Genomic DNA, 53,974 nt, shown 5'->3' with positions numbered 1-53,974 from the left:
GAAAGATGAGGAATAAAAAGTAACAATAACAATACATTTGTAGCCTTACAGAGCATTTGTTTTTAGATGGGGTCAGTGACCCCCATTTGAAATCTGGAAAGAGTCAGAAGGCGGCAAATTAGTAAAAAAAAAAAAAACTATTAATAATGAAGATCAATTGAAAAGTTGCTTAGAATTGTCCATTCTAACTTTAAGATGAACCACCCCTTTAAAGTGATACTTCAAAGGAAGAGGGTTACATGTACTCCCTGTGTGTAATCAAACAGTATATTGATATAAAACTTCCTAGAAATAATTCTACCCATGAGATACGGGTGTCATACCCTGGGGCATAATTAAAGGACTGAACTGTACAAATGAACGACTCGGATGTTACATTTGAATTTAAAGCCTTAGCCTATATGGTCTACATGTCTATAACTAACGATAGAGGCTTTCAAAGTTGTCCCAGGTGCTCTCCATCTTGGATTTTGTTAGTGTGAGTCAGTGGCACTGCACATGCTCAGTGGGCTCTGGGGAGGAGCTAAGCTCAGGGGAAATCATCAGACAGGAAGTGAGGTCACATCTGTCATAGAAACGTATGCTACAGGGCTGGTTATCAATCAAATATGATGCAGACTGCACCGATTTCTGTCTTATTGTATCTACACTGTATATTGTGCTTGTTATATACTGTATATACTGTTCTTTAGCTGAACTGGGGTCCCACCCAGTCCCCATTTTTTTTTTTTTGATTTACATGCGGCGATCTGAAAGTGCGTGCGGTATTTGTCACCTACAGTGCAACACATCTCATCCCCTTACAGTCATTGTAGCTGCTGCTCAAATGCCTCCTTGATATGGGACCTTTTATCCAGAAAGCTCTGAATTACAGGAAGCTGATCTCCCATACAGTCCATACTGAGCAAAGAATTGTGTTACATCTGCCCTATATTACATGGGAAGATTGGGAATTTCACCAGGGATTGGGATAATCGTGTTATAGTGATTTGCTGATCCTTTTGGGGAACAACAGGGAACATGTTATTTGTTGCTGAGCAAAGGGAAACCATTCTAATCCTGTTTCTTTATTGACAGATTATAATGTGCCAAGTCATGTTGGGTAGTGCTGCGTGCAGGGCCGCCATTAGGAATCACGGGGCCCCGAACAACAACATTTGTGGGGCCCCGCCCACCAGTTAAAACACCACACAGACATCAGCACAAAAAAGGTAACACACACACACACAAGTTTTAAAAAGCTCCCATAAAAGTTTTTTTTTTTTAAAAAAAAATTGGTGGTCAGGGCCCCCTTACAAGTTAAAACAAATAATTGGTAACCAGGGCCCCCTTATAAGTGAAAAAAAAACAATTAGGCGCCACGCCCCCCCCCTAAGTTTTTTTTAAAAAAACATTGAGCCCCCCTTACAAGTAAAAAAAATTTGAGAATATTTTTCAAAAAAAAAACTTTGGTGGCAGGGGCCTATAGAGTATTAAAATAATACATTTGTGGCCAGGGGATTTAAAAAAAACAACAACAAAAAAACACACATTGGTGTTCAGGAGAATTGAACTCGTGGCTTCAGGACTTCAACTTCGCCTCCTTTCATGACTTTGGGTCTTTTCTCCTCTGTTTTTGCTGTTTCGGGACTTCAAGTTTGGCTGTTTTCGACACTTCAGGTCTTTTCACCGCTTTCGGGACTTCAATTTCGTCTGTTTTCGCCACTTTGGGTCTTTTTGCCGGTTTCGGGACTTTAATTTCGGCTGTTTTTGCCGCTTTCGGGACTTCAATTTCGTCTGTGTTTGCCGCTTTGGGTCTTTTTGCCGCTTTCGGGACTTCAATTTCGTCTGTTTTTGCCGCTTTGGGTCTTTTTGCCGCTTTTGGGACTTCAATTTCGGCTGTTTTTGCCACTTCAGGTCTTTTTGCCGCTTTTGGGACTTAGCTGTTCGGGACGGAAGAGGCTTTGTCGCTGTCAAGGGGGGCCCCCCTTCAGGCCCGATCCAGGAGTACCCCCCCTGATGGCGGCCCTGGCTGCACAGGTGAGTCCAACTACAAACAACATAGATCTTAGTGCCCCACACATTATACTGTGTTACTGTTTATTTCGATTAAAAAGAGGAGCTGCTATTTGTGGGTGCCACTTATTTATCCATTTATTTAAGCAGCCCTGACAGTAGGGTAAATATCCCTTTGTAGGTTCTATTTTTTTTTGTACCTGGGATAGAGCGCCCCCCTGTGTCCATCTGATACATTACAGGTTGATGGTATTTAGAAAACCCCTATGATTTCATTTGCTCTCAGACCTCTAGATAAAACAATCGATTGTAACTGTTGGTTTAGGTACAGATTGTTGAGTCTTTTTATTTGTTAGCAAATCTTTGGAATCGTGTATGCAGTGTCCCAATCATGTGTTGCATTTCGGCATTAAACGTACAAGGTGTTCCTCGCTGGCAGCACTTGTATTTGCCTTTGGGCTTTTTCTATACATTGGATTTGAGCTTGTGGAACCTTCACCATTGTGCACCGGTCATGTTTGAGTCTAAGAGGCCCAAGGCAACCACAGCCCTTTAGCAGTAAAGATCTGTGTCTCCAAAGATGCCCCAGTAGCTCCCCATCTTCTTTTCTGCTGATTCACTGCACATGCTCTGTGCTGCTGTCACTTACTGAGCTTAGGGAGCCACTCACAATATACAGTACACATAGAATAGAAATGTCACAATATAAGGCTGATTAGTAATTAATACACATAATTACTACATGGCAGCACAGAAACCAGTGCAGACTACTGGATGGCAGAAGATGCAACTTCTTTTTTTTTTTTTTTGTTTGAGTGGGACTTTGCTAATTTGCTCACTTGTACCAGATGATAATATTGGAGTTGGACAGGTTTAATGTACATCTGGTACAATATTGGGGTGCACTGGTGACTAATATGAAAGTCTGTGGGATAAAGAGGATTCTGTAGATGCTGAAATATTTATTAATAGGAATTTTGTTAAAAAAAAAAATAGATTTGCAATGTACACAGGGTTGGATGAAAATCCCCAGGGAATTTAACAAAAAATGTTCTAACAGATAGAAACCCCTATATCGATACTGGGGCAATATTAATTCCTTGGGTGGTTCAGCAATATATATATATATATATATATATATACACACACATACATACATATACACATACACACACATATATATATATATATACATAATAACAAAAAAATTTTTTTTGCAGATGATGTTACATTGTATTTGCTGTATCTGGAAATGTAGTGAGCTATATTCGAACTTTTAAAGTGTTTTTATATGGATTGGACACACGGATTTTTAACTACCTGATATCGAGGTGACACCTAGTGGTGGTTTTTCATATATATATAAAAAATTTTTTTTAAATGTTTATACATTTACATTTTTATGTATTTATATATTTATGTATTTATGCACATATGTCTTAATGAAAGATGTTTTTCACTCGATTTTAAAACTTTTCACATCTATGATATAACGATGTAATTGAATAATTTGATTGGTTATGTCGTCACTTCAGGGCGTCACTTGTGGAGGGTTTGTGGGTATTTAAGGATTTGTAACACACAGCACTTTATCCTTGATAAAGACCCCAAAGAGGGTCGAAACGTTGGAGACACTGTAAGTTTTGAATAAACCGTTGAATTCTTTTGGAACACGGAGTGCTGGTCCTTTCTGCCATTTTTCATATATATATATATATATATATATATATATATATATATATATTCTCTCTCTCTCGTCTCCCATAGATTCAATTTTATCCAAATAATCAGAATTTTTAAAAATTCCCTTTTCTATGTAATAATAAAACAATAACTTGTACTTGATCCCAACTAAGATATAATTAATCCTTATTGGAGGCAAAACCAGCCTATTGGGTTTATTTAATATTTATATGATTTTCTAGTAGACTTAAGGTATGAAGATCCAAATTATGGAAAGATCTGTTATCCAGAAAACCCCAGGTCCAAAGCATTCTGGATAACAGGTCCCATACCTGTAGATTGAGAATACTCACCTTCTCAATTGGGGACAAACAAAAACCGATTGTGTCTGTTACCCAACAAACAAACACTAAGGGGCAGATTTATCAATTGAAAATTTGAATTTTTAAATTAGAATTTCGAGTTTATTTTAGTGTAATTCAACTAGGGAATAGTCCAAATTCTATTCGAATTTAAAAAATTCTATTCGAATTTAAAAAATTCTATTCGAATTTAAAAAATTCTATTCGAATTTAAAAAATTCTATTCGAATTTAAAAAATTCTATTCGAATTTAAAAAATTCTATTCGAATTTAAAAATTAAATTCGAATTTAAAAAATTAAATTCGAATTTAAAAAATTAAATTCGAATTTAAAAAATTAAATTCGAATTTAAAAAATTAAATTCGAATTTAAAAAATTAAATTCGAATTTAAAAAATTAAATTCGAATTTTGAAATTTATCATGTACACTTCCCTTTAAGAATTCAAATTCGACTATTCGCCATCTAAAACCTGCCGAATTGGTGTTTTAGCCTATCAGGGACAATTTGGAATAATTTGTTGGACTTTTGAAAAATGTATTTTTGGGGGGGGGAAAACCTCGAATTAAATTTGATTTGAAGTTGATTTGAATTTGCAGATCCATCCTATTCCCGTTTAATAGTATAAATTTCGATTGGTCGTTTTTTCCCTGAATTTTGAGGGAGTTGATGGGAGTTTTTAGAAACTCCCATAAACTCGAAATTCGACCCTTAAAAAATCTGCCCCTAAGAGGCACATCAAAGGTTGAATTTCAAGTTCATGTGAGCTTTTTAAAACTCTCATAAATTCGAAATTCAACCAATGGAAATTTATTATCAAAATCCAAATTTTTAAAACTCGGATGAATTGAAACGACCAGAAAATTCGAATCAAATTCGATCAAGCTCGATTCGAGTTTTTTAATTTTTATCCAAAAAAACTCAAACGTCAGGAAGGCTGCAAAAAGCTCCAAATTGATCCCTGGACGTCTCCTATTGACTCAAACAGCAATTCGGCAGGTTTCAGGGTAAGGCCAGACGTGGCGTTTTTACGTTGCGTTTTTAAAAAAGAACAGCCAGGCGTAAATACGCTACTGAAACTACACGCGACCGTCAACATGCGTTTTTCAGCACGTACGACTATTTTCCCAACATGCACTTCTCATTGTTCTCATTGAATTTGGACGCCATATTTAAAATACACTACGTATTTACATACAGTGTGGTTTCAAACGTGCAGATCCCATAGAGTTTATTGATTTGGTAGTTTCTTGACGTATTGGCGTTTCTGCTAAAAAAAACGCCAATACTGGCGTCCTGTAGCGAATTTCAGCTTGCAAGCACCCTGTGTGAGTTGCCATAGTGCGTTTTCCATTCGTTTCAGTGGTAGTGCAGTTTATGCGTATTTACGCCTGGCTGTTCATTTTTAAAAACAACACGTAAAAACGCTACGTCTGGCCTTGTCCTCAGGCGGCGAATAGTCTAATTCGAATTCTTAAAGGGCCAGAGTATGATAAATGTAGAAAATCAAATGTAAATTTTTTTAAAAACTCGAATTGCATTTGAATAATGCCCCTGACTGTCCAACAGATTCTAAAAGATTATTGGCTTCAGGTCAGAGCCATTATGTGTCCCCTTGGCATGTGGCTTTCACCTAAAAACATTAATGGTTTTCTACACAATAATAAAGTACCATTGCAGTTGGTCTGCTTTTGAACTTTAACATTATTAAAAAAAACTTTGAAAGCACTTGCTAATTTGTACATTTTTCTCCCGAATATAAGATATAAAAACAGACAGGGACTCAAAGTAGGGACCAAATGAAGTAGAATTCGTTTCTATCACTCGTGGCCTTAGTTACACAAACAGCGGAGAGGTTGCTCTGGACTTGTAGCGTCTGCAGGAAACAAATGCAGATTTCTGCTGGATATGTACAGAGTCAGAACCACCAGTGCAGGAAAAAAAAAAATAGGTTTCCTATGGAAAGAGGCTGAACAGGGCCCTGTGTTCATGAAGGGCCAAACTTAATGGTCTCTGATACTTTCTCCAATTAATAGAAATGTAACAAATGGGCTTTTTAATTTGCATTTCCAGAAATTAAAATAAACACATTGGGGGTTCTGTAATAAAGGGCAGTAACCCATAGCAACCAATCAGCAGGTAGCGTTTACTGGTCACCTGATGAAAAGCAAAAATCTTATTGGTTGCTACTGCTTACTGCTCCTGAGTGCCTTTTATTACATATGGGGGGTTGAGCCATGCAAGACAAAGCTTAAAACCAAATCTGAATGAATTAACTATGAACTATCGAGAAAATGAATATTTAATATAAGCTTCATCATACTGAAATAAAAATCAATTTAATATTCTGTACAATTGATGAAATAAGTTTATATTTACTATCCCTCTCCCTCCCAGCTCTAATACATCTGCTAGGAAAGAAGCCCCCCTATAAGATATATTGGATGTAACTGTCAGTGAATATCTGACACCCAACTGCTGCATGAAGAGACAATGAAGAGAAACAGATGCTGAGAGAGGAATAGTGAAGATAAACTTGATTATTTCAGAAACAATGCAGAATATTTAATTGATTGTATTTAGAAAGTTTCTTATAATGATGAAGCTTATATTAAATTTTAATTTTCGCGATAGTTCCCCTTTAGAGGACAAATATAGGCATAATCACTTTGGGTGCCAATTTATTAGGCAACCTCCCCGATGAGACCCCAGGCTCATGCTCCTGTTTGCTATAACCTGCACCGGGCCCAGGGTAATACTGCAGGTGCTTCACATAGCCATCGTCTTCCTCTTTAAAGGATAAGTAAACCTTTAAAATAAGTGAATGTAAAATTGATGAGGGGGGGGGGCTATTCTAAGCACTTTTGCAATGTACATTCATTATTTATTTATATTTAATTCCAAGATATTAAGGGATACATGTACTGTTAATATGAATGAATTTTGTTCCAACAGCGCCACCTGCTGGTCAGTTTCCCACCAGTCTGACCAGCAAGTAGTCAAGGAAGTTGTCAGGAGAAAGAAAGAGGCTGATGTTCTTCTGCTTAGGAAAGATGTGAGAAAGGTTTCTAATTTTATTCCTAAGCAGAAGAACATCAGCCTCTTTCTTTCTCCTGACAACTTCCTTGACTACTTGCTGGTCAGACTGGTGGGAAACTGACCAGCAGGTGGCGCTGTTGTAACACAATTCATTCATATTAACAGCACATGTATCTCTTAATATCTTGCAATTAAAAGAGAGATCTTTCATTCCAAAGGGCAGAAATAAGGCTCAAGACTATGTTGCTACTATCAATCAATAATGATGCACCTGCTGGACCCCTGGGTTTAATGTGCCAGACCCCCAGATACAAGCTTTGATGAGGTGAGGGGCTGGGAGGTAAATAAACATACCAAATGCTAGAGTTCTGCAGCGGGTCGGGTAAATGCAAAAACCTGCTGTACCCTGCGGGTTGCAGGTAGAAGTTTCGGGAGTGGGTATAGACGCGGGTCGGCGGTTCTCCTTTTTTCTGAACACGCCAACTTCCAATGAGGTCACTTCCGGTTTACAATGACAGCACTTCCTGTTCTTGATGGTCAGCGGATCGGGTTGCAGATAAGGTACTTGCGGGTCGGGTTGAACAAATTGGTTCTGCACTGGACTCTACCAAGTGCTGAGAAATATCTGCAGTAACAAATACTGCACAGAAGCCATTGAGCTAATGGGAATAGAACAGTGCAATTGTTCTTCTCAAGTTCCAAAAACACAATCTAGAGCCTTGAATAGATTTTGCCTTTTCACTGCAATAAATAAAATTCTAAAAACAAAAACAGAGTCCCAATTGCGCCTCTTTCCCTACCGTGTGCCAGAGGTTCAACAGCCGCACCATTACTCACCTCATCTGCCATTAAACAAGAAAAAAACCCTTTTATCAAAAACATCCTATTAAAAAGAATTCAGTCCCCAAACGATGACACAAAACCTTGACCCGGTGGATTTGCCAGGAGAAATCAGCTCAGTCCAACCAGTTTGAATGCTGTGCAGGCAGAACAGCTCCGGGGCTTCAGGGTTGACGAGGGGCCTCGGTTCATGACGATCACTTGCCGTTATCCGCACTCTTTATATAAAGCTGTGAATAGACTTCGTGAAGTGAATTCAGAAAGGCGGAATCAGTCTAGGAGAGAAAATAAAGACAACGGAGGTCACAGGAGGAGAAGTCAGGAACATTCTAAGCCCAGAGGTGGAATATTCAGAGCATGGAATCTTTTAGGGTATAAAACTGGTGTATTTATAGTGCACACATTATTATTATTATTATTATACAGGTATACAAAGGTGTATAAATACAACTAGGGCCTCAGAGTCTCATCTGACAGGGAACAGGTTAAATGACAAATAAATCCTGTATAAAACACAGACCACTCTCCCCAACAACTACATCAGCCTCCTCTAAATACACCTTCACCCCAAACTGCAAAGTAGGGTTACCACCGACCCACCCCGTTACTTTGTTATTGCTCAGCTGGAGCATAACCACTAAATATCAAGGACCATATTAGCCCTTATAATACATCACTGATATCCCTTATAATATCCCTTTATATGGTCACAGAACAACCCCTCAGTGACTTCTAATATCCTTATCATTTACAGTAGGGGGTACATTATGCCTTATAATACATGAGTGATACTCAGAGTTCCCTGTGTAACTCAGCCTGCAGCCTTGTGCCTTTATATGGTCACAGAACAACCCCTCAGTGACTTCTAATATCCTTATCATTTACAGTAGGGGGTACATTATCCCTTATAATACATGAGTGATACTCAGAGTTCCCTGTGTAACTCAGCCTGCAGCCTTGTGCCTTTATATGGTCACAGAACAACCCCTCAGTGACTTCTAATATCCTTATCATTTACAGTAGGGGTTACATTATCCCTTATAATACATGAGTGATACTCAGAGTTCCCTGTATAACTCAGCCTGCAGCCTTGTGTCTTTATATGGTCACAGAACAACCCCTCAGTGACTTCTAATATCCTTATCATTTACAGTAGGGGGTACATTATCCCTTATAATATATGAGTGATACTCAGAGTTCCCTGTATAACTCAGCCTGCAGCCTTGTGCCTTTATATGGTCACAGAACAACCCCTCAGTGACTTCTAATATCCTTATCATTTACAGTAGGGGGTACATTATCCCTTATAATACATGAGTGATACTCAGAGTTCCCTGTATAACTCAGCCTGCAGCCTTCTGCCTTTATATGGTCACAGAACAACCCCTCAGTGACTTCTAATATCCTTATCATTTACAGTAGGGGGTACATTATCCCTTATAATACATGAGTGATACTCAGAGTTCCCTGTATAACTCAGCCTGCAGCCTTGTGCCTTTATATGGTCACAGAACAACCCCTCAGTGACTTCTAATATCCTTATCATTTACAGTAGGGGGTACAAATCTCGTTATGGGTGTGTGCTGGTGCAGTTTTGGCAGAGAGGTTACCTTTATGAGATGAATTAGAGTTTCTTGGAGTTGGGATCTACAGAGGACAACCTTTGAAGAATCAGACAGCGCTGAGTCAATGGGAGACATTCTGGCAGTTTCTTCTCGGACTGACGGATGAAAGATACTGGGCGACATGAGGACTGAGGGGCCAACTGTACTCATGGGAGTTACATATGGAGTTGCCTTTGGAAAGAAAGACTGATATGAGCTACATGTGAGGATATGTGCCCCCTTTCAGTACCCCAGGGACTTCAGCTTGGAGAAGCAGTGATTCATGGGAAATGTTAGTTTGCACAGTATTATAATGCAGCTCTTATAATTCACTCTGCAAATAGTGAGGGTATAAATTGCCCCAGACTGCTCCCATGTTATGAGATAATTACAGGCAATGGAAGTGGCTTGTGATTAGGAGAGTTATGATCAGAATATCCCAAGGACAAGCTGCCAAATGCCAATGAAATATGGATTTTCCTACTCATAGAACATGCCATAGGTACAGCCGGATGCACTTACCTGTAGCACTTTGGTTAAGCACTTGGACTGGGGAAGAACATCACAATCTTTCTTGTCAAGTATATTCTGTGGGGAGAAAGAAGAAAACCAGATTTATTGGCCAAAAATCAGCTCGTGTCACATGTACTAACTCTGCTGTTCTATAGGGGCACCTGGAAATATCAAATATGAATGATACATTATATAGACTGGGCTCTGTTTCTAGAGACCCCCTTATTCCACATGTGTGCAATGAATAGGCTTTTGTTATAATTAAATCCTATTATTACACCCCTTAGCACTCTGGACTATTGCTAATCTGTAAAACAAAAAAGGCACAACAAAGAGGTGAAGGGTGGGAGTCTGTCTATAGTTACACAACTCATGATCTCTAGAGGAACTAATTCAGTTAAAGGATCAGCAACATCCATTCTTTTTTAAAAAAAATTGTTCGTATAGAAAGAAAAAAAAAAAACACAAATTAAACTTTTAAATCGCCAAGTCTTTAAGAAAAAACTCACCAAAAAATTGATGCTACTGGTCCTTTAAAGGGGTTGTTCACCTTCCAAACACTTTTTTTTTTTCAATTCAATTGTTTTCAGATTGTTCTCCATAAACAAAGACTTTTTTAAATTGCTTTCCATAACCATTTCCCCAAAATTGAATCTTAAAGTTTGTGTCTCTAGAGTTTCAGTCTGGCAGCTCAGTGATCCAGGATCTGAACTGTTACAATTTCTTATATTTAGTTGATACAATTAGTTGTAACATTTAGTTGATACAATTAGTTGATCCATTTCTCAGTAGTATCTGTGGAATATCAACAACTATTGTATCAATTCTAACAGCTGTCAGGGATTCTACTCAACAGGGACAAAAATAACAAATGTATCAATTAAATGTATCACTTTAGAACAGTTTACAGGGTCGGCGACCCCCCCTTCCCAGTGCAGCTTTAGAAGGTGAAAAATTAAACTTTACACTTCAATATTAGTCACAAATAGAAAGTAATTGGAAAAAGTCTTTATTTCTGGTGAACTATCTGAAAGAAACTGAACTGAAATAAGGGTTTAACGGTGAACAACCCCTTTAATTACAGGGGAGTCTATTAACGAGAAAGCAAAAACAACAAAATGTTGTTTCCTATAGGTGTATACCGCCCCTTCACTATTTGGGTGTTAATGCCCCCAGACATTTCCTTGGCTCCCAGCAAGGTAATGAAGAGTGAAGAGTTGGAGAAAGACATCTGTAATTCCATGGGTTACCTGTTGAGGCGCCATAACTAGGCTGGTGCTTGGAACAGGCTTCATTATACCTCCTTTAAAGCTCTCGGGAGTAGCAAGATGGCTCAATGCAGAGGAGAACTTGGGTGCAATAGAGGCCTTGCCCAAGGGTTGTGTTTGGACCTGGTCTGTGTGTGGAATCAGCTTCAGCTTGTGAAGAAGATCAGCACCGGAATGGGAAGAGTTTCCAACACTGCAGGAGCTGACTGGTGCCAGTGGGGGGAGAAGATGCTGGTTGGGCACAGGTTGGCTCAGGAGGGGTGAGACTTGCCCAGGAGCAGATGGAAGGGAACTGGTCAGACTGGTGGGGTTACTGGAACAGAGCAGAAGAGAGGAGCTCAGGGCTTCTGGGGCAGATGCTAGACCTACACTGGGGCTTAAACGTATTAGGTTTGTCACTGTCTGTGATGCTGGTTGTGGGACTGGGCCCTGGGGAAACCCTGCGGGTGCCACACAAGCAGGCTGGTTAAAGTCACTGGCAACTGCATTGAAAGTAGCACAACCCGCCTTCACCACCACTGGATTTGGCTGCTGGCAGGAGGCCGGCGCATGTAACGGATGTCTTCTGTCCCTCAAATCCACACCGGGGCAAGTGGCCGGCTGCTCTTTCACTAACGACGTTCCAAACAGTTCTTCCACCGTGAGATGTTTATGCACAGCCTGAAAACACAGGTTATTAGAAGTATTTGTGGTGAGCGCCACTAGGGGGCAGTGTTACATTACAGCATTAAAGGGGAACTATCATGAATATTTAATATACGCTTCATCATACTGAAATAAGAAACTTTCTAAATACAATTAAATATTCTGTATCATTTCTGAAATAATCAGGTTTATCTTCACTATCCCTCTCTCAGCATCTGTCTTCATTCAGGAGTTGGGTGAATGATCCAATATATCTTATAGGGGGGCTCCTTTTGCCTAGATTAGAAGATGTATTAGAGTTCACTCTATTAAACTCACCAGACATCATGTCTCTCTACATGCAGAATTTGTGCAAAAGGCAGTTATTTTGTTACATTTTGTTTGTACTGGAATCCGTTATTTGAGCGAGCTCTAATCTCTAGGAAAGGAAGCCCCCTTATAAGATATAGTGGATTTAACGGTCAATGAATATCTGACACCCAACTGCTGCATGAAGAGAGAATTAAGAGAAACCGATGCTGAGGGAGCGATAGTGAAGATAAACTTGATTATTTGAGAAATGATGCAGAATATTTAATTAATTGTATTTAGAGAGTTTCTTATTTCAGTGTGATGAAGTTCATATTAAATTATCATGTTGCGATAGTTCCCCTTTAAAAGGGAGAGAAAGGTCATTGGGATCCACACCAGACTGCAGTGCAGCCCAGAGCTGGGTACAAGACTTCTAACCTGAGAATGACAGACTTTAGTGTTAATCTGTGCGGCCATTAAGCTAACTGCCCTTTTGTGGCCATGCACGTGGCTCGGGATGGACCTTCTACTGATCTAATGGCAGCAATAGACACTGGAAAACACAGACAATCAGATAACGAGTTCAGCCAGGGATGCTAAACACTCCCTGCACCCTCTAAATAAACAGAGCTGCCTCTGCAATGAAGGATGGTTCCTAATTTGCGGATCACAAATGTAAGGGAACACATCCGACAGTCACTTCGAAACTGCCACTAAAGGGAGCCCACATGGCTGGTATATGAAACTGCCCATTCAGGCTGCTCTGCTGGGAGTCCTGTAATTTGGAGATTGAAGAGATTCAGACACCCCCGTGTAAGGGCCTGAAAGGTTTATCCTTCAAGCTGTTCTATTACATTTTCCCTTTTTATTGGTCTAATATAAATACTGCTGGCTCAGCACAACGTTTCAGCCTTGCTCAGTCTCCATTGTTCCCTATTACTATACCAGTGTGGCTATTACTTGTACCATGCAGAATCCAGCAGAAACGGTCTGTTCACTCTATTATAGACTTAAACATAAAATACAATGGTTATATTTTTTATTTTACTAATATATGAGAGGGTGCTGCTTCTGATGATATATGGGTGGCATGAAAAAAAAATGGCAGCTGCACACAGGGTGCTTAAAGTAAGATTTCTGCAGCCCACTTTTTCTTGTCCTTTAAATTGAACTCGCTGCCTGTCAGATGCGATTCACTGTGTAATACAGAGGCATTAGAAACGCTGTCGCGACTGGGGAGTTAATTCGCTGGTGGAAATGCTGCAGAAACAAAGGGCACTTACCTTTTCCTGTGAAGGGTTTTCTGATGTCTCTAAACTATCAGCCTTTTTATAGTTCGGCTTATCGCAATAAGATCCATTTCCACTGTCATTCTTCCCCTGAACAGGAGAAACATGAAGAATAAGTGAAACATTTACTTCATCCTCTTGAACTTAAACCCTGTGCCCTGGCACTAACCCATATTATGCCACCAGTAGTTAGATTGTAAGCTCTATGGGACAGGAACCACCATCCTCTTGTCTATTTACCCCCCCCCCATTTATACTATAAATTAATTATTATTATTCTGCTGTACAGTACTGCATACATAAATAGCTCTATACAAATAATAACATAAATACAGTACAGGGCTCTGATATACAATTCTAGCTATCTGTATAACAGGATCTGTGCAGCCAACTGGGACAGAATGATCTATCTGATCCCCATTGTAAGCAGCAGTCCTGTCCTGTTTTATGGCAGCTGAGATTCTAGCTATCTGTATAACAGAACATTCTGTCCCAGTGGCTGCACAGATCCTATCTGATCCCCATTGTAAGCAACAGTCCTGTCCTGCTTTATGGCAGCTGAGATTCTAGCTATCTGTATAACAGAACATTCTGTCCCAGTGGCTGCACAGATCCTATCTGATCCCCATTGTAAGCAGCAGTCCTGTCCTGCTTTATGGCAGCTGAGATTCTAGCTATCTGTATAACAGAACATTCTGTCCCAGTGGCTGCACAGATCCTATCTGATCCCCATTGTAAGCAGCAGTCCTGTCCTGCTTTATGGCAGCTGAGATTCTAGCTATCTGTATAACAGATCATTCTGTCCCAGTGGCTGCACAGATCCTATCTGATCCCCATTGTAAGCAGCAGTCCTGTCCTGCTTTATGGCAGCTGAGATTCTAGCTATCTGTATAACAGAACATTCTGTCCCAGTGGCTGCACAGATCCTATCTGATCCCCATTGTAAGCAGCAGTCCTGTCCTGCTTTATGGCAGCTGAGATTCTAGCTATCTGTATAACAGAACATTCTGTCCCAGTGGCTGCACAGATCCTATCTGATCCCCATTGTAAGCAGCAGTCCTGCCCTGCTTTATGGCAGCTGAGATTCTAGCTATCTGTATAACAGAACATTCTGTCCCAGTGGCTGCACAGATCCTATCTGATCCCCATTGTAAGCAGCAGTCCTGTCCTGCTTTATGGCAGCTGAGATTCTAGCTATCTGTATAACAGAACATTCTGTCCCAGTGGCTGCACAGATCCTATCTGATCCCCATTGTAAGCAGCAGTCCTGTCCTGCTTTATGGCAGCTGAGATTCTAGCTATCTGTATAACAGAACATTCTGTCCCAGTGGCTGCACAGATCCTATCTGATCCCCATTGTAAGCAACAGTCCTGTCCTGCTTTATGGCAGCTGAGATTCTAGCTATCTGTATAACAGAACATTCTGTCCCAGTGGCTGCACAGATCCTATCTGATCCCCATTGGAAGCAGCAGTCCTGTCCTGCTTTATGGCAGCTGAGATTCTAGCTATCTGTATAACAGAACATTCTGTCCCAGTGGCTGCACAGATCCTATCTGATCCCCATTGGAAGCAGCAGTCCTGTCCTGCTTTATGGCAGCTGAGATTCTAGCTATCTGTATAACAGATTATTCTGTCCCAGTGGCTGCACAGATCCTATCTGATCCCCATTGTAAGCAGCAGTCCTGTCCTGCTTTATGGCAGCTGAGATTCTAGCTATCTGTATAACAGAACATTCTGTCCCAGTGACTGCACAGATCCTATCTGATCCCCATTGTAAGCAACAGTCCTGTCCTGCTTTATGGCAGCTGAGATTCTAGCTATCTGTATAACAGAACATTCTGTCCCAGGGGCTGCACAGATCCTATCTGATCCCTATTGTAAGCAGCAGTCCTGTCCTGCTTTATGGCAGCTGAGATTCTATCTGTATAACAGAACATTCTGTCCCAGGGGCTGCACAGATCCTATCTGATCCCTATTGTAAGCAGCAGTCCTGTCCTGCTTTATGGCAGCTGAGATTCTAGCTATCTGTATAACAGAGTATTCTGTCCCAGTGGCTGCACAGATCCTATCTGATCCCCATTGTAAGCAGCAGTCCTGTCCTGCTTTATGGCAGCTGAGATTCTAGCTATCTGTATAACAGAACATTCTGTCCCAGTGGCTGCACAGATCCTATCTGATCCCCATTGTAAGCAACAGTCCTGTCCTGCTTTATGGCAGCTGAGATTCTAGCTATCTGTATAACAGAACATTCTGTCCCAGTGGCTGCACAGATCCTATCTGATCCCCATTGTAAGCAGCAGTCCTGTCCTGCTTTATGGCAGCTGAGATTCTAGCTATCTGTATAACAGAACATTCTGTCCCAGATCCTGATACCAATTGCACTAATGAAACATTAAAAAAAGAGTTTGCAATGGAGTAAAATAAAAGGCTGAAAGAAAGATGAGAGAAAAGCCTGGATACAGAGATGAGAGCATCGCATAACAACTGACAGTTTGGAGAACAGAGAAAGAGCCATAAGGAAGGATTTGTCAGTACAAGAGATCTAATAGGATAATGCAGCCAATGATATAAATCAGATAGTACGGGGTAATTTGGGGATGAGGACACTATAATAAATGAATGTATTCCCTGCAGGTAGACAGGCAGTGAGGCTAAACCCTCCCCAGGGATTAAACTGCATTTGGAAGTCTGTAGATTATGTCACTCGGTTCCTAATAAATCTCCCAGTGCCTAAGTGGGTACAACACAGTGACAAGAAGCCAAACCTTGTGTGGGCAGCTCAACCGGATTATTTAATTATCCATCTGGAACGTGGTACCTAAATAAGCCTCTCCCCTTTCTCCGGCCCTGCTTTTCCTTATTACGTGTGAGTGCACTTTCACTGGCCCCATAATGAGACTCCCTGCTCCTGGAGGCATCACAGCATGAGCTGGACGGATTAAAGGGGAAATTAACCCCGTAACAATTAGTAGGCTTTGTCTAATGCAAAAACATAGGTTGCCTTTCTCTTCCTCTTTATTCTTGTTTTAAAGTGGATGTTAGATCTGTAGCTGTTTACAGTATCATGAGTTGTGTTTAAAACAAGAGGGAGAGTTTAACAGAAGTCTAATGTAGGTGGATTGTTACATTATTTTAGGAGGGCGTCTAAAGAGAAGTTCATAGGATGAGAGGTAAATGCGGGTTCTGTGGTGGGGACGTGGATAAATTGGATCTATATGAATATGTTCTGCTCTTGGTTCACCATTTTTTTTTTGTCTGAACAATAAAAATGTCCCTCTGGAACTGCTCCTTATACCGACCCAGGGGTAATCTCAAATATATGAGAAAATATGTAGAGGACTAAGGGTTACTGGCTGTCAAGGAGTTTCTGGGATGGGATGTACAAAGCCCACCTGTGTTGCTTACAGTGGAATTCCTGGGAATATATATATAAAATACACAAAAGCCATGAATATCTTGCAAATTATATCATTATAAACAGTGAGTAGTGATGTCATTTTTGTCGTGACTCAATAAAACTTGTGTATTATAACAAAAAAAAATAAAAACTTGTTGGAAAATATGAGGCTATTAGAAGTAAACTCAAGAGTTCCATGACCTGAATAAAAACACTCGGCCTTCAGTTTTTATATGGTCATGGAACTCCTCTGTGACTTATTCTGATATTTCCAATAGGGGTTACTTTATTCACTATTTAGTTCCTGGGGACCTGGTTATACAAGAAGTTGTGAAAGCTCAAACGAAGCTCAAAGCTTAGCCTTGGCCCAGATCAAAGTGGACTTTAGTGCTTTCAGTGGAGCTGATGGTTGTTTGCAGGATGGGTATAGGTGAGTAGAGATGAGTTAAAAAGATATTCATATAAGTGCAACATTGTAAGGAGATTTATTCTACTCCCCTCCTGCCTAATTGGCTCTGAATGGATATCATGGAGGGAGTTGCTCTGTATCCCTCAGTCAATAGGCTTATAAATAAGTCCATGCCTATTTGTGTAAGTTTTAATGTCCATTTTTCTACAACGAGAACATTTTCAGGACTTCGAGAATAATTTGGCCTGCTAAGCCCTACCTCCTAATTGGATTGGGTTCAGCTCATAAGCAGGAAGTATTACAGAGCAATAAATCGAAATTCCCAGTTTAAAACCACCAAGATAAACACAAACGAGGCCCATTAAGATGAATGGCTTGCGGCCTTCTCTAGGGCACCAAGTACCTGTATCAGGAGGCAGCCAAAGATTGACCCCATCCACCAAGACTCTACCTGTTCATATTCATTCTTGGCCTTGCTAAGCATCTCCAGAATGTCTATGGGTCGGTTCGTGCAACCATTGACAGCACTGGGATTCTGCCGGGTCTTCACTTTTCCCAGTTCCTGCTGGACCACTCTAGGAGGCAAACACAGAGGAGATGTTGAGTGACAGGTGTACCAATACTATTGACCATATAGTGTATTTGCCGGTTTATGACCTTATAGCTGGACCATCTGCGGGTGTATGTGCAGCCCCAGGAGGGGTGAGGATCAGTTTTAGTTGATGTGGATGACCAAAAGGGTATGGTTATCCATGTAGTTTACCAACCTGACCAGTATTCTGCCTTTTCCTATTCACTTTCTACTGTTATTCAAACTGCTACCAGATTGCTATAGGTCAGTGGCCCTAGCAACCGTGTAACCATGTAAATGCCAAACTGGGGAGCCCATAAAAGACCACGTTACAGTCAGAGTTAAAATGATACTTTTTAAAAAAAGCCTAACCTGGAGTGTGTCCCCTACAGGCTTCCGTCTCTGCAGTCACCATGATGAGATCAGTCCATTCTGGAAATAGCCCATTGGTCCACATGGAAGGAGACACTCCCCCCAGGACAAATAACGCCCCCAGAAATTTTATAAATGTGCAGTTCTATGGAAATCTCAAGCGTTTGTCATTACGGGAACATTTCTCAAGATCAAAGGCGCTCGTCATTACTTTCAGTCACCGCTCGGAGCTCATTATCCCCAAATGACCCTTGTAAATCTTTCCAGTACTAAAATATCTGGAAATTGTGGTGCCGAGAGAAGCTCATATGCAGATTTCCCTATAATCCGCTTTATAAAAAATGCCTGAGTAATCAAAACAGAAGCTTTTCTGGGCGCAGAGGAGCCAATCGCATCTCAGAGCTGAGGGCAATGCCAGGAGGTGCCAAACAAACCATTTCTCTCAGTGCCAATCACTCAAGAGACTCACAGATCATTGGTTTTGGGACAACAGCAAAGTACTTTTCAGGCAATTTGTTGGCTTAAAGAGATATCACACACACACATAGATAAAATATCCACACAGATTAGAGTTTAGGTACAAAAACAATGGCAAACAATTCCCTACAGTTTAAGTGCTGGCGAGGGGATTTCAAAGCCAGTAAAATAATGTAAATAAAGTAACGCACCGCTGATGGGAAAGCAATAAATAATGCGGCAGCACTCTATAGGCCGCACTCTATAGGCCGCACTCTATAGGCCGCACTCTATAGGCCGCACTCTATAGGCCGCACTCCTCCCAAATCATCTGCATTGTTTACTAACCCTGTGAGGAGGGATATTGCTTCAGCCAATGGAATAGGAGGGCTCGGGTAAAGGTGCTGATGCAGTAACAGCCAAGTGCTGGGGACAAGCAGCGGGCAATTAAAATATGAGCCACAGGATTTCAACAGCAATGTGCATCTTCTCTTGTATAACAAATGTACTTGCAAAGGCGCCAGATAAATTCACTGGCTCAAGCACCAAAATATCTCTACCCCAGCGCATCTGAAACAACTGCAGGGCAGTGCCAGTCCCACTATAATCTCTTATGTAATCAGCTTAACAGGGTACAGGAACATCAACATAATAGCTGCAAAATGTTTTAGGTCTTGCAAATATCTGTATGGGACATAGTACAGGGGAAAATACAATACTTACTATGCTATTCATTTCTACAGACTATGAGCAAACTTAGGGGGCTGTTCCTGCTGAATTGTGCTTAGTACAGGGAATACCTATGTACCATAGTTTTATGGGATCTCTCTGTACAGACTATGAGCAAACTTAGGGGACTGTTCCTGCTGAATTGTGCTTAGTACAGGGAATACCTATTCTGCCATAGTTTTATGGGATCTCTCTGTACAGACTATGAGCAAACTTAGGGACTGTTCCTGCTGAATTGTGCTTAGTACAGGGAATACCTATGCTGCCATAGTTTTATGGGATCTCTTTGTACAGACTAAGAGCAAATTTAGGGGACTGTTCCAACTGAATTGTGCTTAGTACAGGGGAATACGTATGTTGGCATAGATACACATCAGTCCAGAGCTCACATGTACATACCTATGAGTGTCTCGAGTGTCTCATTAGGAGAATGTTGGTATGTGCAGCCCTGTTATTATGGGTATAACAGGCAATTGTAGCAGCTCCAGTATTAAATATACCCGTTTGTGCAGCAGTGAGTGGGGTGTGTTAGGCCACAGGCCTGATGTCCGACTATAACCCAGTGTAAGGGACTGTCCCGTGTAACAACACAGTATTGCAATAATTAATATTAGTCACTGGGCAGAGTCCTGAATTTGATTTCTATTGGTAATTCCTTTTTTCTTTGCACCAAATTTAGAATGTAAGCTCTCTGGGACAAGAGGTAAGGGAACAGCTTATGAAAGATACGGTGCAGGGAGTTAATACAATAAGTGCTAATGGATCGTTCCATTTTGGTGCCCTGTTGAGCCACTATGTTGCTGGTGAGAACATATGCTCCTGTACCCCAACCCCCAGGTCCTAAATTGAATGCTCCACTGAAACTCAACCCCTCAGGTCCTAAACTGAACCCCCCAGGTCCTAAATTGAACGCTCCTGAACCCCAACCCCCCAGGTCCTAAGCTGAATGCTCCTGAACCCCAACACCCCCAGGTCCTAAACTGAACGCTCCTGAACCCCAACCCCCCAGATCCTAAGCCGAACGCTCCTGAACCCCAACACCCCCAGATCCTAAGCTGAACGCTCCTGAATCCCAACACCCTCAGGTCCTAAGCTGATCGCTCCTGAACCCAAACCCCCCATATCCTAAACTGAATGTTCCTGAACCCAACCCCCCCAGATCCTAAACTGAATGCTCCTGAACCCCAACACCCCAGATCCTAAGCTGAATGCTCCTGAACCCCAACCCCCCAGATCTTAAGCTGAACGCTCCTGAACCCCAACCCCCCAGATCCTAAGCTGAACGCTCCTGAACCCCAACACCCCAGATCCTAAGCTGAACGCTCCTGAATCCCAACACCCTCAGGTCCTAAGCTGATCGCTCCTGAACCCAAACCCCCCATATCCTAAACTGAATGTTCCTGAACCCAACCCCCCCAGATCCTAAACTGATTGCTCCTGAACCCCAACACCCCAGATCCTAAGCTGAATGCTCCTGAACCCCAACCCCCCAGATCTTAAGCTGAATGCTCCTGAACCCCAACCCCCCAGATCCTAAGCTGAATGCTCCTGAACCCCAACACCCCCAAGTGCTAAGCTGAATGCTCCTGAACCCCAACCCCCCAGATCCTAAGCTGAATGCTCCTGAACACCAACACCCCCAGGTCCTAAGGTGCCCTGTTGAGCCACTATGTTGCTGGTGAGAACATATGCTCCTGTACCCCAACCCCCAGGTCCTAAATTGAATGCTCCACTGAAACTCAACCCCTCAGGTCCTAAACTGAACCCCCCAGGTCCTAAATTGAACGCTCCTGAACCCCAACCCCCCAGATCCTAAGATGAACACTCCTGAACCCAAACATCCCAGGTCCTAAACTGAACGCTTCTGAACCCCAACTCCCCAGATCCTAAGCTGAACGCTTCTGAGCCCCAACCCCCCAGATCCTAAGCTGAATGCTCCTGAACCCCAACCCCCCAGGTCCTAAGCTGAACGCTCCTGAACCCCAACACCCCCAGGTCCTAAACTGAACGCTCCTGAACCCCAACCCCCCAGATCCTAAGCCGAACGCTCCTGAACCCCAACACCCCCAGATCCTAAGCTGAACGCTCCTGAATCCCAACACCCTCAGGTCCTAAGCTGATCGCTCCTGAACCCAAACCCCCCATATCCTAAACTGAATGTTCCTGAACCCAACCCCCCCAGATCCTAAACTGAATGCTCCTGAACCCCAACACCCCAGATCCTAAGCTGAATGCTCCTGAACCCCAACCCCCCAGATCTTAAGCTGAACGCTCCTGAACCCCAACCCCCCAGATCCTAAGCTGAACGCTCCTGAACCCCAACACCCCCAGATCCTAAGCTGAACGCTCCTGAATCCCAACACCCTCAGGTCCTAAGCTGATCGCTCCTGAACCCAAACCCCCCATATCCTAAACTGAATGTTCCTGAACCCAACCCCCCCAGATCCTAAACTGATTGCTCCTGAACCCCAACACCCCAGATCCTAAGCTGAATGCTCCTGAACCCCAACCCCCCAGATCTTAAGCTGAATGCTCCTGAACCCCAACCCCCCAGATCCTAAGCTGAATGCTCCTGAACCCCAACACCCCCAAGTGCTAAACTGAATGCTCCTGAACCCCAACCCCCCAGATCCTAAGCTGAATGCTCCTGAACACCAACACCCCCAGGTCCTAAGGTGCCCTGTTGAGCCACTATGTTGCTGGTGAGAACATATGCTCCTGTACCCCAACCCCCAGGTCCTAAATTGAATGCTCCACTGAAACTCAACCCCTCAGGTCCTAAGATGAACACTCCTGAACCCAAACATCCCAGGTCCTAAACTGAATGCTTCTGAACCCCAACTCCCCAGATCCTAAGATGAACGCTTCTGAGCCCCAACCCCCCAGATCCTAAGCTGAATGCTCCTGAACCCCAACCCCCCAGGTCCTAAGCTGAACGCTCCTGAACCCCAACCCCCCAGGTCCTAAGCTGAATGCTTCTGAACCCCAACACCCCAGATCCTAAGCTGAATGCTCCTGAACCCCAACAGCCCCAAGTGCTAAGCTGAATGCTCATGAACCCCAACACCCCCAGGTCCTAAGATGAACGCTCCTGAACCCCAACACCCTCAAGTGCTAAGATGAACGCTCCTGAACCCGAACAGCCCCAGGTAGAGTCCTGCAGCGGGTCGGGTACCCGCGGGTTACCCGCAAAAACCTGCGGTACCCTGTGGGTTGCAGATAGAAGTTCCGGGTGCGGGTATAGACGCGGGTCGGCGGTTCTGCGGGTCGGGCCACGGGTCTTCTCAATAGTGATATTTACTCATTTTTTCTGGCCACGTCTACTTTTGATGACGTCACTTCCGTTTTACAATGACAGCACTTCCTGTTTTACTCCCTTTTTTCGGATCATACCTACTTCTGATGATGTCACTTCCTGTTTACAATGACAGCACTTCCTGAATCTTGATGGTCAGCGGGTCCGGGTTGCGGATAAGATTGCGGGTAAAAATGCAGGTTGCGGGTCCGGGTCCCAAAAAACGGACCTGCGCAGGACTCTACCCCCAGGTACTAAGATAAACACTCCACTGACATTACATGTCATATACACACAGTACACAATTGGCCCTTTCTGGTGTCTGGCCATTGCCCCAGTGCCAGGAACTAAACTCCCAGCATTCCCCAGCAGCTTAGCAACAGAGGGATTGTGGGAGATAAGAGGTCCCCCTTGTTGTCTGGTACTTACAGGAGGAATGAGCTCTGCTCACATAAGAGGATTTATTATGATACTCACTGCGTCATCAGTTTTGCTATTCGCTGGCAGTCGCTCTTGTTATAAAACCAGATGCTGTAAATGGCCACTGAAACGGAGAAAGCAAATAAAGGGCAAGATAAATAGGCTGCAAGTTCTGTAACAATGTGTATCCCCCCCCCTCAGACCAGATAATTAGCAGCCGTGCAGCGTTAATGAGCTCCTCTTCCCATGCACAGCAATAAGAGTCGCTGTTTCATGTTTATTTACCCTTCGTTCAGCTCAGGCGCTGATATGGGCAACGCAGAGTTAACAGAAAAGAGTCGGGCAACAAACTCCAGCCTGAATTTCCCCATATACATCACTCTGATTTTAAAGTTCCCCTTTAATGAAACTTACTTTTCTAAAATAAAACATGAATTCGTTACATTCTCTTATTTTTAAGCTGTGAATCCATCATGCCTGTATTAGTTCTGTTATTAGTCCAAAAGGAAAAAAAAAAAAACAGCTCGGAAAATGCCTTTTAAACATAAAGGGAAACTGTTATCAGAATACAGCGAGGCACATTTATCAAGGGTCGGATTTCTAATTCATTTGAGTTTTTTAAAACTCCCATCAACTTGAAAATCGACCAATTAAAATGTATTGATGAAATCTAATTTTCTCAGGCTCAGACGAATGAATTCGACCCAAAAACTTGAACAGAATTTGAAAAACTCAAATTGAATTAAAAAAACCTCAAATGTCAGGAAGGCTGCAAACATCACCTAATTGATCCCTGGACTTCTTCCTTTGATTTGTACAGTAATTCGGCAGGTTTTAGGTGGCGAATAGTCAAATTTGAGTTCTTAAAGGGCCAGTGTATGATATATCTTGAAATTCGAATTAAAACTCAAATTCAGTTTGGATACGTCCCAATTTGAATTTGAGAGTAGATTTCAATGCGTTTTCGGTGGATACAACTTGCTGCGCCAAAATGCAGGCGTCAAGTCGGATGCGACAGAAAATAAGGTTAGAAATACAAATGTCGGAAGGTGTCGCGGCATTAATCCAACACAACTGCCGGATGAACGCTGCGACATTTGTATTTCTAACCTTATTTTCTGTCGCATCTGACTTGACGCCTGCATTTTGGTGCAGCACGTGAAATCGGCTGTGTAGTTCTACCCTGAGAGTTTTGACCAAAAAAAAAAAATTTGAAAATTCAAATTCTTGCTTCGACGCTTAAAGGGGACCCATCACCCAAAAAAAAAAATCCATATTAGTCAAGCAAAATGAACTTTAATTACACTGTATAAATTATTTGAATCTTGTTTCCTTCAGTCTGGGAACTCATAATTATAACAAGCAGGCAGGAGCCATTTAGTACTGTTATTAAGACAAGTCTTGTATCATCTCAGAATCTTGTTTGTGCACCAGAATGGGGGACCTGATGTCCATCCCCATGTCCTGGTTACACAATTAAATGGTGAAGAGAACGGGGGAATGTAGGGAGAGCAGTGACATCTAATACGTGCGGAGTTTTAAATGTGTTTACAACAGCTACGAATACTTTAATAAAAAAAATGTAATGTTTAATTTGAAAAGGGCTTTTATTATACAGTTTTTTCTGTCTGGGTGACAGGTCTACTTTTAAGGGATCCTGTCATCAGAAAACATGTTTTCAAAACACATCAGTTAATAGTGCTACTCCAGCAGAATTCTGCACTGAAATCCATTTCTCAAAAGAGCAAACAGATTTTTTTATATTCAATTTTGAAATCTGACATGGGGCTAGACATATTGTCAGTTTCCCAGCTGCCCCCAGTCATGTGACTTGTGCCTGCACTTTAGGAGAGAAATGCTTTCTGGCAGGCTGCTGTTTTTCCTTCTCAATGTAACTGAATGTGTCTCAGTGGGACATGGGTTTTTACTATTGAGTGTTGTTCTAAGATCTACCAGGCAGCTGTTATCTTGTATTAGGGAGCTGCTATCTGGTTACCTTCCCATTGGTCTTTTGTTTGGCTGCTGGGGGGGGGGAAAGAGGGGGGTGATATCAGTCCAACTTGCAGTACAGCAGTAAAGAGTGATTGAAGTTTATCAGAGCACAAGTCACATGACTTGGGGCAGCTGGGAAATTGACAAAATGTCTAGCCCCATGTCAGATTTCAAAATTGAATATAAAAAAAATCTGTTTGCTCTTTTGAGAAATGGATTTCAGTGCAGAATTCTGCTGGAGCAGCACTATTAACTGATTCATTTTGAAAAAAACTTTTTTTCCCATGACAGTATCCCTTTAATAAATCTGCCCTTAAGTGTGTGGACCATTGTTTATTTAGTCTTGTTGCTTTAAAAATAAACTTGTGCTTGCGCGGGGGACTTTATTTCCTGCTACTCACTGTCCATTTCTACTTCCTTTCTGACACACACGGGCTTGGTTATTAGTGGGGATATTAGATTTATCCACAGGGTCTGTGCCCCACAGTGTGCTGGTCGTCTAGTTACATTCGTGTGCCCATTGGGCAAATATTGGGCCTCCTCCAACAACATGTAAAATGCTGTGAGATTGCTCAGAGCAGACAGAGCAGGATTAAATCGGCGTCAGCTGAATGACCGATATACAGTTACCAGGCTGCCGTTAGAATGACTATTAATGACTCCAGTGAAAGAGATAAAGAGGCTAAGAAGAGGGAATTAAATGACAGTTAGCTGTGTATGGGGCTCCCCCAATGGTCCTGAAGAAAAACCTTGTTGGATGAGGAGCACACAGGCAGCTCCTGCGGTACCTGACCAACATCTGGATCAGCCCGATTGAGCCCAGCATGCAGGTGGTTAAATTGGATGGAATATAATTAGAACTGTATGGTGTCAGTATCACTTTCAGGTAAGGCTGTAATTATCACTTGGATACAGGGATTAAAGTGAAGGGATTTCCAGACAGCAGATAAAGAGATAAGTAGAGCGAATCCTTCTATAGACAGGATACCAAGGAGCAACATATTCTATTTTTGTCTTTATATTCAGCTAAATAACCTGGCGACTGATCCAACTGGGACTCAATCACGCGATTAACCGGAAGTAAATAAACACAAGGCAAATGTGTGCGGCCACAATAATGACACTGGGCTAATGAAAGGGGAGCTTTACCCAAAATATGTTTGGCCTAATGAAAGGAAATGTAATTGCAAGCAACTTTCTAGTACAGGTACGGGATCTGTTATCCAGCACCTGGGACTTTCCAGATAACGAATCTTTCCATAATTTGGATCTTCGTACCTTAAAGGGGACCCGTCACCCGAAAAAAAAAATATTCCTAATTCTATTTTATCATGTTAGTCAAGCAAAATAAATTTTAATTACAATATATAAATTATCCTTCAGTCTGGGATGTCGTAATTATAGCAAGTAGGTAGGAGCCATTTTTTGTTATTAAGACAAGACTCAGAATCTTGTTTGTGCACCAGAATGGGGGAGCTGATGTCCATCCCCATGTCCTGGTTACACAATTAAATGGTGAAGAGAACGGGGGGATGTGGGGAGAGCAGTGACATGTAGGAAGTGCTGAATGGAAAGTGAAAGTAATTGCCTAAGGCATAGAGGAGGGGCAGACAATATTTGATTGACAGCTGAGATTTTTAAATTAATTTAAAACAGCTATGAATGCTTTAATTAAAAAAAAAAAGAATTTGATTTTCATGTTTAACTTGAAAAGGACTTTTATTATACAAATTTTTATGTCTGGGTGACAGGTCCCCTTTAAGTCTACTAGAAAATCATATAAACATGAAATAAACCCAATAGGCTGGTTTTGCTTCCAATAAGGATTAATTATATCTTAGTTGGGATCAAGTACAAGCGACTGTTTTATTATTACACAGAAAAGGAATAATTTCCATAACCTAATACAGGTACATGACCTGTTATCCAGAATGCTCGGGACCTGGGGGTGTCTGGATAACAGATCTTTCCATAATTTGGATCTTTATACCTTAAGTCTACTAGAAAATCATATAAACATGAAATAAAGCCAATAGGCTGGTTTTGCTTCCAATAAGGATTAATTATATCTTAGTTGGGATCAAGTACAAGCGACTGTTTTATTATTACACAGAAAAAGGAAATCAGTTTTAAAAATTTGGATTATTTGATTATAATGGAGTCTATGGGAGACGGCCTTTCCGTAATTCTGAGCTTCATGGATAACGGGTTTCCGGATAATAGATCCCATAGCTGTATACTCCTGTTTCAATAGTCAGAACTAGCCTTTCCCCACAACTCACAAGATGTTGGTGCTTGAGAAATAAAGGACAATGCTATTTTTGCCGTTTTTGGAAAGACACAGACACTCTCCCCAAACAGAGAGAACGTGCCGAGGCCCAACACCCCCCCCCCCCAAACACAGACAAACACAACGTGTCAGAGGAGAAATGAAGATAAAGAGCTGAGAGTGACGGCTTAATGGGCAGCCATAAAAGTGCCAGCGGCAGACAAGCCCAGCCCCCGAATGAAAGGCCAAAATCAATGTCTGTGTGCGGCAGATCAAGATTTTTCCGAAACTCTGGAACGTAGTTGGCTCCCACTTCCACTGTCACTCAGCCTCTACCAAGTAAGAGCAAAAAGACAGATACTCACACATTCATTGGCAGTATGGGGTTAATGGTGTAACTGCCGAGGGCATCAACCTGCACAACACTGCTTAATATCTGTAACCAGAATCAAATCATCTATTGTAATGTCTAAATGTAAGGGAGCCATTATATTCTCCTGTAAAATTTTGTCTCCAACTGGCCACTCAGAGAATCCTCCAAATGGCTGTGGAAACTCAGAAAGAGACCCCTTACTACAATGAGAAAAGATAGAGAAAGGACCCCTTACTACAATGAGGAAAGATAGAAAAAGGACCCCTTACTACAATGAGGAAAGACAGAAAGAGACCCTTTATTACAATGAGGAAAGACAGAAAGAGACCCCTTACTACAATGAGGAAAGATAGAAAAAGGACCCCTTACTACAATGAGGAAAGACAGAAAGAGACCCTTTATTACAATGAGGAAAGACAGAAAGAGACCCCTTACTACAATGAGGAAAGACAGAAAGAGACCCCTTACTACAATGAGGAAAAACAGAAAGAGACCCCTTACTACAATGAGGTAAGACAGAAAAAAGGACCCCTTACTACAAGGAGGAAAGACAAAAAGAGACCCCTTTCTACAATGAGGAAAGACAGAAAGAGACCTCTTACTACAATGAGCAAAGATAGAAAAAGGACCCCTTACTACAATGAAGACAGAAAAAGGACCCCTTACTACAATGAGGAAAGACAGAAAGAGACCCCTTACTACAATGAGCAAAGATAGAAAAAGGACCCCTTACTACAATGAGAAAAGACAGAAAGAGACCCCTTACTACAATGAGCAAAGATAGAAAAAGGACCCCTTACTACAATGAGGAAAGACAGAAAGAGACCCCTTACTACAATGAGGAAAGACAGAAAGAGACTCCTTTCTACAATAAGCAAAGATAGAAAGAGACCACTTACTACAAGGAAAGAAAGTAAGAGACCCCTTACTACTATGAGGAAAGACAGAAAGCGACCCCTTACTACAATGAGGAAAGACAGAACGTGACCCCTTACTACAATGAGGAAAGACAGAAAGAGACTCCTTACTACAATGAGGAAAGACAGAAAGAGACCCCTTACTACAATGAGGAAAGACAGAAAGAGACCCCTTACTACAATGAGGAAAGACAGAAAAAGGACCCCTCATTTTGGGACTGCACTGAACCCTAGAGAATTATGGGTAATGGGTGGGATTCTATCTACCCATATGCCTTAAATGTTTGTATCCTGACGAAGGAAGAGGTACCCCCCCCCCCGAAACGTTGATGCACAGGTGGTCACAATAAAGTAAAAGTAAAGTAAAGGATCAGAATGTAGAGAAATATACAATAAGTTCACTGGTGACTAATTCAGTAGCAGATCAGCAGAGAGGTCAGTATGTGGGGGAAGTCACAGTCCCTAGAAATCCTCCATTTCTGCACATTCCATGGCCAGTAAAAGGGAATTTGCAGCCACACGGTGGGATATATCTGCTTACAGGGTGCTCTGTGCCCATTCCCAGGGAGTCTGCAGAACAGTCTCAGATAAACACAAGGCCTGGATTTGCCCATCCGAAGATAATAAGGGCCAGTCTGATAAGGTGCATTAGTGTGTTTAATGGGCAGGAAGATGTGGCAGTCTCTATTAAGCACAAATACACAGAAGATGTATATGGAGATCCTGCAGAACTTGGGTAAATGAGAATGTTCCTACGTGAGGCTGTAGGCTGGCTGCTGTTGCTATAGAGCTCTACTCCTGATTGTAGTCACACACATTGGGGAGATATCGGGAACACAGGGGATCTGGCTCACACGATGATTAAAAGGAATTCCGGAAATACCCAACAGCCTGTGCTTTGTGCATAAGGAATGGAGCAAGGGATGTGTAGGTTATTCCTGCCACAAGGAATTTGCACAATTGCTCTGTGGTGTCTGCAGTTTTCCTGGAGTCGGATATAGAGGAGCTGGATTTGCCCAAGATCTAAAGGGAAGAACAAGCACTGAATCCCAATTGCCTCTAAAGGAGAGACATCATGAACTTCCCCAGCCTCACTGCCGACTTACTCTTACTGAAGAAACCTCCGTGCCAGGACATTGATGGCAAGTACAAAGGGAAGATGGTCAATGAAACTCATCCGGAAACCTATCTGCTCCAAGCTTTCCAAGGTAAGAAACTTATAAGTGCCTGTACTACTGGCCCCTAAAATACCAAACTGTGCAAGGCCCATCATTTATAACCCAACTCATGAGGTTATATTTCTATACCTGCATTCTGCATAATAAATAACTATAACATGTAATAAACTAATGTACAGGGAAGCTGTATATGTTGAAATACAAATATACAGAGAAGGAATGTTCTGGGCACACAATAAGCTATACCCTCATACTGTACTGTCTAAGGGAATCAATATGGCACCTCCTCCCATATGTATAAATACAAATATACAGAGAAGGAATGTTCTGGGCACACAATAAGCTATACCCTCATACTGTACTGTCTAAGGGAATCAATATGGCACCTCCTCCCATATGTATAAATACAAATATACAGAGAAGGAATGTTCTGGGCACACAATAAGCTATACCCTCATACTGTACTGTCTTAGGGAATCAATATGGCACCTCCTCCTCCCATATGTATAAATACAAATATACAGAGAAGGAATGTTCTGGGCACACAATAAGCTATACCCTCATACTGTACTGTCTTAGGGAATCAATATGGCACCTCCTCCCATATGTATAAATACAAATATACAGAGAAGGAATGTTCTGGGCACACAATAAGCTATATCCTCATACTGTACTGTCTAAGGGAATCAATATGGCACCTCCTCCTCCCATATGTATAAATACAAATATACAGAGAAGGAATGTTCTGGGCACACAATAAGCTATACCCTCATACTGTACTGTCTTAGGGAATCAATATGGCACCTCCTCCTCCCATATGTATAAATACAAATATACAGAAAAGGAATGTTCTGGGCACACAATAAGCTATACCCTCATACTGTACTGTCTTAGGGAATCAATATGGCACCTCCTCCCATATGTATAAATACAAATATACAGAGAAGGAATGTTCTGGGCACACAATAAGCTATACCCTCATACTGTACTGTCTAAGGGAATCAATATGGCACCTCCTCCTCCCATATGTGTAAATACAAATATACAGAGAAGGAATGTTCTGGGCACACAATAAGCTATACCCTCATACTGTACTGTCTAAGGGAATCAATATGGCACCTCCTCCTCCCATATGTATAAATACAAATATACAGAGAAGGAATGTTCTGGGCACACAATAAGCTATACCCTCATACTGTACTGTCTTAGGGAATCAATATGGCACCTCCTCCTCCCATATGTATAAATACAAATATACAGAAAAGGAATGTTCTGGGCACACAATAAGCTATACTCTCATACTGTACTGTCTAAGGTGAGGTTAGGGAGTTGGCAGTTTGGTACAGGGTGGTGCCAGTGTGTAACAGGTTATTGTATTGATTGGTTTATAGATCTAATTAAATAGAAGGTGTTGGTGCAATCCATGCAACCAGCCCTGAGGGAAGGACCTGTGCTAAAGGGTTAAACACACAGTTAAACCCAAAAACACAAGAGCAACTTTGGAATTTTATTCTATCACCTAAAAAGTCAGCATCCATGCAGCATTTCCATAGTAACCGAGAGCTTTGACTGTAATACAGCAGAGATGGTATTTGCCCAGAAGTGTAGGCTGATGACAGGATAATGTTTAATGGACTGAATGAAGCTTCTTTGTCATTCGAATATAAAATCCCTGGTGAATCAGAAATCCTTGGGCTGTTCTCTCTTTTCCTTCTGCAGAATAACTATCTGCCAGCAGCTGAGGGATAGGCCAGTACCACCAGAAGTGTCATTTATAAGGACAAGTGCATTTTTAAAGGGCAATTTCACAGTTGCATTTTTTTTTTTTAAAGCCAAAATGCAGCACTATTGCCCATAATAACAAAAGCACAGTCTAGATGTTATCATTTCAGTGCATGGTATCAAAACAATGTTATATGTACTGACTTACTGGCCTCGGCGGGACCCTGGGGCTACTGACAAATTTGAGGTGGTTGTCACACTGTGATTGATTCTTCCAAAAAGATGAATGTGGCTAAAAATGTCCTATTTTCTATAGTGAACTTATTGCACGAGGCTAAAGTTTGAGCTTGTCAATAGCAGCAATGATCCAGGACTTCAAACTTGTCACAGGGGGTCACCATCTTGGAAAGTGTCTGTGACACTCACATGCTCAGTGGGCTCTGATTGGCTGTTGAGAAGCTAAGCTTAGGGCTCGTCACTAATTATCCAGCAGAAAATGACCTTCCCTGGCTGTAATATAAGCTGATGCTACAGGTTTGCTGATTATTCAATTCTGATGCTAATTGCACTGGTTTCTGTGCTGCCATGTAGTAATTATGTGTATTAATTACTAATCAGCCTTATATTGTGACATTTCTATTCTATGTGTACTGTATATTGTAAGTGGCTCCCTAAGCTCAGTAAGTGACAGCAGCACAGAGCATGTGAATCAGTGAATCAGCAGAAAAGAAGATGGGGAGCTACTGGGGCATCTTTGGGGACACAGATCTTTACTGCTAAAGGGCTGTGGTTGCCTTGGGCTGGTACAGAAGCACAAAATATCATGTACAACATTTCTACCTACTTCTTTAGTTAGGCTTTAGTTCTCCTTTAATGAATTATTCCAATTCACACAACTGTGACCAGTTTAATTGTAGTGAAACCGACCCCTCGTCTCTTCTCGACTACATTATCTATCACTACTCAACAACCCTCAACACAGCTGCAGGTAGGGTTGCCACCCGGCCGGTATTTTACCGGCCTAGCCGGTAAAATACCAGCCAGGGCCGGGGTCGGTTTTACAAATTAACCGGCAATGTAGCTGCCAGTAATTTGTAATACCTATAACAAAAGCCCTTGGCCCTCCGACAGAAACTTACCCTTCCTTCGTCTTCTGCCCCTCTTGCGATGGGGCCCGCCCCCTTTTGAGGCATGTTGCACATGGCTCCGCCCCTTTTTACTTCACACTCCGCCCATTTACCCATGACCCGCCCCTTTTTTAGTCACGCGTTACCACCCCCCATCACTGGCCGGTAATTTTTTTTTAAAATAGGTGGCAACCCTAGCTGCAGGCCCTTGTTTACTATTAAACAGTCAATTACCCATTGCATTGGGAACAAGACTGTATTATTGTTTAGTTTTTAGTTTAATCGGAGTACTAAACTAATCCACAACTATGCCTGAATTTAGCAGCAGTGGGGGAAGTGCAGGTCTCATGGCCCCACCCCCGGATCAACCCAATTACTATGGCAAATCAGTGGCACTCACAGCTGGAATTGCGGTACAGCAGGAAGGGCTCGTGCAGCTGCAATTCAAGATCCTTGTTCATGGGTTCCACCAGGTTGTGCATATTTAGTCGATTCATGATGGTGAACCCATGGTGCGGGGAGGCAGATCTGCGCAGAGACACAGAGAGGAGTTTTAGGAGGAAATACATTTGATCGGCTCGGACATTAATTATAAACGAATCCATTATATGAGATCTACACAACAGTCTATCATTCTAATTACAGGACCTGAGTGTGTAAAGCTGTTGTGCAATGGTGCAACTTACCTTGTGTACACAAATAAGGTCCCCTCCACATCTGTCTTCTCCTACAGAGAGAGAGAGGGAGAGAAAACAACTCATAAGGAAACTGTGGGACCCCTGTTTTGGGGCAACTTTGTATCCCAAACACCACCTCTGATGTAGTCCTGTATTAAAGGGGCAGTATTACCCCATTTTCATCCTGAGACCAATGCCTATGGCTTCTGCCGAAAATAAAATACTATCACCTTATCACTTTCTGTTCTGCCGAGCAGAGAAGTCTACAAATAAGCCCTCTGTATAATGAGTGCTCCTTATCTCAAAGGCAGAGTATCTTATCTCTCTTTGAACAGGGGGGGGGGGGTGGAGATCAAACCAGTCTCCAAGGAGTGCTATATAATGGCAAAACACATACTTACAAGAAAGTCATGTGACTTGTGCCTGCACTTTAGGATGGAATTATTTTCTGGCAGGCTGTTATTTCTCCTACTCAATGTAACTGAATGTGTCTCAGTGGGACCTGGATTTTACTATTGAGTGTTGTTCTTAGATCTACCAGGCAGCTGTTATCTTGTGTTGCTATCTGGTTACCTTCCCATTGTTCTGTTGTTTGGCTGCTGGGGGGGGGGGTGATATCACTCCAACTTGCAATACAGCAGTAAAGAGTGACTGAAGTTTATCAGAGCACAAGTCACATGACTGGGGCAGCTGGGAAACTGACAATATGTCTAGCCCCATGTCAGATTTCAAAATTGAATATAAAAAAATCTGTTTGCTCTTTTGAGAAATGGATTTCAGTGCAGAATTATGCTGGAGCAGCACTATTAACTGATGTGTTTTGGAAAAACATATTTTTCAAGTGAACGAATACACATAAAAATGAGCACAGGAAAGAGAACTTATGTTAAAAATGGATTCTGCCTATTCTTGTAAGTATGTGTTTTGCCATTATATAGACTGGTTTGATTTTCACTGACATCTCCACCCCCCCCCCCCCCTTGTTCAAAGAGAGATAAGGAGCAACTCATTATACAGAGCGATTATTTGTAGACTTCTCTGCTCGGCAGAACAGGAACTCAGATTTCAAAATTGAATATAAAAAAAATCTGTTTGCTCTTTTGAGAAATGGATTCCAGTGCAGAATTCTGCTGGAGCAGCACTATTAACTGATGTGATTTGGAAAAAACACATTTTCCCACGACAGTATCCCTTTAAATTGGTCCTCCACTTGAACACTATGTTATACCTGATAGGTGAAAATATTATTCTAACCGACTTCCCAATATCCATTCATTCCTCATTCTCACTGGGTTTATAGTTCTGTGTAACTGTCATTGTGTCTGTCCCTTTCTCTGCACTGCTGCTTCTGACTCCTGATACAACTTCCCAATATCCATTCATTCCTCATTCTCACTGGGTTTATAGTTCTGTGTAACTGTCATTGTGTCTGTCCCTTTCTCTTCTCTGCACTGCTGCTTCTGACTCCTGATACAACTTCCCAATATCCATTCATTCCTCATTCTCACTAGGTTTATAGTTCTGTGTAACTGTCATTGTGTCTGTCCCTTTCTCTGTACTGCTGCTTCTGACTCCTGATACAACTTCCCAATATCCATTCATTCCTCATTCTCACTGGGTTTATAGTTCTGTGTAAGAGTCATTGTGTCTGTCCCTTTCTCTGCACTGCTGCTTCTGACTCCTGATACAACTTCCCAATATCCATTCATTCCTCATTCTCACTGGGTTTATAGTTCTGTGTAACTGTCATTGTGTCTGTCCCTTTCTCTTCTCTGCACTGCTGCTTCTGACTCCTGATACAACTTCCCAATATCCATTCATTCCTCATTCTCACTGGGTTTATAGTTCTGTGTAATTGTCATTGTGTCTGTCCCTTTCTCTGCACTGCTGCTTCTGACTCCTGATACAACTTCCCAATATCCATTCATTCCTCATTCTCACTGGGTTTATAGTTCTGTGTAACTGTCATTGTGTCTGTCCCTTTCTCATCTCTGCACTGCTGCCTCTGACTCCTGATACAACTTCCCAATATCCATTCATTCCTCATTCTCACTGGGTTTATAGTTCTGTGTAACTGTCATTGTGTCTGTCCCTTTCTCTGCACTGCTGCTTCTGACTCCTGATACAACTTCCCAATATCCATTCATTCCTCATTCTCACTGGGTTTATAGTTCTGTGTAACTGTCATTGTGTCTGTCCCTTTCTCTGCACTGCTGCTTCTGACTCCTGATACAACTTCCCAATATCCATTCATTCCTCATTCTCACTGGGTTTATAGTTCTGTGTAACTGTCATTGTGTCTGTCCCTTTCTCTTCTCTGCACTGCTGCTTCTGACTCCTGATACAACTTCCCAATATCCATTCATTCCTCATTCTCACTGGGTTTATAGTTCTGTGTAACTGTCATTGTGTCTGTCCCTTTCTCTTCTCTGCACTGCTGCTTCTGACTCCTAATACAACTTCCCAATATCCATTCATTCCTCATTCTCACTGGGTTTATAGTTCTGTGTAACTGTCATTGTGTCTGTCCCTTTCTCTTCTCTGCACTGCTGCCTCTGACTCCTGATACAACTTCCCAATATCCATTCATTCCTCATTCTCACTGGGTTTATAGTTCTGTGTAACTGTCATTGTGTCTGTCCCCTTCTCTGCACTGCTGCTTCTGACTCCTGATACAACTTCCCAATATCCATTCATTCCTCATTCTCACTGGGTTTATAGTTCTGTGTAACTGTCATTGTGTCTGTCCCTTTCTCTGCACTGCTGCCTCTGACTCCTGATACAACTTCCCAATATCCATTCATTCCTCATTCTCACTGGGTTTATAGTTCTGTGTAACTGTCATTGTGTCTGTCCCTTTCTCTTCTCTGCACTGCTGCCTCTGACTCCTGATACAACTTCCCAATATCCATTCATTCCTCATTCTCACTGGGTTTATAGTTCTGTGTAACTGTCATTGTGTCTGTCCCTTTCTCTGCACTGCTGCTTCTGACTCCTGATACAACTTCCCAATATCCATTCATTCCTCATTCTCACTGGGTTTATAGTTCTGTGTAACTGTCATTGTGTCTGTCCCTTTCTCTGCACTGCTGCTTCTGACTCCTGATACAACTTCCCAATATCCATTCATTCCTCATTCTCACTGGGTTTATAGTTCTGTGTAACTGTCATTGTGTCTGTCCCTTTCTCTGCACTGCTGCTTCTGACTCCTGATACAACTTCCCAATATCCATTCATTCCTCATTCTCACTGGGTTTATAGTTCTGTGTAACTGTCATTGTGTCTGACCCTTTCTCTTCTCTGCACTGCTGCCTCTGACTCCTGATACAACTTCCCAATATCCATTCATTCCTCATTCTCACTGGGTTTATATTTATGTGTAACTGTCATTGCTATTATCCGTCACCGTCTATCTGGATGTTTATATTCTCTGTGCTACTGGCTCTGACTCCTGAAATGACAAAACAGAAGCTGGCTGATTAAAAACCCCATTCTGACTCTCATACAGACAAGAGAAAAGAGAAAGAAACATCCAAGATTACTCGAGTTGTTTGAGAATGTATTCTTTAAATGAGTAAGTCACCTTTGAGGTAACTTTTAGTATATCATAGAGTGGCAATTTCTGAGCAACTTTTCCATTGGTCTTCATTATTTGATTTTAATAGTTATTTAATTTAATTTCTTCTCTTTCCAGCTTTCAAATGGGGGGCACTTTCCCTATCTAAAAATCAAATACTCTGTAAGGCTACAAATGTATTGTTATCGCTACTTTTTATTCATCTTTCTATTCAGGCCTCTCCTATTCATATTCCAGTCTCATACAGCGGTGCTTGAAAGTTTGTCAACAAATTTTCTATATTTTTATATGAATGTGACCTAAATTATCATCCCGATTTTCAAACAAGTCCTAAGTAGAAAACCTCATTAAATAAATGAAACACAAATTATTATATTTGGGTTAGGGTTATTTATTGAATAAAAATGATCCTACAACATAAGTGGCAAACGCAAGCAAACTCCTTAGGATTATCATAGAATTTTAAGGGGGATTCAAAGTCTGGTATTTTCAGTCTGGAGAAAGTTACAAGACTCTATCAAAGGGGTATATTTATCATAAAGTGAAGTTAGAGATCACCACAGTCCTCAAGGGTGAAATTCCGCCATTCTCTATTCATTTCTATGGGATTTTTAAAAGAGGTTCGGTGGGTGAAAGTGGAAGTTCACCCTCAAAATCCCATAGAAACGAATGGAGAGTGTTGGAATTTCACTCTAGAGGACTGTGGCGATCTCCAACTTCACTTTTTGATAAATATACCCATGAAAGTTTGGACTCCACCAATCAACAGACAGATTGTAAACAAAGGGATGAAATTCAAGTCTGTTCCTATACTCAGAAGTGGCTGACAACAAACATAACTCCAACTGAAAGGCGTCTAATAGTCCGAGAGGTTACAAAGGAACCCAGGGTCACTTCTAACAGAAGGCTGTCTCACATTGGCGAATGTTCATCATCAGGAGAACACAAGGCAGCAATGGTGTGCAGGGATGGGCGAATTTGACACGTTTCGCTTCGCCGAAAATTCGCCGCCGGCGAAATGTCGCAGACGCCCATTAAAGTCTATGGGCGTCAAAAAAATTTTGTCACGCGGCGAAACTGTTTTGACGCGCGTCTTTTTTTTTGACACACACTGCCATACGAGTCTATGGGCGTCATTTTTTCGGCGAAACGAGGCGAAAAAATTCGCCCATCCCTAATGGTGTGTATGGCAGCGCATCAAGGAGAAAGACACTACTCTCCTCCCAAAAATATTGCTGAGCGTCTACAGTTTGCTAAAGACCATGTTGACAAACCAGGAGGATACTGGAAAAAATGTTTTGTGGAAGGATAAAGCCAAATTAGAACTTTTTTGCTTAAATGAGGAGAGTTACATTTGGAGAAAGAAAAACAGCTCATTCCAGCATAAGAACCTTATCCCATCTGTAAAACATGGTGGTGGGAGTGTTCTGGTTTGGGTTTTGCTGTCAAAGTCCTGACCTTAATCCAATTGAAATGCCGTGGAAAGATCTAAGTGGTTCATGTGAGGAAACCCACCAACATCCCAGAGCTGAAGCTGATCTATATGGAGGAATGGGCTCAAATTCAGATGTGCTGGACTGATCAACAGTTATAGGCGCGTTTAGTTGCAGTTATTGCTGGACAAGGAGGTCACACCAAATACCGAGAGTATGATTCACTTACTTTTGTCACACACAGACACAGCAGGGAAAATAAGTATTAAACACATCAACGTCTTTCTCAGTAAATAGATTTCTAATGGGGCTATTGACATAACAACAAGCCAAGTAATCCACAAAGAACTCAAAACAAATAAGTCCATAAATGAAGTTGTGTGCAGTAAAGTGGAATGCAGCAAGGATACCAGACACACGATGGCTAGTGAAGCGGGGATAACCCCTGCGTGTTTATTGCGTCAAATGTAACGTTTCGGGGGCGTGCCCCTTCGTCAGACATGCAGAACAATTCACACAGTGTGCTTTATAGCATAAGTAATTAGCATAATTATATCCATATAAAATAATTAAACAAAAACATGCTCTCAAACATTTTAAAAGAGGAAAATTTTTTTAAAAAACCATTTCGAATCAATGAAAGTATCTAGAATGGAGAAATAGTTATAATTAGTTGCAATTCAGTTGGTGGATAACAAGATAGGAAGTAGAGACACAGTTACAAGTAGCAATTCATATTGAATTCTTCATTTAACCCATTCTAGATACTTTCATTGATTCGATACAACCCAGGGAAAGCTTATGAGGAGGGTAAGATAGTATCTCTTATGGAATTAATGCCAGCCATTTGGTTTTAAAAGTTTATCACTAAGAGTGTCAATTGGGACATTTAGGAAATACTTCATTTTTGATTTTTGTTTTTTTATATATATTGTATACGGTTTGTGCGCACACAGGTGCTTCATGTTTCTAAATATAACTGTCACAAAATTTACAAGGGATAAAAAAAGAAGATTTTTAAGCAACTTGGACACTTTTGTATAAAAATGGTTTTTTAAAAAAATTTTCCTCTTTTAAAATGTTTGAGAGCATGTTTTTGTTTAATTATTTTATATGGATATAATTATGCTAATTACTTATGCTATAAAGCACACTGTGTGAATTGTTCTGCATGTCTGACGAAGGGGCACGCCCCCGAAACGTTACATTTGACGCAATAAACACGCAGGGGTTATCCCCGCTTCACTAGCCATCGTGTGTCTGGTATCCTTGCTGCATTCAAGTAGGAGAGGCGCCGACCGCTCCAACCAACACCGGGCTGCTACTTCAAGAGAGAGGTCAGTAAAGTGGAATGACACAAGGAATAAGTATTGAACACATGAAGAAAAGGAGAGCAAAAAGCCAAGAAACCTGCTGAAATGCCCTATCAGTTCAATTGAATATCAACTGGTTTCGTACTAATTGATGGCCTATAAAAAGTATCTGGTTACCAAGGTATCAAACAAGAAGTATCTCATGATGGGTAAAAGGAAAGAGCTTTTGAATGTTCCAGTGAGCACCGCTGGGGCCATAATCTGGAAGTGGAAAGAACTTCATTTCACCATAAACCAGGTGCGCCACACAAAATTTCTGATAGACGAGTCTAAAAAATGTATATAAGAGTTGTGCAAGAGCCAAGGATTCCTCATGGAGAGCTTCAGAGAAGACCTTGAATTGGCAGCTACAGTTGTTTCAAAGAAAACAACAAGTAATGCATTCAACTGACATGGCCTCTATGCACACTCACCACACAAGACTCCACTACTAAAGAAAAAACATGTTGAAGCTTGTTTAAAGGAGAAGGGAAGGCTAAAATGAAGTAATCTATATCAGAAAGGTCTATATAAATACACCAGTAGACCCTCAAAGTAATGCTGCTCTGAGTCCTCTGTCAAAAGAAACAGCACATTTCTTTCCTTCTATTGTGTACTCATGGGCTTCTGTATCAGACTTCCTGCCTTCAGCTTAAACCTCCAGGGCTAGGACTTGAGCATGCTCAGTTTGTTCCTCTCCTCCCTGCTGTAATCTGAGCCCAGAGCTATGAGTGAGCAGGGAGAGACTCAGGCAACAAGTGATGTCACACCAAGCTAATATGACAGCTGCTATCCTAAACAAACAGAGATTCTAGAGCTGTTTACTTAGGTATAGTAAAGCCTTCTACAGAATAAATATAGTGTTCTATCTTGCACTATTGTGGCTAATCTATTGGCAATAAACTGCTTCGGTAGCTTTCCTTTTCCTTTAAAGTTTGCTGCACAACATTTGGACAAGCCAATTCAATTCTGGGAGAATATAGTCTGGTCAGATGAGACCAAATTTGAACTGTTTGGATGTCATTGAATACACCATGTTTGGAGGAAAAATGGCACTGCCCAACACCCTGAAAACACCGTAGCAACAGTGAAGTTTGGACGTGGGAACATCGTGGTTTGAAGGAAGGATGAATAGAGAATGCTAGAATGGCTCAGCCAATCACGTGACTGGAATCCAACTGAAAAGCTATAGAAAGAAGTTTAGATTAGAGTTCATAGAAGAAGCCTCAAGAACATTGAAGGTTTGAAAGCCATTTGTGGGGAAGAATGGGCCAAAATCCTACATGAGCAATGCATGCGACTAGTTCCCCCATACAGGAGGCTTCTCGAATCTGTCCTTATCAACAAAATGTAACGTCGGGTGCCCCAAAAGCCACAACACAGTGTCACTCCACTGTATTACACACAACTTCATTTCTGGACGTATTTCATTTGTTTGTACGCGGGGGCTACTTGACTTATTACAGGCGACAATACGTGTCCAGCTCATGTCAGTAGCCCCATTAGAAATAGTTCAATACAGTGCAGTGTTCAATACTTATTTCCTCGCTGTCTTATTGGATCATTTTCTTTAAATAAATCCAAATAAATAGAATCATCTTTGTTTCATCTACGGTTAGGACTTGTGTGGAAATCACGTTATGTTTCGAGTCACATTCGTAGGAATATAAAGAAAACGTTTAAAGGCTCACAAAGGGCCAACGCAGCGATGTAGCCACTCTGTAGCCACGCTATAGTCACTCTATATCCCCTCCATAGTCACTCTAAAGTCACTCTATAGTCACTCTATATCCCCTCCATAGTCACTCTAAAGTCACTCTATAGTTACTCTGTATCCCCTCCAGCCACTCTATAGCCACTCCATAGTCACTCCATAGTCACTCCATAGTCACTCCATACACACTCTATATCCCCTTCCTAGTCACTCTATAGTCACTCTATACCCACCCTATATTCACTCTATAGTTACTATAAAGCCACTCTATATTCACTCTATATAAACTCTATAAACACTCTATAGTCACTCTATACCCATTCTATAGTCACTCTATAGTCATTGTATATATCCACTCTTTGCTTGACACCTTCGCCCCTCCCAGGCAATGGCCCCAGACTGTGTGACAACTGTACCCAAGGCCAAGGCGCAGACTCACATACTCACTCCCTCAAAGCCTTCTACGGGGCCTCCGCTCTCTCAGGCCCAATTCCTATCCTCACTTATTCACCCCCGCTCCAATGGACTCTCCCGCTGGCACTCACCCACTCATTGGCCTGGGGGCTGAAGCGATAGAGAGCCACGTGGCCGGTTACATCCACTATGCTGCTAATATAGGGGTCAGACTGGTGCAGCGCCGCTAGACTCATCTCCTGTCCAGCCTTGTCCCGAGCCGCCATCTTTCCTAGCGGAAGCGCCGAAACCTGGAGTTTGGGTCACAGCTTAAATGTCCGCCGGCTACACAGCTCCGACACAAAGGTTCCTAGCAGCAACGTTCCACTCGATTGGAAATTCTCTGTGCGAGGCGAACAACCTCCCCCATACCTCCCAACATTTTGGAAGTAAAAAGAGTAACAAAAAATGTTTTCTGCATGAAGTGCGGCAATTTTTTTGACCACACCCATTTTTGTGGCCACACCCCGTAATTACCATGTTCATTATAAAAATTTGAAAATATTTCTCCTTATCTAAACTGTGTTTTTGTGTCTCAAAATTGTTACAAAGTATCTTATTTGCACCTGTTAGCTGTTCTGGGCTCTCTGCTAAAAGCCAATTAAGTGAGAAACTTTGTTTCTTTTTCTGGCTGTTCAGTGCAGAGAAAAGAGGGACTTTCCAGTACAAATGAGGGACTGCAGGTTGAGCTGTCAAAAGAGGGACTGTCCCTCCGAAAAATGGACAGTTGGGAGGTATGCCTCCCCAAACCTGTAATTTTTCTTTCTTTATAAATAATCTGCTGCCGGCTTGAACTGCAATTCCCAGTCTCTTGCAACAACCGACGTCTCTGATCTCCACTTCAGCCTTCAGTGTAAGTGGCCCTCAAAACGGCTTCTTCCCCTTTAACTCTTAGTATCGTGTACTGAGTCATATTCTGAGACAATTTATAATTGGGTTTTCATTTGTTATTATTTGTGGTTTTTGAGTTATTTAGCTTTTTATTCAGCAGCTCTCCAGTTTGTAATTTCAGCCATCTGTTGCTAGGGTCCAAATTCCCCTAGCAACCATGCACTGATTTGAATAAGAGACTGGAATATGAATAAGAGAGGCCTGAATAGAAAGATGAGGAATAAAAAGTAACAATAACAATACATTTGTAGCCATACAGAGCATTTGTTTTTTAGATGGGGTCAGTGACCCCTATTTGAAATCTGGAAAGAGTCAGAAGAAGAAGGAATAGCCATTTTGATATGTACTAAAAGTTCTGTCAGTGATATGAGCTGTACAATATAATCCCGTCCCTATGTACTTCTGCAATGATGGCCGTGCTAGCCACAGGGCAACACAATAATTCAGTGGCCCATGTTTAACCCCATTAACCCCCCTGGGCCTGAGGCACTTGCCTTGCTTGGGGCAGTTCTGTATCACAGAATTAACTCCCTGAATATAAAACTCAAATGTTCCCGGGACACAGGACATTCTCTGGGACATTTCCTTCTCCCTTTACCTTCTTTTGCTTTGTTGCCTCCACCTTCTATCTTCAAGAGAACGGATCTGATCTGTGTGTGTGACGGCAGAAGATGGAGTCTCACCAAGAAATGGCAGGTTCAGGGGAACCAGTTAAACAGAAAACATAGAGTCTAGGCTTAAGTTGCCGTTTAATAATTGAGACTCTAACAGATCTTAAAGTAGAGTGTCCCAATTTGTAGGGCCAATGTCTACCTGCCACTGTGCTATGGGCCTAAATATAAATGACCTTTCATTTAACTTTTAGTATGTCATAGAATGGCCAATTCGAAGTAACTTTTCAATCGGTCTTCATTATTTTTGTTTATAGTTTTTGAATTATTTGCCTTCTTCTTCTGACTCTTTCCAGCTTTCAAATGAGGGTCACTGACCCCATCCTAAAAAAACCAAATGCTCTGTAAGGCTACAAATGAATTGTTATTGCTACTTTTTATTCCTCATCTTTCTATTCAGGCCTTTCCTATTCATTTTTCAGTCTCTTATTCAAATCAATGCATGGTTGCTAGGTGGACTAATTGGACTCTAGAAACAGACTGCTAAAATTGCAAACTGGAGAGCTAAATAACTCAAAAACTGACAAATTAAAAAAAAAATGAAAACTATATTGCAAATTGTTTTAGAATATCACTGTCTAGATCATACTAAAAGTTCATTTAAAGGAGAACCGTTTCTTTAATTACTGCACAGGCCACATACATTCAGAGCCTCTCCCTTTCTCTGTGCCCCTACACTTCTCTTGTTTCTCTCTGGCTGCTGAGTTGGGTCCAATAACATCTGTATCTGTTTGTGTAATGGACTTGTAGGGGGGCAGGAGCAGACTACATAATGTTACAAGAGGGGCAGATGAGTGGGGTATTAATATAAAGAACAGTTGCACCAGGGCTAGTACTGGAGCAAAGCTTACATTACCCCTATGTGTTACATACAGGTGCAGTGTGATATAGTCATGTCTGTTCCAGCCCCAAACCAAATATAACAGATATTTTTAACCCTCTGAATTACACCGGAAAAGTCAGCTGATGCTTTACAGAAAAATCATGAGAATGCTGAGTGTTGTAGTTCACAAAGTCTACAGTCTAACTGCATTTTCCCCTGCAAAAAAAGGTCTCCAACCCTAGATTGCAGGGGACCCCCTTTATTCTAACTTCAGCCTCACAGTCTGTGTTTGGGAGTTTCCTTAAATGAGGATCTTGGGGTTTTTGTAGATAACAAGTAGGGATGCAACGAATCCAGGATTCGGTTCGGGATTCGGCCAGGATTTGGCCTTTTTCAAATTAGGGGCAGGGAGGGAAATTGTATGACTTTTTGCCACAAACAAGGAAGTAAAAAATGTTTTCCCCTTCCCACCCCTAATTTGCATATGCAAATTAGGATTCGGTTCAGAATTCGGCCAAATCTTTCGCAAAGGATTCGGGGGTTCGGCCGAATCCAAAATAGTGGATTTGGTGCATCCCTAATAACAAGTTGTCTAATTCTGGGCAGTGTCATTCTGTGGCTACTAAAGCAAATAAAGTTCATGTATAAAAAAGGGCATTAACTCAAGGGATGAAACATAATTGTGTCTCTTTATAGGTCCCTGGTGAGGCCTCATCTGGAGTATGCAGTTCAGTTTTGGACTCCAGTCCTTAAGAGGGATATAAATGAGCTGGAGAGAGTGCAGAGACTAAGTGCAACTAAACTGGTTAGAGGGAGGGAAGAGTTAAATTATGAGGGGAGACTGACAAGGTTGGGGTTGTTTTCTCTGGGGGAAAAAAGGCGCTTGTGAGGGGACATGATTAGACTTTACAAGTACATTAGAGGACATTATAGACAAATAGCAGGGGACCTTTTTACCCATAAAGAGAATCACGTACCAGAGGCCTCCCCTTCAGACTAGAGGAAAAGAAGTTTCATTTAAAGGAACAGAGTAGGGGGTTCATCACAGTGAGGACAGTGAGGTTGGGGAATGCACTGCCGGGTGATGTTGTGATGCTGATTCAGTAAATGACTATTAAGCTCCCCATAGACGCGACGATTCTTCTTGCCGAACGACCGATTTTAGGGAAGCCCGACCAATCCTTCGAAATTATTGTGCGGTTAGTGGGATTCGAACAATCGTACATCTTACGATTTTTCGGCCGACATCTGTCAGGAAATTGATCGACCAGGTCAAAAAATCTTTGTGGGTCCCAGTGCAATGTATCTATGTCTGTAGGGCCAAGCAGCTCCCCTTTGTTTTCCTGCCAAATTGGTCTTTTTAGTTGATGGTCAATTCGTACGATCGTTCCGAGAAAATCGTGGTCTCACGATGAGGATCTGATCTCAACATCTATGGCCAGCTTAAAAGGGACTTGGATGATTTTTTGGACAGACATAATACAAAGGCTATTGTGATACTAAACTCTATAGTTAGTATAGATATGGGTATATAGAATTTAATTAAAAGTAGAGAGGGGTGTGTGTATGGGGCTGGGTTTTCATTTGGAGGGGTTCAACCTGTGCAACTGTGTGCTCTAGAATTATTTGTCTGCAGACATTTGCTTATCAGAACATAAACCCAGAAACCCAAGAGGTGAAAATAGGTCCTGTGCTCTCCTGATGTCGCTGGGAGGATTAATAATTGATTGGGCATCTCCTAGATACAGTGATCTGGTGCAAACAGGTAATTCAATGCCCCAGATCCATGTGCACCAGTGTGACTTACCTCTGGCCCTGCCCCGGGTGCTCATATATCTCTCTCTGTATATATTTCTCTTTTCCTATATCTCTCTCTGCCTGGGGAGGAACGACTGTCCCACTGCTGCTGTGTGTGTCTGAGCCATGCTCACGCCCTCCTGTTAAGGTAAGAAAGATGCATTTATTCTTATGTAGGAGAATCAGGTTGGGTCCTGAAACTGCCGGTATTAAAACTATAACTGTCGGCTGACTCCTGTTGTAGTTATGGAAGGTACCGCTGACACCCCCAACTTATCCTTCTGTTCTGCACATTGCACTCATTTGTTTTACGTCACTCGAGAAACCTTTAAAGTGTTATTGTTTCATTTTGTATCACATATAATGTGAATAAAAAGACGATTAATGCTAAGAGAACTATATACAGAAATATATACAGACATATATATAGAAATATATACAGAAATATATATAGAAATATATACAGACATATATATAGAAATATATAAAGAAATATATATAGAAATATATACAGAAATACAGACTGTTTGGGGTTGAGCAGAGGGTGATGCTTCAAGCCCTGGACTCCCTGCTGAGCATTGGTGCTGCCCCTGTAGTAAAGTCCATGTGCATCTTTCCTGCACCAGTAGTTGTGTTGGTACCAGAACCTGTAGTAACTGTGTAACTGTATATGGGACCCCCTGTTATCTCAGAGCTCATTTAACTCATCCAGTCTCATGTGACAGCCGTCGGCCCCTCTATTCTGCTCCTTTCCTTTCTGTCACTCTTCCCATTGTTCAGATTATTGTGCAACTCTGCTTTGTCAATGGGTTTCTATTGCCGCTGCTAAATCCTGCGCTTCTGTCCCACTACCTGTCCATGTCCCCACGTTGCCTCCATAGGGTCACACCCCAGGGCAGAATCTCATAATTCGGTGATAACCCAAAGGCAGAGAGAGAGAGAGAGAGAGAGAGAGAGAGAACATTAGTGCAGGTGGCCCTCTCAGCCTATTGACTGGGAATAATAGACTGTCGGAAGCTGATCCAGTACAAACCCATCAGGCCTCGTCTCATGTTACTCCACAAATGTTTATTTTCTCTTCTATAGACAATCTGTATTAACCCTACTTTCCTACTCTTTTCCACTGTACTGCTCTGCCCTACTCTCTTACTCTGTATTACTCTGCCCTACTCTCTTACTTCCTCTGTACTACTTCTCTAGTACTTCCGCTGTACTCTGTCCTTTTCTCATACTTCCCTTGTAATACTATTTTACTCTCCTTTTCCCTCCATACTACTCTGTCCTTCTCTCTTACTCCCTCTGTAACACTATGTGCCATTTTCTCACTCCTTCTGTACTACAACCTCCTACACTATTACTCCACCTCTACTACTCTGCCCATTCCAGTGCAGTTTAGTTTATGTACAAATGCCCCTTGTGCCCTGCCCTAACAGAAGTCCAGGCTTGCATTCAGTATTCATGAGTTGGATAATGTAGAGAAAACTCATATCTGCTAAATAATGTGCGCCATTAATATAATGTGATATATGAAACCCTCACACACTGGGGCACATACGATGAACTGGAAGCTCCTATTGTTATCTCTGCATTTCACATTCTGCCTGTACATGACATGGATATCTAATAAGGGCATTTGTCCTGTTGGTCACCCAAGTGGTGGGTGAAATGTATAGAGAGAATGTATAGAGAATGTATAGAGAGAATGTATAGAGAATGTATAGGGAATGTATAGAGAGAATGTATAGAGAGAATGTATAGGGAATGTATAGGGAATGTATAGAGAATGTATAGAGAATGTATAGAGAGAATGTATAGAAAGAATATTCCCAGTGACAGGGAGACAGGCCTGTCTCAGGATAAATAAGATAGGATATTGGATAGGGATGCACTGAATCCAGGATTCGGTTCGGGATTCGGTCAGGATTTAGCCTTTTTCAGCAGGATTCGGATTCGGCCGAATCCATCTGCCTGGCCAAACTGAATCCGAATCCTAATTTGCATATGCAAATTAGGGGCTGGGAGGGAAATTCTGTCACTTTTTGTCACAAAACAAGGAAGTAAAAAATTTTTCCCCTTCCGGCCCCTAATTTGCATATGCAAATTAGGGTTCTGATTCGGTTTGGTATTCGGCCGAATCTTTCACAAAGAATTCGGCGGTTCGGCCAAATCCAAAATAGTGGATTCGGTGCATCCCTTATATTGGAGTGCAGGGATATTGGAGCGCAGAAATATTGGAGCGCAGGGATATTAGAGAGCAGGAATTTTGTAGCGCAGGGATATCGAAGTGCAGGGATATTGGAGCACAGGGATATTGGAGCGCAGGGATATTGGAGCTCAGGGATATTGGAGCGCAGGGATATTGGAGTGCAGGGATATTGGAGCGCAGGGATATTGGAGCTCAGGTATATTGGAGCTCAGGGATATTGGAGCAAAGGGATATTGGAGCACAGCGATATTGGAGCTCAGGGATATTGGAGCTCAGGGATATTGTAGCGCAGGGATACTGGAGCGCAGCGATATTGTAGCGCAGGGATATTGGAGCGCACGGATATTGGAGCTCAGGGATATTGGAGCTCAAGGATATTGGAGCTCAAGGATATTGGAGCGCAGGGATATTGGAGCTCAGGGATACTGGAGCTCAGGGATATATGAGAGCAGGGATACTGGAGCGCAGGGATATTGGAGCTCAGGGATATTGGAGCGCTGCCGTCTCTGCTTCTACTCATCAAAATAAAGTAATCTGGCCTGGGCGGAGCCCCTTGATTGGGAATATTGTGCAGAGAACAAGCTTTGGGGATTTACGTTTAGGCTTAATTCTCCATGCCTTGGCTCTTTCTTTGATGTTAAATCATTCAAACAGATCTTCCCATGTGTAGGGGACTGAAGATTTAGTTAGCCTTTATTTAGGCTGTCCCTTATGTTTTAGACAGCTAAGTGAGTCTTAATTTACTGTTGGCAGTGGAAACTGATTCCTTCTTTTGGTTAAAGTATTTTCCTGGCCGTTCAGCCACTATCCAGTAGCCATCAATGTTTTGTTCTATAAAAGTGGAAATAAATACATGTTCAGCCTCTATTTTTGGATTCCACCTTTCTGAAGGGTGGGTGCAGGTTAGGGCCCGGGCAGAGGTAGACCCAGTAGGTGAAGACAGTGTGATGAGAGTTCTGTAATATCTCTCTCTACAGGAGTGAGAAATCCAGGTTAGCTAGTGAGCAGCCTAAAGCTCCACCAAGGAGAATTAGATGGATTAGAGTTCTGGGTGTATCACCCTAAAGATAGGGACACAAGTGTTTGAAAAATGGAAATTGCAACAAAATCTGGCACACTTAACTTTTTTACCAAGCCCATTTTATGGCCCCACCCCTTAATTACCATATCCGTGTTACAAAATTTGGCAGGTTATGAAAGTTTGAACACGTCTGGGAGTTTTAGGGCCATGATTAATGTGTTATATTAGTTTTGCTAATGAAGCTGAAATTGCCCTTCAAGCTGTGACTCAGTTCCCCCAAGAGACCTGCTTATCTTATCTTACATTATTACAAATGTATCCAAGTGCATCTGCTGAGTGTTCAGGGCTCTCTGCCAAAAAGCCTCTTATTATAATTAAGTTTCAGAAACTTTGTATCTGTTTCTGGTGTCAAGTGCAGGAGACCAAAGAGAAACTCTAGAGACGGCTCCTGAAGACGGCTTAAGTTAAGAGCCGAAACGTCGAAAATAAAGTAAATTTTTGTTTTTTCAACACTTATGAAAGTCCTGGTTGTGCGTTTTTTTTGACCATTTTGCTATATATATATATATATATATATATATATATATATATATATATATTTTCAGTGAATAAGTAAAATAATAAACATCCCTTTCCCCCTGAAAATTAAATATTAAGAAGCTGAAGTTGTTCAATTGCTGCTGAGCAGTTGTTCCCTGGCTGTGGTCAGACAAGGAGAATTAATGGTGCTAATTAAGCATTTCTTTCTTAATGTTCATGGAAATTAGAATTTCCCACAAAGCCACATCATAATTTACAGAGCAGCGAGGTAGGAACTTTATCTACAGATTCTCCCTATCCGACCAGCAGGGAAGTTTCCCAAACAACACGAGGGACGAGAAAAGAAAGATGTATATCTGGAAAGTTTATATTTATAGAACAGTAATTACAGGAGGTGGTAGTACCTATGCTGCCATAGCTTTATGGGATCTCTCTGTACAGACTATGAGCAAACTTAGGGACTGTTCCTGCTGAATTGTGCTTAGTACAGGGAATACCTATGCTGCCATAGTTTTATGGGATCTCTCTGTACAGACTATGAGCAAACTTAGGGACTGTTCCTGCTGAATTGTGCTTAGTATAGGGAATACCTATGCTGCCATAATTTTATAGGATCTCTCAAACAGATACCCTGTTGTTCCATGTCTGCTTCCAGTTCAGTCTTTGCCCTTTTATCACATCTCAGTCAGAATGTGGAATTAATAGATATTAAGAATCAGGAGTCAGAGGCAGCAGTGCAGAGAAGAGAAAGGGACAGACACAATGACAGTTACACAGAACTATAAACCCAGTGAGAATGAGGAATGAATGGATATTGGGAAGTTGTATCAGGAGTCAGAAGCAGCAGTGCAGAGAAAGGGACAGACACAATGACAGTTACACAGAACTATAAACCCAGTGAGAATGAGGAATGAATGGATATTGGGAAGTTGTATCAGGAGTCAGAGGCAGCAGTGCAGAGAAGAGAAAGGGACAGACACAATGACAGTTACACAGAACTATAAACCCAGTGAGAATGAGGAATGAATGGATATTGGGAAGTTGTATCAGGAGTCAGAAGCAGCAGTGCAGAGAAGAGAAAGGGACAGACACAATGACAGTTACACAGAACTATAAACCCAGTGAGAATGAGGAATGAATGGATATTGGGAAGTTGTATCAGGAGTCAGAAGCAGCAGTGCAGAGAAGAGAGAGGGACAGACACAATGACAGTTACACAGAACTATAAACCCAGTGAGAATGAGGAATGAATGGATATTGGGAAGTTGTATCAGGAGTCAGAAGCAGCAGTGCAGAGAAAGGGACAGACACAATGACAGTTACACAGAACTATAAACCCAGTGAGAATGAGGAATAAATGATACATCTTCGGGTGAAGTTCCCCATTAACATGTGGATATTTCTCTTCCTATCTAAAGTACTATGTAATGTTGTTCCCTGACTTTGCCCTGGCACAGATTCTCCCGCCGGCAGCTCGGGGCCCCTGGCACAGACATACATATTGGATGAGGGAAGCTCATTTTGTCCCAGGCATTTCCTAATAAGATCTGCCAGCCGACAGGTGTTGGCTCAGAAAGAATCTGTTCTGTGTGCAACACAAGCTAATTCCACGTAAACCTTCCAATTAATCAGCTTCCTTAATTATCCCCTCCACTATAAAGCACAGCAGGCATGTCAGACTCACCGGCCCTCAGGATCAATTGGCTACACAGGCAACTGTTTCTCAAGCCGCCTATGAGTGAGCCATTGGATCCCCAGGCCTTCAAACTGTCATGTGTCTTCATGTTAAACAGACACTGCCCAATAAATTCTAATTAATGACCTGACAACAGTCTGTCTTATGCAAGGGTACTTATAGGAAAACTTAATGAACATTAAATAATGAAGTTATAATTACCCTTGTATTTGCAGTGACTGTCTCTACTTCCTTTGCACAGGGGAGTGTATTTCCTTGCACTTGTGTGACTGTCTCTACTTCCTTTTCATGGGGGATTGTATTTCCTTTCTGGTACTCGTGTGACGGATTCTACTTCCTTTGCACAGGGGAGTGTATTTCCTGGTAGTCGTGTGACTGTCTCTACTTCCTTTGCATGGGGGATTATATTTCCTGGTACTCGTGTGACTGTCTCTACTTCCTTTGCGTGCGGGAGTGTATTTCCTGGTACTCGTGTGACTGTCTCTACTTCCTTTGTGTGGCGGAGTGTATTTCCTGGTACTCGTGTGACTGTTTCTACTTCCTTTGCATGGGGGAGTGTATTTCCTGGTACTCATGTGACTGTCTCTACTTCCTTTGCATGGGGGAGTTTATATTCTGGTACTCGTGTGACTGTCTCTACTTCCTTTGCATGGGGGAGTGTATTTCCTGGTACTCATGTGAATGTCTCTACTTCCTTTGCCTGGCGGAGTGTATTTCCTGGTGTGACTGTTTCTACTTCCTTTGCATGGGGGAGTGTATTTCCTGGTACTCATGTGACTGTCTCTACTTCCTTTGCATGGGGGAGTGTATTTCCTGGTACTCGTGTGACTGTCTCTACTTCCTTTGCATGGGGGAGTGTATTTCCTGGTAGTCGTGTGACTGTCTCTACTTCCTTTGCACGGGGGAGTGTATTTCCTGGTACTCATGTGACTGTCTCTACTTCCTTTGCATGGGGGATTGTATTTCCTCGTACTCGTGTGACTGTTTCTACTTCCTTTGAATGGGGGATTGTATTTCCTGGTACGCGTGTGACTGTTTCTACTTCCTTTGAATGGGGGAGTGTATTTCCTGGTACTCATGTGACTGTCTCTACTTCCTTTGCATGGGGGAGTTTATATTCTGGTACTCGTGTGACTGTCTCTACTTCCTTTGCATGGGGGAGTGTATTTCCTGGTACTCATGTGACTGTCTCTACTTCCTTTGCATGGGGGAGTTTATTCCCAGGTACTTGTGTGACTGTCTTTACTTCCTTTGAATGGGGGAGTGTATTTCCTGGTACTCAAAAAGCAACAGTTGCGATTAAATAGAATTTCTATACATTTTCTAAATGAAGAACATGAGATTTGTAATGATTATAAAGGCATTGGTTCATTTGTGCTGCTGAGAAAGAACAAAGCAAATTATTCTGATTGTAAACCCAGAGGGGGCAGAAACTCGTGGCTCTGCTGTTGCCAAGATTTAATGAGTGCCCTTGGGGTCTAAATTAAAGAACCCTCTGAGAAATGTACAACAAGATTGTACAGTTTAATCTGCCTTATCTATATGGGTTACTAGAAGTTACTGATGCAAAGAATTATAGTTCAGCCTTTCACCTTGGCCAGGGCGTGTGACCACTCAGGTGTTCAATGTACAAAGAAATTGTAACAATAGAAGTGACACTTAGGCTGCATTTCAGTCCCAGTATTCCTTGTGCTCTATCCTAGCATTCTGAGTAAGGTTGATTCCTCTGTGATGTGATAACACTTTTTCAGAAAGACAGGAAATTATGGACCAGTAAGTCTGACATCAAAAGTTGTTTAGTAGCTATCAAGACGATAAGACACATGATGACAGCCTGGGGTCCAGGGACTACAGAATTGTTATGGGTCCATAGATGGCACGAGCAGCTGCAGACTTGATCAAGAGCATCTAATTGGGGGCCAATGTTTATTTGTGTAGGGCACCACAATTTGATTTTTATATTTAGTTCAAGTCGTCATTTCCATTTCTCCAGTATGAAATTGCTAATTCCTACTGATCCCCTTCCTTTAGTGTCCTTACTGTATCCCTTATGTACAGGACCTTCTCTCCCTATATATTCCTTATGTACAGGACCTTCTCTCCCTACTGTATCCCTTATGTACAGGACCTTCTCTCCCTACTGTATCCCTTATGTACAGGACCTTCTCTCCCTACTGTATCCCTTATGTACAGGACCTTCTCTCCCTACTGTATCCCTTATGTACAGGACCTTCTCTCCCTACTGTATCCCTTATGTACAGGACCTTCTCTCCCTACTGTATCCCTTATATACAGGACCTTCTCTCCCTACTGTATCCCTTATGTACAGGACCTTCTCTCCCTACTGTATCCCTTATGTACAGGAC

The 53,974-nt window shown here is 41.9% G+C and overlaps 1 protein-coding gene across 3 annotated transcripts; it reads right to left on the bottom strand.

Annotated features, from left to right (window-relative positions):
* Positions 1-7,354: 7,354 nt before the first annotated feature.
* Positions 7,355-42,311, bottom strand: dcp1a.S (decapping mRNA 1A S homeolog). Of its 3 annotated transcripts, none has more exons than XM_018240922.2 (10): positions 42,056-42,311; positions 33,444-33,484; positions 33,158-33,285; positions 23,237-23,303; positions 17,788-17,911; positions 13,524-13,619; positions 11,287-11,964; positions 10,046-10,111; positions 9,530-9,715; positions 7,355-8,194 (listed from the first exon to the last, which is right to left on the bottom strand). In XM_018240922.2, exons 1-10 carry the CDS (start codon positions 42,188-42,190, stop codon positions 8,117-8,119), a joined length of 1,599 nt encoding a protein of 532 aa, XP_018096411.1. In that variant the 5' UTR covers positions 42,191-42,311; the 3' UTR covers positions 7,355-8,116. The 3 variants fall into 3 exon arrangements, with proteins under 3 accessions (XP_018096411.1, XP_018096413.1, XP_018096414.1); XM_018240924.2 differs by having other exon boundaries at positions 41,958-42,075; XM_018240925.2 differs by lacking the exon at positions 42,056-42,311 and adding an exon at positions 41,950-41,973.
* Between the last annotated feature and the right edge of the window lie 11,663 nt (positions 42,312-53,974).

Source organism: Xenopus laevis, chromosome 4S, assembly GCF_017654675.1.
Source record: "Xenopus laevis strain J_2021 chromosome 4S, Xenopus_laevis_v10.1, whole genome shotgun sequence".
NCBI lineage: Eukaryota > Metazoa > Chordata > Amphibia > Anura > Pipidae > Xenopus > Xenopus laevis.
Note: the sequence above shows the minus strand (reverse complement) of the source record. Positions and strands in the feature narration are given on the sequence as shown.

Excerpts from the sequence above, each read along its gene's own strand:
- dcp1a.S (XM_018240922.2), bottom strand. The coding sequence starts at position 42,190 with ATGGCGGCTCGGGACAAGGCTGGACAGGAGATGAGTCTAGCGGCGCTG. Across the intron at positions 33,485-42,055 it reads GCCCCCAGGCCAATGAGTGG|GAGAAGACAGATGTGGAGGG; the intron begins GTGAGTGCCAGC and ends CTCTCTCTGTAG. Across the intron at positions 33,286-33,443 it reads ACCTTATTTGTGTACACAAG|ATCTGCCTCCCCGCACCATG; the intron begins GTAAGTTGCACC and ends GTCTCTGCGCAG.